At 32.5% G+C, this 71,843-nt stretch overlaps 6 protein-coding genes and 1 long non-coding RNA gene across 17 annotated transcripts in view; 3 read left to right on the forward strand and 4 right to left on the reverse strand.

The window, feature by feature from the left end:
- The first annotated feature begins 7,297 nt into the window (after positions 1 to 7,297).
- LOC130968873 (heterodimeric geranylgeranyl pyrophosphate synthase small subunit, chloroplastic) lies at positions 7,298 to 9,887 on the forward strand. The gene is made up of 3 exons (XM_057894349.1): positions 7,298 to 7,543; positions 8,000 to 8,367; positions 8,867 to 9,887. The coding sequence occupies exons 2-3, from the start codon at positions 8,008 to 8,010 to the stop codon at positions 9,530 to 9,532; spliced, it is 1,026 nt and encodes a 341-aa protein (XP_057750332.1). The 5' UTR covers positions 7,298 to 7,543; positions 8,000 to 8,007; the 3' UTR covers positions 9,533 to 9,887.
- A 5,808-nt stretch (positions 9,888 to 15,695) lies between these two features.
- Positions 15,696 to 19,244, forward strand: LOC130968872 (purple acid phosphatase 7-like). The gene is made up of 7 exons (XM_057894348.1): positions 15,696 to 15,990; positions 17,762 to 17,918; positions 18,029 to 18,136; positions 18,211 to 18,338; positions 18,412 to 18,540; positions 18,615 to 18,682; positions 18,769 to 19,244. Exons 1-7 carry the CDS (start codon positions 15,766 to 15,768, stop codon positions 18,986 to 18,988), a joined length of 1,035 nt encoding a protein of 344 aa, XP_057750331.1. The 5' UTR covers positions 15,696 to 15,765; the 3' UTR covers positions 18,989 to 19,244.
- LOC130968871 (uncharacterized) lies at positions 19,204 to 22,082 on the reverse strand. The gene is made up of 8 exons (XM_057894347.1): positions 21,850 to 22,082; positions 21,653 to 21,779; positions 21,511 to 21,586; positions 21,360 to 21,432; positions 21,189 to 21,284; positions 20,967 to 21,017; positions 20,126 to 20,488; positions 19,204 to 19,764 (listed from the first exon to the last, which is right to left on the reverse strand). The coding sequence occupies exons 1-8, from the start codon at positions 21,976 to 21,978 to the stop codon at positions 19,438 to 19,440; spliced, it is 1,242 nt and encodes a 413-aa protein (XP_057750330.1). The 5' UTR covers positions 21,979 to 22,082; the 3' UTR covers positions 19,204 to 19,437.
- Positions 22,083 to 24,693: 2,611 nt separating this feature from the next.
- LOC130968254 (RNA demethylase ALKBH10B) lies at positions 24,694 to 30,844 on the reverse strand. 4 transcript variants are annotated; one of them, XR_009081570.1, is made up of 9 exons: positions 29,644 to 30,844; positions 28,703 to 28,828; positions 27,859 to 27,956; positions 27,618 to 27,735; positions 26,825 to 26,947; positions 26,577 to 26,689; positions 26,330 to 26,484; positions 25,932 to 26,061; positions 25,453 to 25,690 (listed from the first exon to the last, which is right to left on the reverse strand). XR_009081570.1 is itself a non-coding variant. In XM_057893431.1 (8 exons), exons 1-8 carry the CDS (start codon positions 30,266 to 30,268, stop codon positions 25,006 to 25,008), a joined length of 2,043 nt encoding a protein of 680 aa, XP_057749414.1. In that variant the 5' UTR covers positions 30,269 to 30,837; the 3' UTR covers positions 24,694 to 25,005. The 4 variants fall into 4 exon arrangements, 3 of the variants coding, with proteins under 3 accessions (XP_057749414.1, XP_057749415.1, XP_057749416.1); XM_057893431.1 differs by lacking the exon at positions 25,932 to 26,061 and having other exon boundaries at positions 24,694 to 25,690; positions 29,644 to 30,837; XM_057893432.1 differs by lacking the exon at positions 25,932 to 26,061 and having other exon boundaries at positions 24,694 to 25,690; positions 28,703 to 28,825; positions 29,644 to 30,835.
- A 3,051-nt stretch (positions 30,845 to 33,895) lies between these two features.
- On the reverse strand, positions 33,896 to 47,452 carry LOC130969326 (uncharacterized). 8 transcript variants are annotated; one of them, XR_009081842.1, is made up of 11 exons: positions 47,084 to 47,451; positions 40,133 to 40,312; positions 39,856 to 39,957; positions 38,503 to 38,734; positions 36,880 to 38,405; positions 35,512 to 35,887; positions 35,187 to 35,421; positions 34,897 to 35,111; positions 34,707 to 34,793; positions 34,510 to 34,632; positions 33,896 to 34,406 (listed from the first exon to the last, which is right to left on the reverse strand). It is a non-coding gene; the product is annotated as an uncharacterized LOC130969326 (long non-coding RNA). The 8 variants fall into 8 exon arrangements; XR_009081844.1 differs by having other exon boundaries at positions 34,707 to 34,788; positions 47,084 to 47,450; XR_009081840.1 differs by having other exon boundaries at positions 34,531 to 34,632; positions 47,084 to 47,449.
- Positions 47,453 to 63,708: 16,256 nt separating this feature from the next.
- LOC130966373 (anthranilate synthase beta subunit 2, chloroplastic-like) lies at positions 63,709 to 67,253 on the forward strand. Its single transcript, XM_057891166.1, has 7 exons — positions 63,709 to 64,036; positions 65,173 to 65,243; positions 65,537 to 65,574; positions 65,704 to 65,814; positions 66,054 to 66,153; positions 66,274 to 66,409; positions 66,887 to 67,253. The coding sequence occupies exons 1-7, from the start codon at positions 63,749 to 63,751 to the stop codon at positions 66,986 to 66,988; spliced, it is 846 nt and encodes a 281-aa protein (XP_057747149.1). The 5' UTR covers positions 63,709 to 63,748; the 3' UTR covers positions 66,989 to 67,253.
- A 2,693-nt stretch (positions 67,254 to 69,946) lies between these two features.
- Positions 69,947 to 71,843, reverse strand: part of LOC130969067 (probable xyloglucan endotransglucosylase/hydrolase protein 28) — a 2,639-nt gene continuing 742 nt past the window's right edge. The window contains exons 3-4 of the mRNA XM_057894643.1: positions 71,224 to 71,432; positions 69,947 to 70,740 (exon numbers count right to left, since the gene is read on the reverse strand). Of these exons, the coding sequence (XP_057750626.1) occupies positions 70,236 to 70,740; positions 71,224 to 71,432 (714 nt within the window). The 3' untranslated portion in view covers positions 69,947 to 70,235. The remainder of the gene's footprint in view (positions 70,741 to 71,223; positions 71,433 to 71,843) is intronic.

Raw genomic sequence — 71,843 nt, forward strand, 5'->3', positions numbered from 1 at the left:
AGAGCGATGATTTTAGAAGTGGACGATAAGAATCTAATGTTGTTGAATTAACTGTATTTTATTTTGACTAACTAATAATGTTGAATTACTTTGTGCAAGAGAAATTTATATGGGATAAGAAACATGATATCTTGATTAGGAAGATCTACGACCATCGGATAGCTAGGCAACTTCAGCAGATGATGCGGGACGTTTGTCAAGGGCATGATCACCTCATGATTTGGTTCCGTCCAGATATTAAGAAGGAACTGGACTTCCATTTTAGTACTGATAAGGGGTTCAAGCGTCGTTATTTGACGAACAGAACTAACAGGACTTCGTCGAGATCGTCGAAGTATACCGGTGGGTCGGTAATTTTTATGAATACGAAGAGCAAGTTGGTATATAGTTTGCTAATCTTTGTTAATTATTACTTGAATTAATTGTTACTTTATTTATTTTATTAGTTGGTTTTAATATGTGTAGTCTAAGTCGTGGGGTGTGAGACGACATTGACGGAGACCTTAATATCCATTTCATAGTATTTTACTTCTTTGACTTTTTATTATATTCAAACCCTTGATATTTAACAAAATCATTAGTAATTTTGAATTTGTACCCTAATTTTGTAAACAAAAATTTTAATTTGACTACTAATTGTGTGCTAATTGTGCAAAAAATAAAAAAGAATATAAAAAAAGCATATCGTTGGATTTACCGGCAGAATAATCTGATGATACTTGGACGCTACAAAACATAATGTGGCGCCAAATTTACCGTAAAAAAATTCTGACGGTAACCAATCGCTTATTTTTATCGTAAAATTCTATGGTAATTAGTGTTAAATTCAATCCGACAGTAAATTAATTACCAGCGAATTAATTTAATAAATCAATCGATAAATCTAACGGTACTAAACATTTTTATTGTAGTATTTATTAGATTTAATTATTTATTAAATCTTATATTTTTACTAAATTCTTAATTAATATTTTTATTATTTAAAATTTATAATTAAATTAAAGATAAAAATATTTAAATTATTACTAACTATTTTTTATGTAAGATGTATCGCAAAATATTCTTTTATAAGTAAAAGGCTAATTATTTTTTTATCTGATATAACAAACTTTATTACAAATTTTAAAATTGGATAAACTATCAAAATAGTTTTAAAATATTATCTTTATAGGAGAATCAAGAAAATATTCAAATCAAAAGCTAAATTTATGAAAAAGAAAATAGAAAACCTTAGAGGGAAATAACAGTTTGCTATAAGAGTGAGGATTATCTCTAAATGGCGGCAGATGAAGTATCTCTCTCACCCTTTCTGGACTGAATTCCATGATCACTCTTCGAACCATACTGCGTCAGTTTTTCGGGTTCGGGTTCATGTCTTGTGTATGCTTGTAAGTCACCCAAGCATTAGCGTAGAACTCTCTGACCATCAGCATACCCACATCAGTCACGGAATTGGTCAAAACTTTCCAACTCCTCCTCAAAATCTGTTTCTGGATCTCCGAGTACTTCTCCGACTGAAGATCAAAGAAGACCTCGGGGATCACTTTCTTTGTTCACTATGTCATTAAGTGATCCTCGTGGGTCTTAGAGAAGAACCGTGTGAAATCATAAGGACCGGAGACGGGAGCCTTCTCTTTTCTCTTCCTTGAAGAGGATTCTTTGGTTTCTGGTGCCATATGGATGATGAAAATGAAGAAAATCAGAGCGTCCCAACACCAAATTTAAAGTTTTTGCTCGTCCTCGAGCAAAAAAAAAAATTAATGGTGAAAAGAAATAAAAGAGGTAAAGGATAGTGAAAATAAAATGTTGAAAATGAAGATGTATGGAGTGAGGGGGGTTGGTGGGTTACGACTATGATGGATTAAGGAAGGGGAGATGGAAAGGAAAATGAAGGAGAGAGAATGGAAGTATGTAGGGAAGAGTAATAGTAAGAAGTAAGATAATGAAAGGTGGTGTGGTGAAAGTGAAAATTGAGTGGGGTATTTATAGGTGGGGAAGGGGGAGGGTTCGCTTATAGAGGGAGAGTGGGAGGAAAATTGAATTTGAATTTGGGTAAATGTGATAAGGGTAGGTGAATATGGGAAAGATGAATGTGGAGAGATTGATGGGATTTGATTGAGTGATGAAAATATTGATAGGTGTATAAGAAAGTGGAAAATGTATGTGGATGGAATGATGGGTAGGGAGTGAGAGGGAATGGGGTTTGCATGGTCAAAGGGAAGGGGTTTGGGGAAGGGACCGTTGGTAATGGTGAAGCCCCTTCTCCAGATTCGAAATTGGCGTTGCCGGTGCATTTAGCGCCAGAATTTGCACTTTTTTAAGGATGAGTTATAGCGCTAAATGCCCAGTTGGCGTTTAGCGCCCTTGTGGGGTGTGGTGACTTTGAAAAATATACCCCTTGTGGGCGTTAAACGCCCACCTGATGTTTAACACCAGCTTATGGTTGTCCATCTTGGGCGTTAAACGCCCTCCCTGGCGTCTAACGCCAGCTCCTTGTTGCCAAATTCAGCGCTAAATACCTAGCTGGCGTTTAGTGCCAATGCATTTGAGTTTCATTTTCTCCAGGATATTCTGTTTTTCCTTCAGAGTCCTCTTGTCTCTGTTCTACACACTTTGCATGACCACAAACAAAATTAAACTAAGGAAAACTATAAAAAATAAGAAAAAATGAAAATCAAAGATAAAGAAAAACAAATTAAAAGAAGAAAAAAAACAAAGGATACTAAGTGTTGGGTTGCCTCCCAACAAATGCTTCTTTACCGTCACTAGCTTGACGATTAGCTCTCACTAGGGAGGGGGTGATCATAGGGACTCAGCTCTTCACCTCTTATTGTGAACTTCTTTCCTATGCTATCATGAATTAACTCAATGTGCTCAAGAGACAGGATTCTGTTCACTGTATGAGGCAGGATGGGGCTCTTAGTGAATACCACCTTCATTCCGGGTGAAAAATCCTCAATGGGGATCTTCTTATTCCTCCAACCCCTAGGTACCTTCTTCTTGGGACCTCTCTCCTTGGTGAATGATGCACTTTCAACACCAAACTTAGGTTTGATGTCAGGGAGAATTTTATTGGTTCCCACCAAAGGAGGCTTGAACAGTGAACTATGCTTTGCATCAGTCAAGGGTCCTTGAAGACTTGGGTTAGTGAGTCCACCTTTCATGCAAGTGCCTCCTTCACCAGAGTGATGTAATGGTTTAAAAACTTTGAACACCAAGTAGTCCTCATGCATCCTTGGAACCAATTTTTCTTTTTCTACATCAATCAGAGCTCTCCCAGTGGCTAAGAATGGTCTTCCTAGGATTATAAAATCACTTTTATCCTCCCCCGTGTCTAGAATCACAAAATATGTAGGGAGGAATAACTCTCCAACCTTGACCAGGACATTCTCCACTATTCCATGTGTCTGCTTCAAAGATTTATCTGCCATCTGCAATGCTAATCTTGTTGGCTGAGCCTCTTGAATTTGTAGCTTTTTCATCACAGACAAAGGCATTAAAGTGATGCATGCACTAAGATCACACAAAGCCTTGTCAAAATTGATGTTTCCAATATTGCATGGAATCTGAAAGCTTTCTCGATCTAGCATCTTCCTTAGCAATTTACTTTGAATTAATGCACTGCATTCCTCAGTCAAGACCACTGTTTTATCTCCCTTTAATGTCTTCTTTTTAGAGAGTAAACCCTTTATGGGCTCAACATATTGAGGCATATGCTCCAACACCTCAGCAAAAGGAATGTTAATTTGCAACTTTCTAAAAACTTTCAAGAACTGTGAGAATTGCTCGTTCTTGGTCTTCTCTTGGAGTTTCTGAGGGGATGACATCTTCGGTTTGAGCTCAGGTGCACTAGCTAGGTGGGACGTGCACTATAGTGTCCTCAGCCTTTATTCGAATGGGCTTATTCGAATGGGCTTATTTTTTATAATTCAAATGGGCTTATTCGAATGGGCTATTTTTGGATGACATCTTCGATTTTGTCCTTATATAATTCAAATGGGCTTATTCGAATTACCATGCATACGTAAATTGAACTAGGCAAATTCAATTTATTATGAGGCCAACCTATATAAATAGGATATAAACGTGAATTCCTTATGAGAGTAAAACACAATGGCTAGTGAGGATATTTTTTTAATATTGGTGCACTATAAAGGGTCGATTAAGAAAAAAATACGTTCTGTAATTAAGTTTACTGATAAGGATCCCCTTAGTATTTTTCTGAAACCTTCAACGAGTTTCACTGAGTTCCTAAATTATATAATCCAAAAACTGGGGTTACAAGGCGTGAAACAGGTTGATAAGTTATTTTATAGAATTTTGATTTCAGTTTTGTGGGATGATGTGAAATACGATTCGTTTGTCATAAGGAGTGACAAAGGTTTGGAAGTTCTATTCCATTGTCGTCGGCAGTTTTTCGAGGTCAGGACCGCTGAGCTGTTGGCCAAGCTTGTAGATATGGTCTTCAGCTCAGGAGGTTCGAACTGGAATCCGCAAGTTCCAGCAACGGCAGCCTGTTCTAGTTCGAGGCCTGTTGGTGCGTCTTCATCCGTGCCTGTGATTGCACCTGAGGCAATGTTGGTTGCCTCCCCGTCCTTCGCAGCTGATCTAAACCGCAGTGGTGATGAAGAAGTAGGTATTACTGATACGGTTCCGGTTTCATTACAGGTGGAACACCGGATGGTATAGACGATGTACTGCGGGATGATGACGACGATGATGATGTGAAGCCGGACATCATTGCCGATGATAGTGGTGATGACATAGCATGCAGTAATCCAGCTGGGGGTGGTGGAACGTCTAATTCAGGGACTCAGCAATACCTCCTGCACTTTTCAAATTTGGACTTGGATGCTATGAGATAGTAGGGAATTCTTAGCGAACCAGTTAGATTTGGTGCCAGAGATACACAGGATACTAGAGGACTAACGAAGTTTCAGATTAGTCAACAGTTTCAGGATAAAGAAGAGGTCCTATTAAACATAAAGACCTATAGCATCCGACGCAAGGTTCAGTACAAAGTGGGCCTAATAAAAATAAGTTTAATATTAATAAAATTTTTTACTTAATCCACGTCACATGAATTCTAAGTAAAACATCAAGTCAATACCCATACTTGCTTTAATAACAATCCAAATCACAATATAGATTCCAATCACTACTGTTACTCTAACTAAGTTTCATTACATATTATCTTCACTACTCATATTCTTCTACTTATTTGTAATCACTATTCAAATTAGAACTTGTTCCGTCAAACCTCTAGAAATTATTAAGCCACTAAATTAACCACTCTATCTAGTTTAACAATTGTAAATAATAACTAGCATTAAAAGAGACAAAAAAGGTAAAACATTTAATATTATTTTTGAAAAAAAATATATGCACTAACCTCTTCATTAATGACACCAGTAATATGGGCAACTCCATCCAAACGATAAAGATGGTCTGGGTTATCCTCCATCAGCAGATTTTTCGAATGTTGGAGTGTTTGGGTTTTTGATTTGTGATTCGAATGAGCTCAATTCGAATTCTATTTATATGGATACTCGTAGTAAATTGGATGAGTCTCATTCGAATTACCATGGGCGCACATTGTATGTAATTCAAAATAGCCCAATTCGAATTACTATGTGTAGCAAATTATATGTAAATCGAAACAGGTTATTTCGAATTATTGTGGGCGTACGTGCATGGCTAAATCGAGCTACACTAATTCGATTTACTATGACAAGATGCATGCATGCATAAATCGAATAAGGCTATTTCGATTTGCATGTGTCCTTATTAATTTGAAGTTGGGTCATTCGATTTACTATGAGAACGGTTAAATCGAGTTTGGCTCATTCGATTTATATATAGAGGTGATTAGGAAGATTCATGTAACATTTTTTTATTTGGGTGAATTGTGTAATATTGAGTTGGGTTTGGTTTAATTGTGCATTTTATCTCAAAAATTTAGTTTTGATATACTGATAGTATAAAGTATTTTATATAATTGTATAATTATATTTATCTTTTAAATAATTATTCATATTATCAATAAAAATTATAATGTGACATGAAATTAAATGTACGTATAAGATTATGACAGTGTATCAAAATTAAATTCGATAATTAAGTGCAATAAACAATCTAGAAAAGGTAGGTAGAATTGGTGAATTATAGGACTTTTTTATACAAATAAATATATAAATACACACAAAAAAAATGGTTACCACAGAACCATTTTACTATTGGCACCAGCAAAATAGAATTGCACACCAATTTTCCAATGGCGCTTACAAAAAATTTCATAAAAGCATTTATATTTAAACAATATGTAAAAAAATATAATTGAAATTAGTGTATCTAAAGATATTAAGAACTTTGAATTAAAAAAATGAGAAAAAAATCGATGAAGGGATTAGTTTGGTGTACAATGTTTAATATCACGACTAAAATGAGCCATTTAATGTAAAGTGAAGGACTAATTTAGTGCATCTACAATGATGACATAGCGGATGACACGTGGCACAAACTGACACGTGGTTAAATAACATTGTGATACGTGGTACAATTGTCCACATCAGTATGTCACATATCATTGGTCAATACATCATCATACCACTACACGTGGCCAATTTATCAATTTCGGAACGATAATTGATGCAATTTTAATTTCATAGACAATTTTAGTATACGACATCAATCTCATAGACTATTTTAAAGTTTAACTCTTTAAAATTATATAAATTTTTTGCATTATATTTTATATGAATTTGCATTGTAACAACGACCCTCCTATTTTGTTAATGCTACCTATTCGAGAAAAATCTTAATAGGATAGACGAACATCATATTTTTGCACATTTAATTAAAAAGTCAATATATTTTATAATGATTTTTTATTTTGTAATTTAAATATTATTATAGTTAATTTAGATATTATTATTATTGTTAATTTAAATATTATTATTTATCACTATTATTATTACTATTATAGTTATAATTATTTATTATTAGTGTTATTATAATTATTATTTGTTATTATTATTATTATTATTATTATTATTATTATTATTATTATCCATTTGGCGTCCGTTAGGTGAGAAATGACCAACGGTCCGTAAGCGTCAGTTGTTCGTTATCAATTTTGCCGGCGTCTTCAGAAAATTGGTGTACATTTCATTTCCCGAACGTCAGTAATAAAATAGCTCTGCGCATTTTTAACTATTTTTCTTCATGCGTATTCAAAAAATAATATTTTTATATATTTATTTGTATTAAAAAAAAAAAAAAAAACCGAAATCACAAACAAGAGAAGAGTAATGTAAAATGGGTGGGCACGCCACCATTACCGTAATGCACCCACCACCACGCTTATCACAAATCCTCTTTCATCTTCACTGCCCTACAATTCCACTTTCCCTTCTTTCAGCCTAATCCCTTTCTTTTATCCTATTTCTTACCTCTGCTTTCTTCTTTTACATTCCTATACACTGGGAAATCTTCCCCCTTTGCTCGTTCTCTTCTCTTCTGCTTCGCTCTCATTCGCTTTTTGGTAATGTTCCTTTTCCCCCTTTCATTCAGGCTACCCTGATGCTGAATTTTGTGCAATTTAGTGTTTTGGGGTGGCGGCTATTTAGCCAAGAATCTGGGAAGGATGGTTCTGGTCTTCGAGGTTGAGACTGGAAATTGTTGGTGATATACTGTGCGTTGTGAATTTGATTTGTGGATCCAACCAGTGTGATTGTCACTTTCTGTTTGTGTGTAAAACTAGAATGACCCAATGCTGAAAGTCGGCTATAAGATTTTCATACCCACCAACTGCTTGATGAAATGCCATTATCTTTCTTTGCATGAATTATTTTCAGATGCTCTCATATACTTTGCCTTTCTTTCTTCGTACAGATAACACTAGCTTTTTTTTCTTTCAAAAAAAGGGTTGTCTTATCTGATTCCGAGTGTTTTTGGTGACGGGGTTATCTTTCTTTGTTATTTCTTGTTTCTCATGTAGATCTAAAGATGGCTCCCTTTGCAACTGCAATGGTGCCCTCTTCACACATATTCCACTTTCGGAAGCCAACAAATCTTGTCTTCCCAATTCGCTGCTCCACCACTGCTTCTCCTGCCCTGGTTTCCACCCGTTCAAAAGCTGCTAACTTTGATTTGATGACATATTGGGCTTCCCTAATGGTGCAGATCAATCAAAAACTCAATGAAGCTATTCCAGTTCAGTATCCTCCCCAGATTTATGAAGCTATGAGGTATTCAGTCCTTGCCAAGGGTGCTAAGAGAGCCCCTCCCGTTATGTGCATTGCTTCCTGTGAATTATTTGGGGGAAGCCGCCTTTCTGCCTTCCCCACCGCCTGTGCTCTTGAAATGGTAACCTCTTTTATGTATCATAATCTCCCCCACCCCCAAAAAATAGAAGTTTTTATGCTATGTCATTTGAGAGACATTGGTCTATTATTGTAAGTTTTTTTGGTGTTGACGTGTTGTACAGGTAAGCTATATCAAACAAACACTCGAAAGTCTAAACTGTTTCTAAGTTCAACTTAAAAAGGAGTGGGCTTTCTTCTGGAATTCCTTTCACCTTCCATTATTGATTTATTAGAACAGCTTTATTTGCTTGTTCAGTAGTTAGCAGTCTGCATAAAAAATAAGAAACTGTTAAGAATCTTTGATTGTAACAACAAATCCCTTGTTTGCACTGTTTTTTATACAACAAAACCTTTTCTCTGAGTTTGTCTCTGTCTGGAACTTCTCATCAAACACAATGGATTTTTTGAATTACTGATATGTACTTCTTAAAAAAGATTATGATAAACTCTATTTTAAGATACATGGTTATAAAAATGAATCTTTATCGTATTGCAAACAGGTTCATGCGGCTTCATTGATACACGATGATCTCCCCTGCATGGATGATTCTCCCTCACGTCGTGGCCGACCAACAAACCACAAGGTCCACGGTGTTGACATGGCAATTCTGGCGGGTGATGCACTCTTTCCCCTTGGATTTCGTCACATTGTTTCTCATACTCCCCCCGACCTTGTGCCCGAGCGCTACCTCCTTCGTGTTATTGCAGAGATAGCCCGCTCTGTAGGCTCCACTGGTATGGCGGCAGGGCAGTTCCTGGACCTCGAAGGAGGACCAAATGCAGTTGGATTTATACAAGACAAAAAGTACGGTGAAATGGGGGAGTGCTCTGCAGTGTGTGGAGGATTGTTGGCTGGTGCTGAAGATGATGAAATAGAGAGACTGAGGAGGTATGGGAGAGCTGTTGGGGTACTATATGCAGTTGTGGATGATATTTTGGAAGAGAGGTTGAAAGCTAAGGGTGGTAATGACGGGAAAAAGAAGGGTAAGAGTTATGTGGAAGTTTATGGTGTTGAGAAAGCACAAGAGGTGGCTGAAGAGCTTAGAGTAAAGGCTAAGCAAGAATTGGATGGATTTGAGAAGTATGGGGAGCGTGTGGTCCCTCTTTACAGTTTTGTGGATTATGCTATTGATAGAAGTTTCACCATTGATGAGACCAGAGGATGATGGGTTCTTAGAGTTCGACTATGTATAGTTTTTCGTTGATCTGACCCCGTTGAGGGCTAACTATTGCATACAGAACTTATTTTAGAGCTTGGAAACGCAGGTCTACAGAAACATCATTTAGAGTTAGATTGCCCACTTATTGTTGGGTTTATGTTGACTATTCAAAGGGACGTGGAAGCCCCCAAGCATGGACCCAAAAACAAGAGAGCATTGTCTACGTGACTATGTTGTTAGATATGCATGATGCTTATATTTCCAGTTTCTATTTGTGATACAAAGTTAAAATACAACTCCCTAAATCAGTATTATCCTTAATATATACATTTTACTCATTATATGTTTTAATGCATATGAAATTCACATTATAAGATATTAGATTTATTTATATGTTAAATCTGTCAATTTGATTTATAGTGCCCGGGTGAATTTTCAATTTAGTGTTATGTATATCAGTGTGAAGGTAAGATAAACATAAAAAATCACTAATCTAATAATATTCAGTAACTAAAAATCCAAAGGATTTCAAAGTTAATCATGTACAAAATTAATATTGATTAATTAGTCCAAAGAGAATTTCTGCTTCAACTTCATCGCAATATGCCTTGTCTTTTCTCTCCTGAGACAATATAAATTTAAGTATAAATTAGTTGATCAAACATATTTTTATATATAGAAAAAGGATCATTTAAGGCGGGAAAAAATTCACCTCTGCAAATGTGCGCTTTTTATTCATAAGTTTAGTCTTTGATTTATCAACAATTGACTTTATCTGAAAGATGAATCATGAAAAGAAGTAACATAAATATACATGTAAATGAAAAAATGTGGATATAAAAAAAAAAAGTTTGGCTATACCTGTTCTGACTCTTTCTTTATTTTACTTTTTGTTAATAGTTCAGGATCTTTCTCTCGAGTAGCACGGAGATATACCCTTGCTTCAATCTGTTAGAAATGAAGTAAATTATTAGTAAACTAAGAAATTGAATTTTCCAACAAAAACAAAACTCGTTTTGCTAAACTTTTCTAAGGTAGGTTCATACAGACATGGAGTGTCATCCTCTTCATAATAAGGTACAAATGTAAATAATTGTTGAATGACTTCGCTTTCCTAATATAACAGCGATAGAAAAATTCAAATATTTGATAATAAATAAGAGTTATATTTATTAATTATGTAGTAATTTTTTAAAAGCTAACCATCATATGATTTGAAAATTTTTCTTCTCCCAGAAAATTCTTGAGAAACTTGAGCTATTCATAAAAGAGAAAAAAGTGTTAGAAATAAATCAAAATTAAGAACAAACTAGGACCAAGTAAACAATGAATAAATATTGTATGTTTAGAGCAATGAAAAACAAACAAAAGTATACCTGTATAATTGAAGACCATGATGTTAGAATTAATTTTTGTCCATCAAATCTTTCGTAATATTTTGGACACTTATCTTTCTTAAAGTACATTAAAACGTCCCAGTCGGCTCTAGCAGCATTGTTGAACATTTGTTTAAGAGGAAGTGCAGTTTTAGCTTCCGTTGAAGTACTCTCTAATTGCTTCAAAATGATGTCTTTGATGTATTTCCTTAATCCATCGTAAGACTCTAATAATAATGCTTCACCGGCAGCAACGCAAGTTGCATCTTCTTTGAGTAATGTTAAGAACCGAGAAATTGTCCTGCATCAAGAATCATTAATTAAAGCAAAGTTAAACATTCATCAATTTCTTTTTAATTTCAAAATAAATATCAATTTTATGGATTTCAACACGGGTAATTAGCCGCAAAAAAACAAAATTGTACGATGTATATTTTTTTTCTGTTATTTATAATTTATAACAACGAAGATCATATTAAAGAATTAATTTTTAAGTATGAAAGAAGTTTACAGAGATTTAATCATGTATTATCACGTTATAAAAAAATTAATTTTAAACTTATTGAGTTATATATTATTATATTAAAAAATAATAATTTTTATATTTTTGATACATCAAAATTAAATTTTTATATAAAATAGAAAATTAATGCTGCATTTGTTTACAAGAAAGGGACACTGAGATGGAGATACAAAAATATAAAATCGTGTTTGATAGATAAGATATGAATAGAGACATTGTGTCTAAAAATACTGAATTGTGTATTTTGTATCCATCTTAATAGAAATAGGAATGACACAAAGACACTAATAAGAGACATAACTTTTTTTTAATTATTTTTGTTAATTTTTTATAATTATATTTTTATTATTATATTTTTTTCTCAAATTTTTTGAATGAAAATAATAGAATAAATTAAATTTTTATAATTTATTTTAGTTTATCACCAAACAAAAAATAAGAATACAAAATTTTATATTTCTATTTTTTTTTGGTATCTTGTTCTCAATGTTTTAACTTATTTTGTTCTCAAAAACAAACTTAGCCTAAGTGTCTGAAAAAAAAAAAAAAAAAAAAAAACTTCATAAGTAAGTAATAATAAAAACATATCATACTTCAATTGATAAACATTTAACTAAGGATTTTTTGAGTGAAGTACTTACACCAAGCTTGGATTTAGGACAGATAAATTCCCAAATCATTTGCATAGCTGCTTGAATTTCCATTGAATTGCTTGCGCATAAAGATGTGACTATGGCCAAACACTCTACAATAGCGATAACGCCGCAGGTTCCACACGCTGCATGGAGATTAGGATTTCGTTATGAGAAAATTTAGGGACGGCATTTTTATTAAAATTTGGTCGGTACTTAACCAATAAAAAAATGAATAATTTTATACCATTAGATATAATTTTATATTATTAAAAATATTAATAATGATTAATTAATTGTTACAAATCATAAAATCTGTTAGCTAAGCACGCGGAAGTAGCCAACCACTATCAGAGGCTTCCAAAATAGTCTTGATGTAGTTATGCATGTCAAAGATAACAAGAATACACTCTTGTGGCATCACATGCTGTCGTAGGTTTGACAAAAAAAAAAAAAGGTTACAATTCTACATTTTCTCCTTCTACAAGTGCAAATGCTGCCGGCAAGATATTCGAGTTTCCATCTTGCGCTATAGCTAACAGCAAAGTACCTCCATACTTGTCATACAAGTGGGTACCGTCAATGCTCACAAAGGGCGTGTAATATCGAAAGACCTCAATGCAAGGAGGAAATATCCTGAAAAGATGATGAAAGTACACTATAGATTCATCAACCTGATCTCCAACTCTAATGGAGAAGTCTTCAACACCGCAACAATGCCGACCATGGTGGACTGGACCCCAGGCATCCAACATGGCAACTTGGCATAGGACTCTTTCCAATCTCCATATATCTGTACTAGTACCTTCTGTTTTGCCATCCAAACCTTCCTGTAAGTAGACCTGAATCCATAAGTTTCTTCTGTTACTTCCTGCCACACCTTTATTGTAACCGCATCATCCGTTCTAACCAACAAAAATATCGCACAAATGACGTGATAATCAAGCTGTGGGTGATCGCTCGAAATTGAGGTAGGTAAGCAAGTGTGCAGACCATTATATCTTTTAACCTCTCAAGTACCCTTTCGTGCACAAAATGAGATGTAAATCAATCATCTGCAATTTTTTGTCGAATTTTTTGCATTTTTCATGGTACTTAAGATGATCTAACTCTAATACCTTGTACACAACACCTCGACGGATGCTATAATCCTTCACACTCAACACAACTTCCAGTTTATTCTGAAATGATTGCAAATATGAAATTTTGTAGGAACGGTTCTATCTTGACCTCCTTATCGAAGGTAGCATCTGCGTCCGGCTGTTGCCCCATAGCCTCCAAGTTTAGGGATGAAAAGTGCGGGGGATATTGATGTGTGCTGGAACTTGATGGGTCATGTTGTATACGTGGATTGCTCCTTATATCCTCATCATTGTCCCCAACTATATCGATAGGCTCCTCGTCTGAATCATCCTCTCGGATTGCATTCTCAACTCGATCATGTTCACCCAACCCTACATAATCAGGAATCGTGACAGGAGAACTAGTCATCTCAACTACCAGCTGTCGAAACAAACGGTTTTTCAATGCTACAGAATCATTTTCATTTGTGCGGTTCAAATCAACCCCAAAGGATGGAGATGCAACGAACAGACGAGTTGGTGCAACCACAACCATCGAACTGGAAGCACCCCTAAGGGAGTCGACTGAGGATTCGGAGCTGATACCTCAAAACTATTGACACCGTCCTCCAACTTTGCATACAGTTCGTGTATTCAGATCTCCGAGAAACTTCTATGACAATGAAACAGAACCAGCAGATCTTCATCAGACCCTATCACAAAGTATCATACTTCATACTGGTTGACACAACTGCGATAGAAATCTTATAAAATAACTTTTTCGTCCACTTGGTCCCAAATACCCCAAACTTTTTCAATATACTGATTTTTAGATCTGCCAATATATTCGATGAACGAATAAATACACTCAAGGATTTTTTATTGGTGAATTTTACACCCAGAGCGATAACTCTTTATAAATCGTGGTTGTAGTAGGGCGATTTATGTACAAACTTAACTCTTCATAAACCGTGGTAAGAGTTTCATAGTTTATGTATAAATCCTCTTTTTCATAAACCGTGGTAGAAGTTTAATAATTTATGTATAAATCTTCCTCTTCATATAAATCGTGGTAGAAGTTCTATAATTTATGTGTATATACTTGCTTGTTCATAAATTTTAGTAAAAATTTTACAGTTTATGTGTATTTATAAAAAATGATAAAAATTTTACAATTTATACAGAGTTGTAATAGGATACATATATAATTAATTTTGAATTTTTATATTTACGTAAATATAAATTTTAATTATTTTATTTAAATAAATTGTCTTTTTTTATATTAAAAATAAATAATTAAAAAATATTTTGAATATAAAAGTAGTTACAAACATGATTCAAGAGCGGTGCTAGCAGGTTGTTTAAACCTTGAAAAGTTAATGGGTGGATATCTACAATAATGTCCCACTAAAGAAAAGCTTTGGTAATACCAAATTTTCATTATGGTTCTCGTTCAATAATTGTTTAATCTACACTTATGGAATTCCCAGTTCCCACCCTCCCCACACACACGCGGACGGGTTTCCTTTTCTATTTGTCATTTCTTAAATTAAGTAGAAACTCTCAAACCGAAATTTCACCGAAACTCCATTCCTCTGTTTCTTTGTATCATATTTTCACCAAAATAGCATACCAGACAAAGATCTTTATTTCTTTAACCTCTATATCTACTTCTCATCAGCTCACTACTCTATGAAACATAAAAGGAAAGAAAAAATAAATAAATTCTCACCAATAATGCTACATATACATGAAAAACAACCATCTACCATTGAAATAGAATAGTGATAGGTCCTACAATTTTACTGATATATAAAGCATAATAAAAGATACATAATATATATTACCTCTCTCAGTATAAGTGGTCGATTAACTAGTACAATTAAATTAACAAAAATATTTGATAATAAAAAAATTTAATAAAAAATAATTAAAATTTATCGTATTTAATATTCATTAATTATTATATTTATTAATGGTTGGTTGTTAAAATAATTAATGAATATCAAATAAAAAAATTTTTGATTTTTTTTTTATTTCTCTAATATTATCATTAAATTAAATATGTGGAGAGCATTTTTGTAATAAAGTTAATCCAAAAATATCTTATTTCCTTATCTCTCTTCCAACTCGAAAAAAGAATATATTATATTAAGGTAAAATATATTTTTTATTTTTAAAATTTATTAAAAATTTTAAAAATAATTTTAAATTTTATTTTATTTTAATTTTATTTTTAAAATTTTTAATTTGTATCATATATATAATTTTCGCAACTAAAGTTTCAAAAAGTTAAGGACAAATCTAATAATTTACTTGTATGAAAAAATTATTTTTGTGAAATTATTATTGAATACATATTTGATAAAACTTTTATCATTATATTATTATAGGATATTATGTTACGAGTTGCTATAATGAAAGGCATACCGTGGATCCAAAGATTCGATGGATGATAAACGAATCTTATACGTAATCCTTTTCGTGAGCGATTGTCTCTACTCTCTCTCTGTCTCTCTCGAATAAATTAAATACAGTATGTTATACAAAAACTGTCAACACTATATATAGATGATAACTAACTTGTCTCACAAAACTTCCAATAATTTCTCTCTCTCTTTCTCTCTAAAGCTCTCTCCCTCTCTGAATGTTTGAGTTGCAGGTGCTTATTAAAAACATGGCTTGGAGTTTAAAACAACGCGTGTTGCTCCCTGTTACGGTGGTGTTATTGTTATTGGGAACAAGTCCTTCCATAGCAGAGCTTCAGAAGCTGAAACACACTCCAACAAAAGCAGATCAACCTCTGAACATTCTGGTGGTCGGAGACTGGGGAAGAAAAGGAACCCATAACCAGTCCTTGGTCGCTTATCAGGTTAATTAGCTACTCTCTATATCTTATCATTAATTATATACATATACATGTGCACAAATTAGTATAAATCTTAATCCTCATGTGTACAACCATACCAACATGTAAAAAAAAATAATAATTGAACATTTTCAAGTGTTATTAAAAATATTATGATTTTAATGATCTTGACCGTTAATATTTATTATAATACATACAACTAAGATCAATAGTTAAAATCATTAAAAAACACTATAATATTTTTGGAAACATACATAAGCTCATTGGTCATTGCCATTGATGAATTCTAAGAATAGATGTATTTTAGATTTAGTTTTCACTGCTGCCACATACAGCCTAGAATAGGCTGAGCTAATAGGTCAAGAGGCAGTTCTAATTGAGTTGGTTGGCTGTCATGCTGTCCCAAGGTATGGATTTTATTTTTTGGAATAAAAAAATTGTTGGGACACATTTTCCAAGAAACGTGAGGTTTATTATTTTTTGGTTTTTAATTGTTATAAGTTATAACGAATATGAGAGAGGCTTTTTTAAGTCTCTTTGGGGAACCGATAGATGAAAATGTCGAGAAGACTAATTTAATATTAAAAAAGTATAAGTAAATAATAAAAATATTAAATAGTGTGAACAATGAATATATTAGATATTCAATTTATTAAGTATACGGATAGTTATCTTAATATTAAGATTTAAATAGGTGATTTGAGGATGTAGTATATTTTTATTTTATTTGACCAATTTTAAAACTTATTGTTCACAAAAATTATTGTCTATCTAACAAAGTTCATTAATATTACTAACCATTCAAACATGAAGAGATTATTCTTACCAAATCATTAAGAAAAGATTTTTTTTTTTGTGCCAATGAAGATAATTAGTTACTACAAGTGTACAACTACCATAAACTTTATAAAAGATAATAAATTTTAGATAGTACGTAAGAAATTTTAAATTCAAATTATATTGCTAGTTTATTCTAAGAAAAATAATTTTACAATAAACTGCCATGAAACTGCTTGATTTTTGTTAATTGTATAAGTGTAATAGTTAATTCTTAATTCCGTGCGTACTGAAAGCTCCCAAAAAAAAGAAAAGGCTTAGGCTCCTTTTGGGTATAGCATATTCCAGGCATATTCTTAGCATATCAATCAATCACTATTTATATTTACCATTGAAAACACGTCAATCATTTTAATAATATAGAGTAGACCCACACCAACAAATATGAATCATGCCACAGCCACAGCCAAACAACTGGTTTCTGTAAAACCACATGCACAAAAACCGTATGATTTGGCCAAACATGCACCTTCCCCTGCTTAATCTTTTTGTAGCATTATTCCAATAAATCATAAAAATGTAGCTACTATAAGTACAATGATAAAGAGCATAGGAAAAGCACAATTCCAATATAATTTTCAGATGGATCATCTCAATTGGAGTTCGTCTTCATGAATTACCAAAAAACATGTTTATTTACTTCATCCCCTCCAAGCCATGATAAATCGATGTCAATTCATTCATTCTACATATTAATTATGCATAATAGTTTTTTTTCAAAAGGAAAAAGAAAACATTCCTTTTATATACTTAAGAACATTGCATAATAATTTAATTATGATTAATGCTTTTGTTTTAGTACCCATCAAAACAATATAATGTATTATCCGTGCAAAAACGCTAACAAAATATTGTAGGTGCAAATAAAAAAAAAAGGTTTCTTTATTAATGTTGTAGCAGAGAGCTAGTAACTCATTTTGGACCATGAATTTGATAGATGGGAGAGGTGGGAGAGAAGCAAAACATAGATTTTGTTATATCGACGGGCGACAACTTTTACGATGATGGCCTAACAGGAGTTGATGATCCAGCATTCTACGATTCATTTGTCAACATCTACACTGCCCCAAGCTTGCAAAAGATATGGTACAATGGTAATCAATTAACCTAATCAACCATTCATCAACATCAATTGAAAAGTGAAAACACTAGTAGTCTAGTACTAGCTGTTAACTAAGCTTGTTTTCCCCTTGAAATGTGGCAGTTTTGGGGAACCATGACTACAGAGGTGATGTTGAGGCACAACTGAGCCCCATTCTAACACAAAAAGATAGCAGATGGGTTTGCATGAGATCTTTCATTCTTGATGCAGGTATACTATTCACCAACAACCAAAATCTGAAACTAAAATGAACATATATATGATACATTTTTCATGTTTATCAGGTATTGTGGAATTCTTCTTTGTGGACACAACTCCATTTCGCGATGATTACTTTACGGACCCAGAAGACCATACCTATGACTGGAGTGGCGTGCTTCCTCGCGAAGCTTACCTTTCAGGACTCTTGGAGGTTGATTACTATCATGCATACATGTCCAGACAGGTTATGGTTTGATAACTCTTGTAATCCTTTCTTCTTGCAGGATGTTGATTTTGCATTGGGGCAATCCAAGGCAAAATGGAAGATAGTGGTGGGTCATCATACTATCAAGAGTGCTGGGCATCATGGTAATACTGTAGAGGTTGAGCAGCAATTCCTTCCCATCCTAAAGGTAATAAATGAAATCATATTTTGCCAATGCCTACTTAGTTATTGTTCTAATCAATTTCTTCACTGTTGGTCCAGGCAAGAAATGTTGATGCATACATAAATGGACATGACCATTGCTTGGAGCACATAGTTGATGCAGAGAGGTAAGCATAACATACTTGCAAATAGTTAGTTAGAATGCCACCAGTGTTGTGAAATCAAAGCTTATATGACCTGCAAAAATATGCAGTGGAATTCACTTTCTAACAAGCGGAGGTGGATCAAAGGCATGGAAGGGTGATATCAAGCCATGGGACCAAGAGGAATTGAAGTTATATTATGATGGACAAGGATTCATGACTTTGCAAATCACTGAAAGCAAAGCAGATATAGTGTTCTATGATATTTATGGCAAGGTTTTGCATACGTGGAGCTTATCCAAAAAGCTTAACCATGCAGCCTCAATATAAATAAGCTAAAAGCATGCAAAAACACATTAGGACAGGGATCACTTTGGCTGAAAGTTTGTTGCACTGGTTCACTATCTGTAAAACAAAATAAGAGAAATGAATTTGAAAATAGTCTTAATGAGCTTGCAGTAGCTATAATATTACAGCCAAAACCAGAGCTACCGGGATTCTATCAACAAAGGCATAAAGTATATGTACTAGTAGTTGCCATCGTGTACTTGTAATATTTTAATACTATGATACTTTCTGGGATAAACTTGAGTATAATTCCTCATCTCTCTTTAAGAAACTTCGTTATAAAATTCCGCAAAAGCATATTAACTCGGAATGCTATGAAACAAGGCTTCACAAACTATCTTCCGCTTTTTTCATCATTGTCTTTTTCTAATTCCAAGGCCCAAGCACAACGTTTAGGTGCTGCATTTTCCTGGATTGGTTGATCATGTATACTACTCATCAAGTTGCACCGTATATATAGATTCATGCATTCTCCAATAAGGCAACTCTAAATGAATTTGTTTACTTAACTTCGTCACATAATCTTCCCAAGCAGCAATTGCAGCCACAATTCCTGTCCAGTCAAAGCAAATGCCTCCATTTTCTTCCAAAGGCATACTCCCGAAAACCTTCAATACCAAATCTTCATCATTCAAAAGTACAGACTTCAGACAGTTGATTTTCTCCTTGTCCTTATCTGAAAGTTTTAGCACGTTCGTGTGCACATTCAATGCCTTGGTCTTTAAGGCAGATCCTTGCCAACAATAGAAATGGATGACCTGTTTGGCAGAACTCGAGTCAGTAGTTGCCAAAAAGTTTCCACAATAAATTACATGAAATCAGCGGTGCATAAACAACTGTAGTAAATGAGGTTAGTGAAAAATGAAGGACTATATTTTAGTTCAAAAAACCAAAACATGTTAGTACTATTCTAATAAAAATGCAGAAAGCACTAGTTGATGTAAAGTATTCTCTCTGTAAATCAAATTGCATGAATTTCCTGGATTGATGAACGGCCAGACTTCGAATAAACTGATGGGTTTCTTTCTTCTCTCTTTGTAATCATCATCTCTTTTTCTTAATAAATTCCTTCTTTTATTAATAAATGAATAAATCTACCAAAAGGATCCTTATAAATACCTGAAGTGCATGCAAAATATTGACAAATTCATGGTCTAACAACTCATCTCCTCTTACTAACTGCACTGGCTTCACCAGTAATTCAGAGACATCTGAGTCACAGGCACCGTCTTCGGATATAGAAATGCCATATCCAAGAATATGAAGTCTGGCCCAGCATATATTAAAGCCAAACTGGTCATTGGAAGCTTGATCCTGCGAAAAACAATACATATCACAGGATGCAGGCAGAGGAAGATACGATGCAGCCATGTCCTTATGTAATAGGTGTTGTGAAAGGAGAGAAACAAGCTTCACATCCTCATCATGGGAACCATCACGAGTGAACCATAAAGTAAGCGTTAGTCTTTCTCCATCAGTTATCTGTCAATGAAAAATATCACATAACAAAGATTTAAGACGGCCAATAATTTAGATAACTACAAACTTCTTAGTTCCTACTCTTTTCAATCCTGATTTTACCCACTCATTATTTTCTCTTCATCTTTTATAGAATCTAAGAACAAAACTTTTACTTTATCTAATTACCACATTAGACTTCATTGACTCTAACTTATTGATGAAACTAAAATATATTAAAGATAGGAATCAAAACGCTAAAAATAATTCTGGAATCTTTAGAATGGTACCCTAAAGTAAGTACTCTTTTCGAGAATTAATATGGTTTCTCGTCAGGTAACTATCAAAGATGACAGATATGATTTCCTGTTTTCTCTTCTATCCCTTTTCTTCTGAGGACATGGAGTCCGGGAGAAGGAGATTTAAATCGAAATAAAACAGCTGATTATGTACACGACCAAGTAAGTAAGGGCATGCAAGAAAGGAGCACAATTGAATATACCTCATCAACAGAATGAATGTTACGCTGGTCAGCAGTATACATCAGAACATCCTGTTAAAAGATAAAAAAGGGTAAAATAAATTAAAAAGCAAAACATTTCCTCCTACATTGAATCATTTCAATAACGAAATTTTGAGAAATCACTCTCCTTATTTAGCAGTAGAAACCATTTGACCAGAAAAGAAAAACACAAGTGGTAATAGTGAAAGAGAATAAACTCACTCCAGCCATTGGCATAACTGACATTGGCTGGCCATCCTGGAAACGAAAGAGTCCACCATTGAAATCCTTGCCATAATTATTTAAATAGCACACCACCTTTGATGAACAAAAGTTGTCAGTATTAAATAAAATTCAATAAAAGAGAGGAGTAGTGGAAAGTGGAATCCTGACTGCAAAGTGCCGCTGTTTGAGGTAGGGTCTGTTATCATCACTATGCCACCCAATGCTTGCACCTCTGCTCCAGCTGTTTGATGATTCATAAATACAATAAGGTAAAGATTGTAAAAGAAGTAACAACCAACAAGCAAGATAGAGTAGTAACCTGATTAGAGCGGTGAATTCAACAAAGAGCTCGTATTGACAGTTGAAAAACTCCTCTAGCTTGTCTTTCAACCTTTCTGTGAAGAAATTTGATTGAGGTTGGAAATTTCGATGGAGGGAAAGATGATAAAGAAAGAGAGTACCTCGGATGGGAATGAAGGGAATGAGGAAGTGGGAAGAGTTGGTGGCAATGAGATGGGAGAGAGTGGTTGAGAAGACATTGGGTCTATAGCCAACAGTGCTGCTACTCTTGTGTATGAATTCCAGTTCCTGACAATGGAATAAATCAAGGGAAGGGAAGGGAAGAAGCGAACAAGAGAATCTGAAAAGGGAACCTAACCTTACATTCTTCAGGGGAGAGGAAGTTGGGGACCATCACACGAGGGTGTTGCGAACCACAGCAAACCTCACACATTCGTAATCCTACTTTCTTTTCAGTTTCCCGTTTCTGTTTCTGAATCTCATCCATTTTCTCATGCTTCTTCCACTTTAATCTTGTCGCTCTTGGCTTTCATGGTTTATGAAGTCAGCCTCGCTATCGAAAGTGGGAACCCCAAAAGGAACAAATTTCTCTAAATTAAATCGATAAAATAAAAAAAAAAGAGAATTTAATTATTTTTAAATTAGATTAATAAAATATAATAAAATTATAAATTTAATGATCATTATTTCTGTTTTCATTTATAAATTTTCTTATTTTAATTTTTTGTAAATATATATTAGTAATATAAAAATTGGGTGTCTAACAAAGTCTTATAAAAATATCAGTTAAGAGTAATTTTAATGTATAGAAACCGTGAATTTTTTACTTTTTTATTTTTAATCATTGTCTTTACAATATTCGTGAACCAAATCTTTTATTTAAAATATTAGTGTGAAAAGAGATTATTTTTTAATTATATGTACATTAAGATATATTTTAATATATTTATTTTTAATAAAGATGGAGATATTTCATTTAATATAGACAACTAAATTTTTATAGTAGTCCTTTAGATTCAGCTCGTAAACCAATTTAAACTCCTGAGATTCTAATTGCACTATTCTTATCCTCGAGATTGCACTCCGGATTACATACTAGTCCTTCACTCGAATTTTGGCGTGAGTCAGCAACGAGTTTGCTGATGTGGCACAGCTACTATCACCTAGGATCTACTAAAGGACGTCTTTCCATGAGTGAAACGTTTTGAAACAAAAACGTAGCCGTTTTGCTCCCAGTAAAATGGAATGGTTGCTTGGGTGAAGGGCTGGTCATTCGATACATCTTCTTCCTAATTTCTTCATAATTTCAATGCTTAGTCTCTTTCTCCATAGCTAGAGACAATGACGATAGCTTAGGATACTCCTGCTTGATTGCTGATTTCTACCATTTGTTATGTTAGAGTTGGAGGAAGTTTTGTGGGAAGGCATTGAAGCAAAGCGTGGGAAACCATTTAAGCTATCTTGATGGTCAGTTTTTTTTTTCCAAAAAATTTTTTTGGCTCATTTTTTATTCTTCTGACGAGAGATTGTTTAAGTTTGTCTTATCATTTGCATTAAGATTTTGTTGAAAATGATATATTGTTAGAATTTTGTTGTTGGTATGTTCGAACTGCTACTGGATGTTCTCTTTCTTTTTAATAGAACAGAGGCTATCTCTGATCATGCAGTGTGTTTGTTATTTATTGATTTTGGGTTGCATGTGTTTTAAATTATTTTCTTCTTTTGTTATGTTACAAATGGACGTCGAAGTATTAGATATAATGTTTCAATATGGGAAAAATTTTGCGAAAAGGTAAAGATAGGAAGTGTACGCACTGTTTGGATGATCTTGATGTGGACAAGTTGGATGTATTTTACTTGAAAAAATACTTCAAAGAGTTAGTGTATGAAAGGATGAAGGAAGTTTGGTGGCAAGTGCCAGGAAGGAGCCACAAAATTAAAAAAGTTTCGCTACTAGAAAAGTTGCTCTTTTTCGAAAACTCGATCAAAATCGGTTGTACAATAAATGACAAAAGTCCAGTTTGGATAAACGACTTAAATAAGCTCTTTTGAAAAAAAAAACTTAAAGTACAAGGACTTTTATTAGTAGTAACTTATAAATGAGTTATTTTGTGTTTGGATTTTTAGTTATAGAAGTACTTATTTTAAAGTTGTAGCGTTTGAATAAGTAACTCAAAAAATACAATTTTTTTATACAAGAAAATGAAAATTAAAATAACGATGATAACAAATACTTTTCAATATTGAATATTTACATAACCTAATCACTATATTACAATCGTTTAGGCAATTAATTCTTTATTTGCTCTCTTATTAGTTCCATTTTTTAGACCATTGGTTCTTACCACGTAATATCATTAGAAATTGATTCTTCTACTTCACTTTCACTCATAACGGTGTTCTTGTATGTAGTGAATAGTAATAAAATCTTAATTCACAATAATCTTGATGACAATGCCAAAGAAATTATTGTGTAGTTAGTGTTTGTTATTTTATTGTGCATGATATAGTAGGTGAACATAAAAAATAAATATAAAATATGTGTTAATATATATTTTATTGTTTTTTTTATTTTTTTATTTTTTTACTCATATTAGCCTCCTCCTCTATTGGGATTCTTCTATTGGGTTAAGAACTTGTTATAACTAATTATAAAAATAATAACAAGCTATATAAAAATAAAATCACATGTGAAAAAAATAAAATTAAAACTTCGAACTTTTTTTTAAATGATGTCAAAAACGCATATCGTGAATTTTTATAATTCAAAAGTAAAAAAAAATATAGTTCCTTCTCAATTATGTTGACCTTAATAAACTTTTATCTAAAAGTAAGGAAACCATTAAAAACTATTCAGAATTCAACTTTTAAACAACAAATTAAAACAGAAAAAAAGCTCCAAAATCGAAGCTCTCAACTCTCAAGCATTCTAATTAAGAGTAACTGAACCAAGACTATAAATATCATTGAGTTGGTTCTTTTTTTTTTTAATGCATTCATTGGGTTGGTTCTACACCCATCTTATTCCCACATAAACCCCTGTATCTTCTAATTACTTTGATTCCAAGAGAAAGGTTTCCAAAATCTTACCTGTAATTTGTCCAAGTCATAGAAGGGTTTTCGGATCTCAAACATGCAATTTACATCCATAGAAGGTAACATCAACAAATAAATTAAATAGCAAGATGCATTAAGAAAAATATAGATAGGAAAAGTTAAAAATAAGAATGGTGTTTTCCTTACTGCAATGTAAGAGTTAATTAATAATATAGTAAGTAAACAAAGAAAAAAAAAACAAAAGGAAGGAATAGAGCAAAGAAAGGATGTATCAAAAGAGAACAAAAAATGTTCTTCCTCCTTCCCTTATCTCCATTGCTTGCTTTGCAGTACTTTGTCGCCGCGCTTTACATTTGCTTCAAACTCAAGTTAAGTTCGCAGCCTACCCTTTTACCTTTGATAAGCTTTTCCTCTCTCACTCTCGCTCTCTCTATATAGCCTGCAGATACGCCTGACTTCATTGGCTTTCCACAGTTTTGTCATTGCTATCTTGCTCTGTCTCTACAGCTTTCTCTTCTTCAGTTCCATTCACATGCCCATTGCACTCCTGCCTCTGCACTTTCCCTTTCGGTGAAGTTGTGTTGTTATGATTAGAATTCCCATTTTCCTTTTCATAAGTGATTGGAGTTTCCGAACCTGGGTTCACTTCGGTCAAAGCACCAAGTACTTGTGGAGGAGGATTACCTGACCCGGGTGGAGGGAGGAAGACTCCTGTGCCAGGCGCAGGGATTCGAGGAGTGGGATGCCTTGGAGGGGCTGCTGTCCATCCTGTGGAAGCTGGTGCAATTGGTACCGGTGCAGGAAATGGCATGGCAGGGACAACTGGAGCAGCCACAAACAGCGGCTGCATACCATTTGGTGGCGGAATTTGCGGACGGATGGGTGGAGCTGGCAGAACTCCAGTTGTCTGGCCTGCAGGATAATGTTTAGGACCTACATGATGACGCATGTGGTTAGGGGATCGGCTTGGCGGTGGACCCCAATGAGAAGATACCGCTGGCGAAGCAAGACGCTGGGCGTCCGAAAGGGGGGACCTTCGCGGTTGAGACTTGATGAAAGTAACAAGGATGCGTTGTTTACGGAAAGAAGGAATAGCATGTTTGGCAAAATCAGTGCATTTCCCTTGCATAGCCAGAAATGACCTATAGCAAAGTATTAAATCACGTTTCAATGTATCAAATCTTAATAAAATCTTAATAAAGGAAGACAAAATTTGGAGCAAGTAAACATCGAAACAAGTTGCCTATATGATTTCCTCTCATCTCTGACACTCACATATTGAATCTGCACCCAATTATACTGCAAGAGCCAAATCTCACACTAAATAACAATTAAAATCAGGCCAGCAAGCCCTAATCATCTCTAATAATTTAACAGACAAACCATTAACTTCCACGGAACTGAATCACAAAGGTTCTACAGAAAGCTCATTCAGTAAAGAGGAGGACTCCTTGTAATAAACAGTTGGCAGGCTTCTAATTGTAAATCAAGCAATCACAAAACAAATCTGCCACTGACAAAACAAAACAAAAAAAGAGAATCTGAGAAAGGCAATGAACTAAATCTATCTACAATGGACTGAACAAAGTCTAAAGTATTAACCATAGCTTATACAACCGATAAAGTTTATAGTATAGCCTGTATAGGCAATTCTCATTTGAAATAGCACAGCCTGATTGGCTTCTTAAGGCTAATGATGAAACTCTTCCCAAAAACTATGACATTAAATTGCAAATACCATAGGCATTATCATACAAACAGACAAGGATAAGAAATATTACCCAGGGGAAAGAGAAAGCTTGAGAGTGCCCCTATAATCCCCAGGATGATCCGTGGTGATCACTCTCCCAAAAGTGATTTCACATTCTGTCAGGAAGAGAACGTGAACAGGCCTTCCAAACCAGTGCGGCCAATTGTAGGGCTGTGAATGATCACCCTATAAACAGTAGCAATACCAGGTTATCTTAGCAAACCTGACGCCAATATAAAACCCAGACAAAAAGAAAATGGAACAGTGCATGAATCAACCTCATTAAAGAAATCCACAACACAAGCATCAGGCTTCACAGTCATAACTTGTGAGGCAACCATCCGCTCAATAATTTCTCGAAACAAGGAAGGGATAGGTTCTACATTCTTTTCTGCCAGATTCAATTTGTGGAACTTAATCAATCATTTATTACAAGTGAGGTAAAAGAAAAATATCATGGCTGAAAATAAGAAAGATGAGTAAACTATAAGAATGATTAGTATAAAAAAAAAATTTTATAACATGCCTCTTGAGGCTCCGGTCATATTCTCTCCTTCTAGAGGTGCATCAACAACAGGAACACCCAACTGAATCATCTCCCTTCCATGCCCTTTCATGGGCCTCCTCGAAACCACAAATGTCTGACTCCCTGCTTGTGAAAAATATTTAGCAATATTCAATACCACAAACATTTAAAAAATAATAAAAAAATTTCCTTAATTAATCTGCAAAATATGTATCAAAAGCTCAAAGTTATCAGTTTGAGCACCAAACAATATGCAAATCTCAAGAATAGATAAGACCCACTAATAGTATTGTATTCCTTTTTTTCCCTTTCTCTCTTAATCTGATTTGTCCTTAGTGAATTTTATTTCCAAATTCATATGTTTTATAATGTCTTATCATGCCTCTTTAATATATTTTTACCATTACAAACATAGTGATAATTGTGGAAACTATCAGAAAAGAAAATTAGAATTAAGACCACAACCTAAGTTCTTAGGCATAGAGATGAATATTAGAAAAGTTGGAAATTTTATATTACGATAATTACTCATGTACTACTCTACATTTTTTAGGTACCAAGCAAAAGTGACAGGAGCTATTTTTACTTCATTGCTCATGAATATTCAACTACCAAGATGAAACAGAGACATGAAAATGGTATCCAAGTCAATTGCCCCTTAAGAAGACTCTAACCTGAAGAAAATGGGCTTTGAGCATTCCATGTATTGTATGCAATTGTCATCGATCATGGAAAATAAAAGGTAGTGAAGAATCCTCTATGTGTGAATATAGAGCATACTTAGTTCAATTACCTTGAAAATGTCCTCTTTTTCCCGAAATCCTTAGATCATTGACCAGTGAAACAAGTTTTGAAACTTCAGTGCCATCAAATAACTCTTCATACAACTTTAGTCCATCAGCCACATTCACCTACAATTGAAAAATTTAAATGGCAGACCTTAGAAATAGAATATAAAAGACAAAAAGTTAGGGGAAAATTATGAGAAGGCATGTACATATCCAAATAATTGAAAAAATATTAAAGGACCCTACCATCGTCCCATCAAACATTTCATTGCCAACAAAAGTTTTTGCTAATGTTGAAAGACTTTGACTCTGATTCTGATTTTGGATAGAAAGTGACTCATTCCCTGAAAACATAATGGACAACAACTAATTTAAAAATTAAATGGAATCAAAACATTAAACAAAACTTTGACAGTGTAATATGTTCATAAGCTGACTCTGGTCCTATAAACGTGAGTGACGTGACAATATTCTTGTCTGTTCTTATGCAAGCAGGGAATCAAGTGCACACATTTATTTTATTTAGCACAAAAAATTACAGGTAAAATGGATGCAATTGAAAGAGACAAAACAGCACAAAGTCTGAGCTTTATTTTCTAAGTTCCTCAAATTTATGCACAAATTTAGCATAATTTTAACAGGTTGCTTTACTACACAAGTAAATTCACACTTTATTTTGGGTAAAAGATACATTCTTCACTTAAAAAAGTGATGCTAGACACACATAAATAACAAGGGTATAAAATTTGCAAAGACAATTTTTTCTACTTAACTGATGGTAGAAACTACAAAGAAGCACGTGGGAGAAACCAGAAGTGAAAAGTAATTAAGTGAGATAAAAGTTTGACGTGTAGTAATGAACAAAAAAGAAAATTAGCAACAAAATGTGAAGCTTGGTAACCTTCATATAATGATGTGAAAGTTAGCAGTTCCTCCATATAAGGATTTGGGGTTTAGGCTAAAATCTCCTACATTTATATATGAAGGTGTAGGGTTTGGGGTTGGCAACAACCCCCTATACTCACATGAACACACACACACACACACACACACAGACTCACACTTAAATCACAATCAACAAAAAGGAAACCTTTAAAATTTGATGCAAGTCCGTCATTTACGACCACAGCTTCAGAATCCGAATTTGGCAGGGATCCTTGTGAGCTCCCTGAGCCCTTCAAGTTGCCCTCGGTCTGATTCTTTGCTATAGCATCTGCTAAAGCAATCAAGGGAGCAAAAAGTTATAGACTGCATAAAAATATAATTTATCCGTATAAGCTCTTATAAAAAATTCTATTTAAACATTAAACTATTTGTACCCCAAAAAAGAGTGAGAAAAAAAAGTATTGCTATCATTATCAAACATAAACTTTATTCCATTGTTAACTTATCCTCCATTACATTGTCATTGATTAAGCAATGGGGGCAGAGTATCACAAGGAACAACCAAAAGGAATAGACACCTTCAATGTTAACATTCAATACCTAGTATTGAAATTTTAGACAGAAAAAAATGAGCGTTCCATTAATTTGCATTTCAGTATCCAATATACAAAGCTACATCTCACTAATACCTAGCCTCATAGTAATGTCTATTATAAATATCTCCCTAACTTCCCACGTACCCAAGTTGATTGTTAACACATGCACAATTGATCTGATTATTTCCACCACTGAACTAACTAAAAAATAGCCCAAAACAGAGCTGACACATCTACTACGTATATATAACTGCATGGGACTATCTCAAGGGCCAAACACGTGCACTGAAAGAAGCAAAAGTGAATAAAACTACTTATTTCTAATCACAGTGATGTGATCGAGTATTCAATATTATGCGGCGTCAAGTTAATTAGTTTACCAGGTTTCACCAATGTCTTTATCATTACATGTTTCAAACAAGAGACCTTGGCAATGTTGTTATTGTTGGATTATAATGAATATAAAAAGCTGCAATAGCATTATTCACTCAAATATCAAATTCATCATGGTTTATCATAATAGACAATGACCGATTGATCCACCATTTACCTTTCTTCTCCTCAGTGGATGCTAAACTCTTATCATCTATCTTTCCAACCTTACCAGCAGATTTAAGTTCTTCACCCTTTTCAGTTAATGGAGTCCCTTTCTCGGGGGCTCCGGTAATTGCGCTATTTGCCTCATGACTATAAGACTCTACACTAGCATTAAAACCTTCCTTTGCAGACTCAAACCTCTGCCCATGCCTGTACCCTGGACCAGATTTCCTAACTTCCTTTCCACCCACTTTAACCGGCTCCACATACCTCTGCTGCCTCCTCCACGCCACTTGCTGCAGCGCATAAACCACTTCAGAGACTGAAAAGTATTGCTGCATAAGCAGCACCTGATTCCAATTACACCTCCTTTGCTGAATGGCACCAACGACCATATCATACTCTCCAGGGTCACCAACTATACGTAAATGGTGACAAAGGGAGTCTATGATCGCATTGGCAGCTGCGAATTCGCTTCGCAGCCAGCCAATAAGGCTATCCCTCTCATCAACAAACCATTGCTGGCGGTAGTGGATCTCACCGCCAGCACTGCCACTGCCGGCACCGGCACCACCACCACCACCACTAGGAAACTGCATTTTGTCCTGTGCTACCACATTTCCCGATGGCATTGCCATGAGAACTCAATATCAACAATACACTACTACCAAATATAGAGCATAACCCTAACACAAACTAGATCTAGGTAAAAAAATAAAAAATAAAATAAACAATCAGTTTTTATCGCACAAAAAAAGCGCAATTCAAGAGGACCCCACTAAATAAAATGCAGAATTCAGAACGAAGAAAGCGAAAAGCAGCAAACTTGGTTAGAAACAAGACCGCCCCAACAATGATTATTCAGGTGAAAAAAAGGATTAAAAGAATTGAATTTCGGAAAAATGGGTTTTGTTGTGGAAATCTACAAGATCGGCGTGGCAAAAAAAAATGTTAAATTAGAGAGATCTATCAATGGAGGGAATTGAGAGTGAGGGAGTTTGTTGAGTTAGAGTGACGCAAAGGGAGGAGCTTGAAGATGAAGATCTAGGGTTAAATGTAGAATTTTGGAATTACGGGGAATGGCTTATTCAGCACGCATGTGTATGTGTATTTGTTACTATGTATGTATGGTCCTAAATGGTGGCTCACACATTCACAAGTCACAACTCAAAACAACAAACAACACACACTTTCTCTCTCTCTTATTTCTATTTCTAATTTTTGTTTGTTGGTATTTTGCATCTGAGACTCTGGTGGTGGGTGCTGAATTTTGGATTTTGGGGAGAATATTCTGGAAGAAAACGTGGGGATTTTCGTCATTTGAGGGTAGAGGGGCAACACTGGAAAACAGATTTTGTGTGTTTACTGCTTTCTTTTCTTCTATTTTACAATCTGCTCGCTGTGTTGAATTCAGACACAAATTCGTTATATACTTTTGTTTAGTTTGTATTTTTCTTGCTCAAATATGTCGTTTCAATTTTGTCTCTCTCTTTGGTCATGGATTGACCTTTCATGTGTTTGGTAACTCTGAATAACATATTTTGTTCCTTAAGCAAGGTACACTTTTCTTTCTTTTTATTTGACAGTTTTTTAACCAATAAGTCCTCCATAATTTTAATATTGTTGCAAAATAAATAAATAAATAAGTGGAAATAAATATAAAATAAAATAAATATATAAATGGAATAATCTAATATTATATTTGCTAATATTATTATCTCAATATAATAGAGATTATTTATATATATTTATTAATATATGTAGCAACATATATGTAAAAGAGAGAGAGGTATTTATTATTGTTGCTATCTATGTGATGTCAGAGACCTTAATTTATACACATATGACGTTCATATTTTCAAATTTCTTTAATGTAATTTATTTTTTAGAATTTGAGTCGCCCATAATAAATGGGCATTCTATATCCATTTTTATCACAACAATCCCATTTGGATGTCCATTTAGGATTATACCTCATTAAAATCTTACTAAAGAAAAATTTAATGGGAAAAAAACTTTAATAAAAGAAAAATAGTATAATATCCTTTTATGATGAGGATTGTCTCGTTAAAAACCTTGTCAAGAAAAACTCAATAGAAAAAAAACTTAACCAAGAAAAAAAGAGTACAACATCCCTCTCTTGTCGACATTATTTAATATCTCGAAATCAGCGTATCCCAGTCTGATGAACCAATCTTTCAAAGAAGGATTTTAGAAGTGATTTTGTAAATAAATTTGTCAGATTATCACTTGAGCGGATCTGTTGGATATCAATTGTTCCTTGATTTTGAAGATCATGAGTGAAGAAGAATTTGAGAGAAATATGCTTTGTTCTATTACTTTTGATGTATCCACCTTTAAGTTGAGCAATACATGCTGTATTATCTTCAAACAGAATAGTTTGAGCTATTTTATAATCAATCAGTCCATATGATGACAAAATATATTGGATAAAACTCCTGAGCCAAAAACACTCGCGACTTGCTTCATGTATGCCAGTATTTCAGCATGATTAGAGGAGGTTGCTGCTATCGTCTGTTTCGTGAACCTCCATGATATAGCTGTATCACCATATGTGAATATATATCCTATTTGAGATTTTTCTTTGTGTGGATCGGACAAGTATCCTACATCTGCATAATCGACTAATTATGACTTGGATTCATATGGATAAAACAACCCCATATCAACTATTCCATGAAGATATCGAAAGATTTGTTTGATTCCATTCCAATGTCTTTTGGTTGGAGAGAAATTATACATTGCTAGTAAATTCATAGCAAATAATATGTTAGGTCGTGTATTATTAGCAAGATACATCAGTGTTCCAATGGCACTGAAATATGGTATTTCAGGACCAATGATATCTTTATTTTCTTCTTTAGGACGGAATTGATCATTTTTCACATCTAAATACCTTACGATCATTTGAGTGCTTAATGGATGTGACTTATCCATATAAAATCTCTTCATGATGAATAAAGATCCTATTTTTTGTATGCTCTATCACACAAATTAAAGTTGCTAATTATACAATGAGAATATTTCAATTCAACGATGTTAAAGAGAATTTTTTTAAAATTAGGGTCTAAATTTATTAGGTTTTAAATGAAATAAAATGTTACTATTTATCATATAAATTAAATAGGAAAACGTAAATAAAAAAATATCCATCACCTTTTTCAAAGGATATTTTCACGTGTTTATTTAATGTGTAAAACCTACAATGCAAAGGCACAAACAAATTCTAATGAGGCAGTGGCACAAGAAAGGAAGCTACATGCGATGCATATGATGTTTCTGAACAATCGAGTAGAAGCAAGCTGTTAAGAGGAGGAGAAGGGCGATGACCAGAAGAGTACACGAAGTCGCTACTAAAAATAACAAATGTTGTTCAAGGATGAATGGTTCGAATGCATCATAATATTGAAGAGAATATAAAAATTTTGATGGAGGTTATGGACATAGGATTATTACACAGCTTGGATTTTTATATATAGATATAGGAAGAAAAAGGATTCAGGAACTGCTGTGCTGCAGAACGTGATTTTTGTATAATTTTACCGAGTAACTGCACATGTTGTTTTAGATTATAGTAGTTGGAATAAAATAAAAAGAAAAAATTGGACACCAAACTCCCATTTTCCATTTAATTTATTAGGTATTAAACAAAATAAAATGTTACTATCAATATAAATTAAATAAAAAATGTCCAATACTCATTACAACAGAAATTAAAATTGCAAATCATACGATGGCACTACAAGGAAACCAGGAATTTGCGGTGGTTTTTATGGATTTGCGGTTTTAAACCGTCGCAAAACGACATACCAGCAGCTCCACAACCGCAGCAAAATCAAGAAATAGTGATGGTTGATTTTGCGACAGTTTAAAACCGCCGTTATTTGACCAATCTTGAATTCGACGACACTTTACCGACGGTCATGAACTGCTACTATTTAAGGTGTTACTTTTTTTTCATATATAATCTAATCGCCGTTATCTGATATTCAGTATTTTAAATTTATTTTCATCCATTTTGTAACCACCATTATTTGTCCGATTAAATGGCCACAAAAATAATGTATTTTGCACCTGCAATCAACACTTTTTTTTAATTTGAATGTATTAGGTATTATTTTTTGCTTTTTTGTTATTTTTTAATATTACAAATCTTAATTATTTTGTATCTAAAAAAATAAATTGATCGATGAACGGCATTAGCAAAACTATAAAGCAAATTCATATATTTATCCAAATATCAATAAAGTGTATTTCTTACTAAGAGTTGCATAATTAACAACAAAAAGATGTATATTTAAAAAAAAATCCGATTCTAAGATCTACTTTCCACTCTGTCCCTCCAATGAATTCATCCATGCAGCGACGTCTGGTGGCAGCTCCCCACCTTACCCTTGAATTAGACATCTCAAAGCACTCTCCATCGCCTGCATCTTTATCTTCCCAACTGCTACTTCATCCTCCACTACCTACTTTTTGTCTTCTCGGCTGCTACTTCATCTTCCACTGCCTTCCTTCTCAATTTTTCGGCCGCCAGCTCTACTTGTAGTTCAAGCAGCACCCTTTGGGTCTCCTCTCTTTGAGCTCTATTGCTCGGCTGATGGAATTCGTACCGAAGACTTGACTAGAAGTCAGTCTGAAACCCATGCCAAGCACTCTACCCGAGTGCTACTTTCCGAGAGCTTAAGCAAGCAAATTATTCTGAGACAACAATCTAGAGGATTCATCATGTTGCTCAATCTCTGCAATTCTTTCCTACACACATAGATAAGCGAACATAAGCAATTATTAGCTAGTTGCTAACGGCATAGACTTTCAACACAATTTTAAAAAATAAAACATACGAGAAACAACTTACGATTCTCAACACATTACTTACACCAATAGCCCGAGCTGCATCATGGAGATAGGAGCTATTAGGTCGTTTGTGCGTTAAGGTCCACAACTCTCCTCTACTAACTCTCCTCCCTTGTCGTTCTGACTGTAATAATATAGTTTAAAAAGTGAATATGTAGACGAAGAGATGGTTCAAAAAGTGAGTCAAACGTAAATTACCTCTTCTTCTCCGAGCCTTGCCAAGCTTTTCGATCCGCCAGTGTAAGTGTATAGCCGATTCGATCGATTCACAGCATTTTTCCTACACTTTTACCATGCCATTAAAAGTAAGAGTTACTAGACACCATTTTTTACTAACTCAATATACCATAAATAGACTTTTTTTGGTTATGAATTAAAAATATATTACCTTTGTGTCTTCACTATTGCGATAATCAAGGTACCATCTCCAATGATCTGCAGTAATTTTCGGTGGGCGGTCTTCAATATTTTGTTCAATAATCAGTTGTGAGTCTAATGATCATGGTATAATTTGTTCCTCATTTCCTTCCAAGCGCTCCCTAACATTTTTAATATTGTACGCTGGATGAATCCTCCACTATCTTCATTAAAATGAAACATTTCCTGCAATAGTAAAATTAAATTGTGAGTAGGTGTCAAATTAAGATTCCTGAATTCTACAACAATATAAGTTTTTACCTTTACACATTCCTTATAGATCTTGTCCTTGGAGCGAATCTTTCTCTAGTCTTCCTCGCAAATTGGGAATTTGGTGTAGTCAGATCCTAGCAATCCGAGAACGCCGATCAGTTCACCAGCTTCATCTCCAACTGGTTGCAGGTTCTCGTTGAACCTGAGTACGATCTTTCTACTGTTAGGTGGCTTCATAGCTTTTTCACACTCAAATGAACTTATTTGATTGTGCCATTGGATTCTGTAAATCATAGTTAGTTTGTGTGGGTAACCATTATAGCTAAGATGCAATGAAATCATAAAAAAATTTAACCGTTAAATTCTTGTATACCAATTGTTTTAACATCCTAAAATTCAGTGGTCTTACGTCCCTTGCACTTCTGAGCCTCCGATGCAGCAAACAAGTTATCAACGTATTGCTCAAAAGAATCTACCTCATTTGCCTCTGGGTCTAGGTTTTCAACGCCCGGCTCTGAGTTTTGAACACCATTCGTGCAAGTATGTAGAGTAGGCAGTGGTTCGCTACAAGGCGGACGAAAGGGGCATAAAGACGAGGCTGCGGAGGCACCACTACCATTGGACGGAGGAATTGGGCAATCCACTTGATGGGAGGATGAAGCCGCAGCAGATCCTACTTGAGGTTGCTGATATGTTGTGTCTAACTTGGATATCTTCATGTAATGACCTATCCTGAGCATCTTAATATACTGCATTCGGATCATAATATATAGAAACAAGCATATGAATATATATTTTTTTCTCATATAAAAATGAATCCATACATAAAATAAAAAATCTTGACGGCCAAAAGTTATCAGCACAATAGCAAAACTTAATATATAAGTGCAAACTATATCTACAAAATTTTATATTTATCAGCACAACAATAAATCCAAACCAAAATATAGAGAAACATGAAATCTTTGAATCAGCAACAGGTTCAAGGCAAAAAATAGTAGCAGCCTTCAAGATCATAATGCAAGTAGAGTTGTTCAACCTCAACACACCACCACAAATAACAATTAATAGGTAACAAAGTCAAATTAAGAGAAAATAGCAGCAACAATATTAAGAATACTCAAAATCATCATGCTTTACATAGTTCTCAATATTTGAAAAATAGAAACCCACAATCATACTATACAAGAAAATAAAAGACATAGAAACCAGATTCTGATCCCTTTCCACCCAGTCAAAACATTAAGGCTTTTTCAAATAATCTTTACAAACATGCTAATGTGACAATTTAACCTAAAGAAACTGCACCATTGGAGGGATGGGAAAAAATTGAAGGAGTGACATGAAAAAGAAAACTAAATTAATCAATTATATATATATAAGGAGAAAATAATAGAATGCTGAAGCTAAAAGATTAGACTTGCTGATTCCAACTTTCTCATTAATCTCATTAAGAAGCAACCATAATCATCACATCAGCAACAAAATTCTAAGATAAGAACTTTTTAAAACAATAATCGGCAACAATATTAGCGTACCTAACAAATCTTACTCCAGAATACAACATTAACTCACTTAAAAACGCATTCAAAAATACCATAAACCCCAACTCAGAACTCCCTCAACAAATTCACTCAGCTAACAAGATCAAAAGAACCATGCATGTCAACTATCAACCATTAATGGCCTCACTTTCTCTAAGCAAATCAGAATCCACACAGGATGAATCAGTGGTGCTTACCAACAGCGGAAGGAATGGTTTTGACGGCGAGAGAAGAAGGACGGGGCCTCGGACAGAGAGAGAAGGGGCTCAAGGACAAGGGCTCGCTGCAGGGACAGACACGTCTTCTTGCGGCCGATGACGACGACAACGAATACTGACTTGGGAACGACGATGAGTACTGCGACGCCACAGCTTTGAGCACGACGTGGAGAAGAAAACTAGGGCCGACGGCAATGGATGGAGGGGTTGAACTATGAAGGGTTTAATAGTAGTGAGAGTAATAAGGATTATGGTAGTGGCGGTAGGTTATGTGATTTGAATAGTGAATGAGTAACAGTGAATGAGTGATATAGCAGGAGTCCTCATCAGGTAGTAGTATGTTAGCATCAAACAACAACAACAACAACAACAACAACAACAACAACAATAATAATAACAATAAATCGAAGCAACAGGATAAAAGAATACAAATAATTATAATAAAAAAACACCAGAACAAAATAATAATAATATTATTATATTATTATTATTATAATTATAATAACAAATCACCTTATCAAAATTAAAATATAATATTACATGGTCATTAAATTAATAACATTAGAGTTATTTAAATAAAGGACAAGCACGTTTATATATGCTTTAAAACTTTAACATAATAAGAGTGCTTTTATTTATAATTATTTAATTTAAAACTAATATGAATACATTAACTTTTTTGCTTAAAATTACCTATTTTAAACAGTTAATTTTTTAATAAACTGAGTAACATAATTAATGATAAAGGTATAATAATGCAACTATAATAATTTGGAGCAAAATAAATTAAATCATTAATTTAAATTATGCTTTTAAGGTTAAAAATTCTATACGTAATGATAAATCTGTATTCTATACCGTATCCAAAATCTATGCATGTCTTTTAATTAATTAATGTTATCTCAACGATGTAGTAATCATAATAATAGACATTAGACAACAATTCTTTAAGAAGTTTCACTATTTAGGGATATATATTTATATTCTTTATATCATAATTACATATATAGAAAAAAAATTAAAAATATAAAAACCTTGGATTCATTCGAATCATGTCTCCAAACCATTCCAAGTTACACAATACTAACTAAGGTAACTCAAGTCCATTTGAGTTCAATCTCCAACAAGTTCATTGCTACTTCATCAAATTCAACATCCAAATATAAAGTCACATCAGTCACTAAGTTCATTTTAGTCCCAATTTTTCAGGAAACAAGCTCAAACAAGGTCTGTCAGAACTCAAAGGTATGTAATAAGATCAAATTAAAGCCCAAACAATTGGAATCTAAAACCCAAGTCAAAATATCAAATAAACAACATGAATCAAAAGATCTCATTCTCTTCTGGTGTTTTATTTAGGTCAAAAGTTAGCATGGAAGCATTGTGTTCAATAGAAACAACCTCATCAGAACTATCGGTTGGCACCACGTCTTCTTCTTGCATTGAATCTTGAACTCTCTCTCCTGTTTCTTTTGGAGTCTCTTGAATCTTATGCCGAGCTAAACCTGAAAGATATATTATAGCCAATCAAGTCCAAGGTATTACAAATTATACAAAAAAACATGGTTAAGATTAACACTATAGACATCTTGTTTGGCTTACGTTCCCAAAGTCGTGTAAGACGTCTTTCTATAAGAATGAATTCCTCTCGAGATGCAATTTCAAGTTCAACAATAAAACTTTTATCATAGCGTGCTTGCACAATATAAGAAAGTGCAGTCTGAAGTAGTGTAATAATTGGAAGCTAGAAGTCATCAACACAACTAATCAAGAGGCACTTTCCATTCAGAATCAGCAACATTTCAAGCTTCGGTGCAACTAAAGACTATGCCAACTGGAAACCAATCAAACCATGGTGACTAATTAAATAATAAAGTGCATAAAAAAACCATAACAAAAATTGACCAGCTCGTTATTAGTTAACAATTATATAATATGAAAAAATCATACTCCTCTCTCTCCCCCTCTCCCGCTGCCCTCCCCCTTTTTATTTCTACTTTCTCTTTGCCACATTAGGACAAAATCATTTTTTCTGCCTAAGTGAGATGGAATCCATCCTTCAAGGTCTTGGGATGTAGTTAAATCACAAAACAAGAAATTAGGAGGCTATAGAGGAATTTTTCTCTAAAGTGCTAGTAACTAATAAAGAGAAAGTAGAATTTGATATGGACTAAATTACAGTTTAAAGATAGCAAAATTTGATATGCAGTTCAAAGCTTCAAATGTAAGGACTAATACATTCACTACCAATAAATTACAATAGTGAGCTATGGATTTCAAAGTATGCCATTTGTGTTATCGGGTATGGAAATCTCTATAATCCATTATGTTTCTTTGGTTTTCCCATGCCCACTTCTGTTGTTTATATTACAAAAATGAAAAGTATGAGCTGAAAATCCATACAAATTAAATCAAGAGCATGTGTTATGTGTATCAGATCATCAAAAGTAGTAGATTTTAACATGTAGGAAAAACTATTTGTTGGAACTGGAGACAGAAAGTAAAGTACATTGATGAATCACAAGAGTAGAAGATAGAGAGGATTTTAAGAGACAGATTTCAAATACCCTACTTTATACACAATTACTTCTAGTTAAACTACTCAGTCAAACCATATTTTAAAAAGAGGATCCTAAGACTAATTTGAGATTACGGTATTAGTAATAATTGAATATAAAACGGAAATTTCATAATTTGGCTTTGCTAAACTACTGAGGATCTAAAGCACTTTTCTCTTATAGAAAAAGATCGGCAGGTGAGGGGATCCTCATTGTTCTTGAATTGAATTAGTAGGAATAAGACAATCACTAAAAATATATTTGTTTCAGTTTTTTTGTAAATTTGAGTTGGAAAATATAGACGAAAGCCAGTTGTGGTTTCATGATGAATTTTTAGAAGACTCGATCATCAAAATCTTGATAATTCATACACTTGGTCCGTAAATTTAGATTTTACCTTCACCTCTTCTAGTATTTGGTGTGAAAGAAATATGTCTGTGCTTGTTATGAACCCAAAGCCAAATTTCTTGCGGTACTTTGTTCCGAATTGAATCAATTTCTACAATGTTAAAAGTCTCAAATAATGTAAGACCTTTGGCTGTGTCTTTTGTTTACAAGATAATAAAACCACTAAAATGATTTTGGCAGTTCGAAAAAGTAAAAGACCCCTTTTTCTAGTCAGACTATAAGATCGTACCGTCCTAATTTCTCCAATTACTATACTATAGCATTACCTATGTGCTTGTGTGCTGAGAATGCATCCATCCATGAGTTAATAGGCAACTTGTTGAACCAAAAATCTCTTATGAATGATATTGTGTGCTTCAGCAAAGAGAGCGGAGATGCCTACTCCATCGCCTTGCAAAACGAGATGCTAGAGCCGCAAAGAAAGAGGTCCCTCTCTTCCAATTTCCCTGATAAGTCCGATCATGTCAGTTAATATAAAACTCCAGGTACAGTAGGTTAAACAAATGACAAATTAAATAACTTCAAGATAAAATAGAGTATTAATATCACTTTCCAGGTGGATCAATTGTCACTTATGAGTAATATAATTCAAGTATTTCCATGTTCTAATTTCTATTATATGCTAGTTGCTAATTAATAATATTGCAAGTGTCTAACTCTTATCTAGACTATAAATAGAGTAATAGTGTACATGTCCTATATTGGTAACTAAATACATCTATAAATCAGCAGCCTCTTCGCAAATATCGATGGCATCGGTGGTGGGTTCTTCTAAATCGCCGTCCCTTCTCAACGACAAACTCGGTTGGGGAGAAAAGTTTGTCCTCACAGTGTTCATTGTCTTCACCCATGTCAAACAAATCTCTTGGCTTCACATAGACTACTACAAAACGAGCCTCGGATGCAAGAATGTACTGTTTGTCATCTTCTCAATCACCGGTATGAATCGGAAGAGAGAAATTGACCACTGTGTGTCCCAAAAAGTCTTATTTTATGCCTCTACCAAAGGTGGTGTTTGCCCATATACATCTAAACAAGATGACTATGAATTGACCACTGTAATTCAACTCCTAGTGTTAGAAGTGACATAAATTCCGCTATTCTGGGTTTTCAACCCTTCTTCTCGCAACAGGGTTCTAAACTTAAATCCATTTACATTGTAAGATGTAAAGCCGCTAACTTGAATATTGGGGCTACATGCAAGCCGTAATTCGTTCGAATGTTTGGTGCTTCCCAATGGAACCTAACAGGGAACAATTACGTGTTTCATCAGTTTGGGATACAAATGACAGGACACCAACGAATATGTAAATGGACTAATCATATGAACTTACTCTAGCAAAATCATTTTCCTATTCCATAATTTCATATGCACTTACTGTAGGAATTTTTTGAAAACCGGGCAATTGACCAATACGTGACAATGAGCTTGAAATTTTTCAGTTGGTGTGAGAGTGTAAAAAGAAGTAGCCCCCACAGCCTTTCCAACCTCTAGGAACATGGTTGCACTTTCACTAGGCATAGGTTCACTCGGTCGATCATCAACACGCATTGGTCGATTAATCCTACTCTTGACATTATCTAGGTATCTTGAACAGAATATGAGAATCTCCTCAAATAAGTATCCCTCTACAATTGAGCCCTCTAGTTGTGATCTATTACGCATGTACTGCTTGAGAGGACATAGATACCTTTGAGAATATAACACGTGACTTAGTATGTGTGGGTTACTGGAATAAAAAAACGTAAACACAAATTTGTTTGATAATTACTTTTCAATTAGGTACATCCACCGATAATGTACTGGGCCACGAAGGTGCACCTCCTCGACCAGATGCACAGTCAAGTGAACCATGATTGTGAAGAAAGAAAGAGGAAAAATCATCTTCATGCGGCACAGAATATGGACCACATGATCCTTAAGAAGAGAAAGTTATTGAGGGTCTACGGATTTGCTGCATATTCAGCGAAAAAAGGATGATAAATCCGCCAAGACAGAAGACACTGGGGCAGGCAATGGATTCTTTAACGCAATTGACAGTAAATGTTCCATTAGAATGTGACAGTTGTGACTTTTCAATCCTGACAACTTGCGTTGTTATAAGTCAACACAGCAAGAAATGTTGCTAGAGTACCCATTTGGAAGACCACATTCTTGATAGTCCTTAGAAAGACATCCTTCTGTAGATTGGACATAGTAGAGACGACGAAAGGGTATTTTCCATCTTCCTATGGCCACAAATCATGCTTGATTCTCATCAACTGGAGGTCTTTTCGAGCTTTAAGGTGGTCTTTAGATTTATCTTTCTCGTTCAGTATGGTGAAAGCTATGTTGTCGCACACATTCTTCTCTATGTACATCACATCAAGATTGTGATGCAGTCTATTGTTCTCCCAATATGGGAGCTCAAAGAATATACTCATTTTCTTCCAAGGAGACTCGTCTTGCACGGCAGTTTGCTGTCCACGTGTCCTTGTCCCATCAACCGAGTGCACCTTGCCAAGTTGGACATGCACATCTTTTAATTGTCTCATAATGTCTCCACCAGAGAATTTGACAGGTGGACCTTTATCCTCTATCTTTCCATCAAATCTATCATGGTCTTTTCTATATCTGTGGTAAAGATTCAGAAAGCGATGATGACGCATGAAACACCATTTCTGACTGTGTGAGCCGGTTAGTCTCAGCATCCAAATTGCACGCAGGACAAGCTCTCCTACCGTACGTATTCCACCCAGATAAGTTACCAAGGCTAGAAAATTGCTTATTGTCCACATAAACACAGCATACATCTTGAAGGTTTTTTCTCGTTAGCATCGTACGTTTCAACACCAACCCACAACTGCTTCAACTCATTTATCAAGGGTCGTAGGTAGGCATCTATATCATTTCCAAGCATTTTAAGACCAGGAATAATCTTGGAAAGGATAAAGGAGGTGAGTTTCATGCAAATCCAAGGAGGTAGGTTGTACGGAATAAGAACCACGGGCCAAATAGAGTATTTCGAGCTCATGTTTCCAAAAGGGTTTAAGCCATCACTAGCTAAGGCTAAGTAAACACTGTGCAGATCGCCAGAGAACTCAGAATATCTTCTATCAAATGCTTTTCATGCCTCGCCGTCCCTTGGATGCCTATACATACCATCAGAGTTAAGACCTCTCTTATGCCACAACATGTCAAAGGTTGTCTTACTAGACATGTATAACCGCTGCAATCATGGAACAAGGGGGAAGTAACAAAGAATTTTCACCACTTGCGATTTTCCATTCTTCTTAACAACCATGTTGATCCTCACTCTAGAGTTCTTCTTAGTCTTTTCCTTCCATTTCAATGTCCTATATTGTTTGTATTTAGACAGCGCTTGGTCGCTACCCTTGTATAGCATGCAATCATTTGGACATGCATTTATCTTGTCATACGCAATACCGAGCTTTCTGATGATCCTCTTGGCATCATGCATATTTCTTGGGATACTTGCATGCTCAATGGCATCTGTTAGCAACCCAATATGATAGAGCCTCACCAAAATAGACAGCTTAGAGAATCTTGGACATCCCAGATATAACTCCTGCTCGCCATCATTGAGTAGGTCATGAAAATTGTGAGCCTTGCGACTAGGTTCATTGTATAAGTACGGCAACTCCACCACATCCTCTCTAGCATGTTCATTCTCTGAGTTTTCTCATCGCCATGGAGTCTTGGGAAGTTGAATGCCTCGTGTAGCATGTCAAGCATTGAGGCACCGAAGTTTCTATTGGGTTCTGTTTCTTGACTGTCAATAAAGCTCTCTTCTACGCGTCTCTCACCATGATGTACCCAAAATGTATAACTAGAGGGAAAGGTTTTATCAACAAATAATCGTACGCATCTTCTCTAGTTTGGAAAAGGCGGAATCCACACTTCAGACATGGACAATGTATCATCCCATCTTATGATGCATTGGCAAATGTGAAATCCAAGAATCTGTTCAAATCGTCCCTATATTCTGCACCATCTCGTGACTTAGAAATCCAACTCTTATCAATATCTAATTTAATGAAATAATAGAACAACGAATATTCAAATAATAAAGTCAAACTACCAGAAAAACTTAACAATAAATCTTAATTAAAAATGAAAATGTGTACCATGATATAGTCATACTATTTGAAATAAATTGGGAGAATAACTCTTAAAAGGAAAAACAAAAAACACAGTTACTAACATCCAAGATAATACGCAACCCGCAAAATTATTCGAGAAAGTTGCTTACTCATTAGAAAATTTTGCATTTCTAAAAAAATTATTGGAAGAAAGAAACTCTGGTTCCAAAGCCAAAAAATTAAAATGAAAAGAAAACCTTCCTTACAAAAAGAAAAATAAGAAAAGAGGAGTAGAAGTTAGAGTTAAGAAAGTACTTAAGACAAAAGCATAATATAAGTAAACAATCCAACTTTAAAAAAAATACAGACTTAAAAAATTATTATAGTTGGATAAATAAAAAAATAAGTAAACAACTATAATTAGATATAAAAATATTAGTGACTAAATTAGTTATTCACGTCACATTTATGTTAAATATATATCAATTAACCGCAAGCTTTATTTAAAGAAACTTTTTTTCTAATCTCTATCAGGCAGTCAAAGATGAAACATATTTGTGATATGTCTAACTCTCAGAATTTGCTGTGAATTATGATCTTAATCCTTTTACTTCTCTCTTAAATGAGTCAAGCTTTTTCCAACTTTATAAGAAAAAGTAGTATTCATTAAGTGCAGACATTTCTTCTTTTTTTTAATTTTTTTTCATGTTTTAGAAACCTTTTAAACTCACACAGTAGTGAAACACAGACCAAAATATTACATGAAAAGATTATATTCCCACAGATAATACAAGGCAAAAAGCCTTTGACAAAATAACGAGGAAATTAAAGGAACGCCTGCAAGACTAGCAATGGTATAGTGCACACACAAACACAACAGAGTCACAAATTTATACCCAAAGTCTTACATATTGGTATTAATTAAACCCTCATAATTTATATAAACATTTGTTCAGGAAAAGAAAGATGCTCAGGAACATCATTTAGGGAATTGAAATAAGAGCAAATGAAATTTCACAACAATAGCAAAGATAGTAATCATTGATAAAAGTAATAGACAATGATTACAATAAATAAAAGATAAAAGTTCAATAGTGAGCAACGGAAACAAATGTTCCATAATAAGCTAATCTGCTAATTATGTATTTCATTTTTTCTTTTACCACTGAAACATATATGTATGCAAGATTGTGTCAAAATCATGCTACTTGCATCTAGCAAGTAATAAATATGCACAACATCAACATCAAACTTAGTAAGCTACCGAGCTTGCATGTAGAAAGTAAACAACTCATAAAGGAAAAAGTGAGTAAGTCAACAATGTTAAGATCTTTTATGAAGTGCAAAGAGAAAATAATTTAGAAAGTCAAACATTAGGTAGATTGTATACAAACTAGATTGCCTTAAGTAACAGTTTTGATCGTAAATACATGGCATGCCATAATACTTGGATGAATTACCACTGCTGCTACTATGACAATGACTAATTCAGAATAATTTCCAGCACTAGTTCATCAAAATAATTATGCACATTCGAACACATAAATATAGCCCCCTGGGCATGGGGAAGGAGGGTCATTCGCTATTCAATCAAGATAGCGAGAAGAAAAAATTCTAACAGGGTTCCATATCAGGGAATCTTGTGAGGCAATTGCTCAACCAGATTCTTTATCTTCAACAAATTTTCTCTCTCCCTATTACTGCTTTTTAGAATCATTTAAACAGAGGAATTAGTATTGAAAGAACCGAATCTAATGATAGATCAATCAAAGATAATGCAATAAAGGAAATATTATACTCAACTAAACATAAAGAAGAAAATTTAAAACTTCAACTACATACATATTCTAATTGAATTAGGCATAAATTGCCAGCCCTGAAAAAGATCACTCATTTGATTCTTAGCAAGATAACTTGATTGAAAAAGCATTGTCAATGCAACAATCAAGTTATAAGTAATTCACCATATCTCCAATACAGTGTAACGTTTATAATGATTCCTACTATATACGAGTTTTCAGCAAAAAATGTTTTGGAGAGAAATAAAAAAGCGTAAAAAAAATCCTATAAATTAAAAGCATTGATATACATGACTAAAAAGAGCTACTTATTGTTATCAGTTTCAAGTTAACAATAGTAAATTTAAGGAATAAAAGGTGAAGGAAGTAAATGAGGTCAATCATCATATGGGACAGGTATTTCTGTAAGCATTGATTGCATGCCAAGAACATGTTTCATAAAATGGCACCAAAGAGAAATAGGAACAATTTTTTAACATCCTTTTCAACAATTCCAAGTAGCAATATGAAATAATATGCAATTTCACTTTCAAAACCATGACAGATAAAAAACAACTTTCAAAACCATAATAGATAAAAAACAAGGCAAATACAATGAAAATTATGGACAAATAAAATAAGCTGTAGTCGGGTAGAACAACCAGCTTTGAAAGTTTTAGAGAAATCATAAGGAACTATATTCCCATCTTTAATGATCAAATAACAGCCCAAATAACTGCAGCGTAAACAAGCTCTTTGATTATTAACATAAATATTTTTACATTTTAATCAATGTAAGGATGTTGAAAAGACCAAAGGAACCAGTAACACTTCACCCAATTTAATTTGTGTTCAAAGTGTTTCAACAATCATATATAAAAGGGCTTCAAAGTTACTACTTTTCTGTTCATATATTTGATAGAATACACAATATTCTTGCAATATAGAAATGGATTCTACTATCTTTATTCAACCACATAGTCATGCAAAAAGTAAATTCTTTATCACCAAATACAAAAAGTAAAAACAGATACCAAGATCAGATTGCATAGTAACAAAGAATTTTTCACGAGACTTGAGCTGAAGAAATTATGCAGAAAGAGAGATGGAGAGTAAGGCAGAGAATATTATCAGTCACTACTGATCCAAATATCAAGACTCGGGAGGTTCAAAAATTGGGGCAAAATTTCACCAGACTAGAGTTCGAACCAAAATAGCAAACAAATTGGAAACAAGCAAAATTAAACTAAATTAGTGCAAAGATATTCGATAAACAAGCAAAATGATTAAATTGAAACAAACGTACAAAGACAAAAGATGAAATTGGAACAACAGGAAAAAGGGGGAAAAGCGAACCAGGAAGAGGGGAGAGGGAGCGTTTGAGTGGCGCACAACAGGGCAAGGGGGAAGGTTGAGGACGACAACACTGGATGGTTGGGAAGCCACGCCACGACATCGGGATGTGCATGATGGAGGGACGAACAACGGACGTGCCTCTCCACCTTCATTTCGCGCACGGGAGCTATGCGGCAACTTGAGCAGATCCGTGACGAGGAAGGATGTAGCAGCTGCAGCTAATGAACGGAAGGTATACGGTGACAAGTAGTCTTGAAACTGGTGATTGGTGCCTTTGCCCCCTTTTCGGTTCGGACGAAAACGAGGATTAATGGTCTTGACTTCACCCAATTTCAAATATGAAATCAAATTGAGCAAAGTGTTATTTGTGGCGGTTGATACACAAAACCGCCACTATCTTAACCAGTCTTTGACGGGGAGAAATAACACTACAACAATCGCAGCTACTCAATCAATTTGCGGTGGTTCGAAAAACGCCGGCAATTTTCCATTGCAATTTCGTATTTTTCTTATAGTAAATGAGACTATGTCAATTCAACCATGGTAAAAAAAATAATAAAAGAAATTCAGAGTCTAAATTTATTAGATATTAAATAAAATAAAAGGCTACTATTTACATTATAAATAAATAAAAGATGTTCAACACTTTTAGAATAAAAAGATTAGAATCTTAAAAAATAAATGAATAACTACTACAGAATAAAAACGGCTAGATAATATGATTTTTGTAATCGTTTTGGATATAATAACTACTATACAGAATATGACTTTTGTATTCGTTCAAAGAATAACTTAACACTTTCGAATTATAGTAGTAGGGGTAAAATAGGAAGATAGAATTGTACACCAAACTCTTATATCTCCTTTATATATATTGTTATAGATGTAATATAATATACTAAAGGAGTCTAAGGGCATTTGGGAAATTTTAGAAGTAATTTTTTTTAACTTTTGACTTATGAAAAGTAGTAGTACTAATGTCTAGTGTAATTTTTAAAACCAAATTGTAACTTTTTAAGAAGCTATTTAGGAGTTTATAGAAAAGTTAAAAAAAATGACTTCTCTCATAATACTTCTACTTTCCATCACATTTCTATAAAATAAGCATTTTTAGAATTAAAAATCCAAATACAAAATAACTTATTTATAAGTTACTTTTAACAGAATCATTTATTGTTTAACTTATTTTATCAAAAGTAGCTTAATTAAGTTGGTTACCTAAACTGGGCTAAGTCTGGGATAACTCATGCGAAAATACGACTAATATTTCTGTACGCTCTTGATGTATGCTATGTGATGTGAATATCTTGTTAGTCTTATTTATATCTTAGCCGTGGATTAATTCGTGTATGGCTTGTTAATTAATAAATGTTTTAAAAAAATTTGCTCCAAAATTATGACCACGCTTTCTAACGACAAATCATGCTCATATATAATTTAATAAATAGTTAGAGTTATAAGAACAAAGGTAGTAACACCTTACTTTTAATATGCTCATAAGGTGCTAGAAGTTGAGTCGTTACAATTTGATATCAGAGCAGTTCATTCGTAGTAGAGCCTGGAGAATGGACTGAACAATGGTTCATTGCATGCTCTGCTTGTGTGTCTCTTACTGTTAGGATATCTTTGAGATACATTTGGCATGAATGTCTATAAATGCTCATTTTAGAAATGTTCATACTTAACTTTAGATATTAAGACTGACCACCTTAATATTGATTATTTCGTATGGATAAGACCCCAATGGCTACGAATAGACATAGTGTAATCGAGTAAGGAATTTTAAATAATGAATTGGTATCTGGCACAACTATCTTCATAGTTGTTATGATCTCTGTGGCTATGGCTATGTGAGATATGGTTGTTGTATGAAACATAATGTTCTCTTCGTTAATATGGCTTGAAGGAAATAGATCGCTTGAAGATGAATCTTTCGCAAGTTCTTGCACCTAACTCAAATTTTGAGGACAAAATTTTCTTTAAGGAGGGTAGAATGTAACGACCTAGTTTTTGACAAAACAGAACTTTTTTCTAAGAAAACAAAATTTTTCCAAAAGCTCAGTGAAGCAGGCACCTCTACTGCATAGATACTGCATCATCAAACTCCTCGCCACATCATTAGTTACTAAACTAGCAGAAAACTACATAGAAAACTACATTTATGAGCCACTTCGACTAGGAATTTTGAAAATCCGAATATACGGTTAGACTCCGTTTAACGAACTTATTTTGAATATGCAAAAAAAGAAAATAATAATATTTTATTATAATGATATTTTATAATAATATTATTTTAACCGAATCCAAAATCTACTGGCACGGATTAATGGTGGCACTCTCCCATAAACTTAGTTATGCTAATGCTTTATCATAGATCTTTTATCTCCAACATAATCATGTTACTAATATCATTTATATTAGTATCTCATATATTTATTCTAGTAAGTCAAACACCTGTGATCTAATACATCTAGTTTTAATAATTATTTCTCGAATGATATTTTATTATTAAATTTTGGATAAATCACCTTATAACTCCCATGGTCCACAAGTATTCAGCCACTCCCAACCACATATTTCTTCTTGTTTATCTTTAGGAATATAATTACTTGTGTTCTAATACATATAATTTTAGTAATTATCCTTTTACTGATATTTTAGCAAGTGAAGTAGGTGACTAAGAACTTTGGACACACGACCTCATCTAGGAAGGCTTCCACCAGCTTCTTTCTTCTTCCTCCAGCCGTGATTCTTGAGAGAAAAGTTAGAAAAAACTTCCATGAACACATAAGCTTCAAGCTTGGTTCTTTTGAGTTCTAAAACCTCCCTAAAAATCTAAACCAATTAAAGTGTTCTTCTCTTCCTTCTCTTCACAACCATATCAGTTTTCCTAAGGTATGTTGAGGTTTAATGGTTGTTCTTCCCTCAAGTATGGTTCGGCCATGACAAACCATGCTTAAACTTGTCATTTTTTATGTTTTCTTTTAAGATATCTTTTTCAGGTACTTTGTGGATCAAGAAACCTCCATTTTCAGCTCAAGAAAAGTGAGAAAATCCTTCCTAAATCGATGATGAAGGTTCAACCTTCATGTGTTCCTTGGGTTAAAAGTTGTTTTTGATTGAAAATAAGGTGAAAAAGTGAGCTAGAAACCACCTAGAAAAAACCGATTTTTGGAGCTGATTCAAGAGCTAAGAGTTTGGTGAATTAATTCTAAAATAATTGTTGAATGATTGTTTGGTACTTGATATTGATTGATTATATGATAATTTAATCATGTTTTCATGTTAAAAACAAGCTTAGAAATCAAAAATTTCATGGAGCATCATGGTAGCTGAAAACCGTGGCTTCATGGAGGTTGAATCTAAGCTTGTTTAATGTATTTTTTATGTATGTTTGATGGCTGTAGTTTGTGTCAAGAAGATGATAAAAATCAGTTACCAAAAAATTTGAAAAACATGTGAAAAATAAGTTAAAAATCATTAACAAAGCATGATGATGGTTCGGTTTCTTGGTGAGCAAGAAACAGCAAACATGAATTGATTTAAAGATACAATGGTAATTAATTAAAAGTTTGAGGATAAAACGGTAATTTCACAATGTCTAGGAGTATTTTAAGTATTAAATAAAAAATTCAAGGACAAAATGAAAATTTTATAAAAAGTGTAGAGGTATTTTGGTCATTATGAAAAATAATAGGGGTATTTTGCTAATTATGTAAAAATGTTAGAAAAAAATATAAATATTAAAAGTTTGGGGGTTAAACTATAAATAGATAAAAATTCGGGAGTCAAACTGCAATTTCTAAAATTTTAAAGATAAAATATTATTAAATGAATGTTAATATTAAAATATTATTTTATTATTATTTTATTGATAATATAATAATAAAAGGGCGAAATGATAATTTTACATAAAGGCCAGAGACAAAATAGTAATTTTTTCTAAAAAATCTTAGAAAGATAATTTTAAAACCTAGAATCTCATAATTCTCTTCATAAAACACCTGAGGAGAGGTATGAGAAGTGTACTATGATTGATTAAGTTATCAAAGAAGATCAAAGAAAGAATAATTATCTTGTGAAAACAAAAAACAGAAAATAGAAAATAGAGAATGAGAAAATAAAAGATTGCATGAGAAAAAGAATAGAGAATTGAAAACAAAAAAATCGATGGTTAGATACAGAGAAAGGTGTGAGAAATAGTAAAAGAAAATAAGAAGATTAAATGTTAGCCTGACAATGACTAGAATTCTGTCCCACTTACTCAGTACATGGATTATTAAATGTAAAAAGGATGGAAAAAAATCCGTGAACTGTTTAATAATTAAATACGGGAAAACTCCACGAACTGTTGTGTGCCAATCTCAGGGACGCCTACAAGGCCACAAACATGAAGATCACCGTTTATCCCTTGTGCGTATATTATGGCGTAAAGCTCTGCGACGATTACTAGTACTCACGAACTGGTGATATTCTTAATCACATCGACACGTATGCACGAAAAGACAAAATAGAAAACCATATCTGAAACTGGTTCTTAGGTAATGTTAGATTGCAGAATATAAACTAACACATGAGCTCATGGCTTGTATAGGACAGACATGCATCATACTTGTTTGCAGCGTAATCTCTATGATCTTGTGTTGTGCTTGAATTTTCTGCTGTGTGCTATGTGACTTGTCTGTCTTATGATTTGCGACTTGTTTGTGTTTGTCTGTTGTTATTGGTTGATTGAATTAACTAAAAGAGACTCAAATGGTCGCGGAGTGAAAGTGAGCTATGATTATGCCTACGCTAGAGCTTTGTCTTAGGATCGATGAATAACTCGTTTTCTCTCGTTAATACCCTGCTGAGAATCGTAGGTTCTCATCCCCTTCCCTTTACTATCTCTACAAGCGGAGTGAAAGGCAATGATTGTTGAAGAAGTGATGGCTCTGGTCCTTGTTGCTATGTCCCAGACTTGTAGCATATATTTGAGATGCCTAATATGACGCACAGTTATGAAGATTAGAGTGTTGTCAGTTTTTTCCTTCTCTATTAATACTTTTTTGGGAACTAAGTCTTTGTTAGCCTGGGTTCCAGACTAGCGACTTTTTGGATGGATCATGATTTAGGTGGTCGCTTGTTTACAAGAGTCTATATTATAGATATATAATGTAATATACTAAAGGAGTCTAAATATGGGATAATATATATACTCATGCGAGAATACGACTAATGTTTTCATACTCTCTTGACGTATGCTATGTGATGTAAATATCCTACTAGTCTTATTTATATCTTAGCTATGGATTAATTCAGGTATGGCTTGTTAATTAATAAATATTTTCAAAAAAGTTACTCCGAAATTACGTTCACACTTTCTAATGATGAATCAGATTCATATATTATTTAATAAAGAGTTAGAGTTATAAGGACATAAATAGTAATACCTTGCTTTAAAATAAAAATATTTTCAAAAAAAAAAATTCTGAAATTACGTCCACACTTTCTAACGATGAATCAGACTCATATATTATTTAATAAAGAGTTAGAGTTATAAGGATATAGGTAATAATACCTTGCTTTTAGTACGCTCCTGAGGTGTTAAAAGTGGAGTCGTTACACCATTAATTAATAAAATACTGTTTATTTAAATTTTTTTACTTAGAAGTGATTTTTTTTGTCAAAATATTTAAAAAAAATAAAATAAAATATTAAACAGACCTAAGAATGATCCAAAATAAAAAAATGATGACCCGTGAATAAAATGGACTAATTTAATTAACTTACGAATTTGGACAGATCAAACCTAAATAAATCAAATTGGCCTATTTGATAACTCTACTTATTTTATTAAATAAACATTGAATTCAAATTTTGTATTTTATATGCAAAACAAATGAAATAAGTAGAAGAAACATAGTTGAGGTGAGATAAAAATACTCTTAAAGGAATTAAGTAGAAAGATTCTTATTCAATATTATATATTAAACATAAGAATGACATTTTTTTTAAATATAATATAGATAAAATGAAAGATATTATGAATTGAACAAAATAATTAACCAAAATAAAATCAAATTGAAAAGAGATTTTTGTAAATTACACATTTTTTTCTAATATTAAGACTTTTTCAACCTTAATTCATACATTTACAGTTAAACAACTATTTTCAAATTAATATTAAACTTCCACTTTTTCCGTCATTAAATAAAAAAAATATCTATGGAGTCTTACAGTTAGGTCCAAATAAAATAAACACCAATATTTTTTTATATCATAAGAAACTAAAGGTTCGAAAAAAAATTACAAATTAATTAGACGAGATAGAAAAATTATTTATTTATTATTTATAAATAACTGTACTACTTCTCTGGGAGAATTATTTCAAAAGTGTAATCCTAATTCTGAATCAAAATTTTTGCGCGCCAGATAATTCACAAATTTATTGCATTGCCTATAAATTAAAAAAAAATCCAATTTCTAGACTTCCATCTAAAAAATAACCAACAATTTATTAAGAGGAATACTAAGGAGTAAGTAATTTTGGTGTTTTGTAATCATCAATTAGTCATCAATAGTATTTTTAATGGTATGAGATTACATCTAATGGTGGGAGATCACTCGCTTTTGTTTTGATGGTTAAGTGCTGGCTAAAAAACATAAAAGTGATTAGCCCCCTAGACTTTTTTATTTATTAATTTAGTTTATAATAATATTTTTATTTAATTATTTTATAATAAAATTTATTAAAATTTTTGTATCTAATGTACTTATTAAAAATGATGAACGAATCAATGTGTTTGATAAGAGTAATTTTTGAGAACTTCTAATAAATAAAAATTAATATTCAATCTAAAAATTTTTTTGGGATCAATTTAAGTATTTATTCAAAAAAAGCTTCAAGTTTACTAAAAAGTGTTGAGTTTAATTTTGACACATTGACAATGTAAAATATTTTATACAGTCGTATAATTATATTCGTTTTTTTGAATAACTATTCACTTAGTCAACAAAAATAATAATTATTTTTAATGATATAACGTTATACGATTAAATATATGTATAAAATTATTTTACACTAATAATGTATTAAAATTAAATTCAAAAGCATTTTCCTAAAAACGACAAGAAACTTGAAAAGAATTTTTTATGTTATAATAAGTCAACAAAACAATAACATTCAAACAAACTCTAAATTTATGTACTTAATTTTTGAGGCATGATAATGTCACTTTTATTTTTAATAAACTATTTCACACATAATTTACTTACATTATACATTTATATAAATTTATAAAAATATAAAAATTACATTATCAAAATTAAAATAATAATATTCATTTTCTTACTTAAACAATTAACAGTGGCAAGTAGATACAATTGTGCGACTTATATACGTTTTGCAAATGTTAATCCATATTCGTGCAATGTTCCAACTACCAACCATGAATATGGAATGTTGCCTTATTTGATGCCACATTGACTTTTTTTTTTTCCGCTCCGTGTATAAATACATATTTTTTAAAAGATCGCTTTCGAACATATTAGGTAATAAATCGATTTGCTTTAATGGTTTCATACTTTCATTTCATTTATATTAGGCAACATGATTCAATTCACAAAGGAACAATTTAAAGGACCTAAATTTCTTGACATATTTAAATTAGCCTGCTAAGGTGTGTTCACTATGGGCGAAACGGTGCCGAACAATTTGACTGAGATTCGTGATTCGGTTTGTATTAAATTCGGTTTAATTTATTTTATTAAATAAGTCAAGTTTAAAAGTCTATTAATTAAAAAGATCAGATTATAGATTTTAAAAAGGATTGAGTATAATTTTAGTCTTTAAGATATAAGTAAAAAATTTTTTTATTTCAAATTTTTTTTATAATTTTTTTATTATAGATAATTTGATCCAAAATTTTAATATTTAAATAAAAAAATAATTTTAAAACTTGGTTTTAAACTTTAGGAAAGATTTTGTATATAAAAAAAGGTTGAGAACGAAAAAAATTTTTCGACCTATACTTTAAGGATCAAAATCATAGTTAACCCTTTTAAAAAGTTGTCTATAAAATTTATTGGGCCAATTCGTTATTTTTTTTATAAAATTATTCACTTATACTAAATATAAAACAAAACTAAAAAGAATCAATAGTTAATACTAGTTAAGGTTATAATTTTTTTGTTCAAAGAAAAATTTTATAGATTATAATTATGGTTAAGATACGTGACTAACGATTAACATAAAAATGAATTATACTTTATAAATTATGAATTATAAATTTTAGAATACATTTAATGTCAATTTATATTTTTTTTAAAATTTATTATTTTAAATTTTAATTCAAATAGGCTTTTCAAATAAGCTCGTGGGCTTGTCGAACTTTAAACAGGCCGAACTTAAACTTAAAAAAAGCTTATAAAAATTATAGACCTAGACTTAAGTCATTTATTTACAACACAAATTAAATTCGTCAAAATCAAAATTTAACTCGCTCGATTCGATTTATTTTGTTTTCGAATATAATTTATTAGATAAACGAAGGAAAGAAAAAGCATTACTAAGATGGATCCTACACATTGACCAAGATCAAATGGGGGAATTTAACCAAAAATCATGAATCTAGATTTTTAATTTGTGTTATGTTTCTCTTTTTGTGTTTGGAAGAGAGATTTAGATTGAGAGAGAGATTGGAAGACAAAAACTTAAATTATTGTATTTGGTGTAATATGTACAAAATTGAGTTATGTCTCACTATTTTATTTGATTCAAAATAAAAAAAGACTAAAATAAATAAAATGACTAAGAGTCTGTTTGGAAAATACCAAAAAGTTATTTTTTTTAATTTTTGACTTATAGAAAGTTATATTAATGTGTTTGGTATAATTTTTTAGATAAACTTTTAACTTTTCAAAAAGTTATTTAAGAGCTTTTGAAGAAGTTAAAAAATGTGACTTCTCTTATTTTCAAAAGCTATTTTATCATTCTTATTTGGTACAGGATTCGGTGGTCCAGGAATCTTTGGACCACTTAGTGGTCCAAGTAGAAAACATGTTTTTAGAGTTTTTTTATCAATTGCTACGTAATCCTTAAACTAATTTTAATTACAAATCAACCCCATATATTTTATTTAATTATAAAAATAATTTTTTATTTTATAAAATTATTATTTTATCAATTATCTATTATATTTATTAACAATCAAATACAAAAATAACAACCAATTATATCCTCCATTCATCCTAATAATTCCAATTGATTAAAAAATTAATTTTGATCTCGTTACATTCGTCCATGGCTTCCAAATCGTGTTTCCTTAAAATTCAATCGATTGGTTTTTCAAAACAATCGATTGAATGATAACTCAATCGATTGATTTACACTATATCACAAAACAATCGATTGAAAGTTGTAAGGTAGAATGGTAAAAAACTTATAGCAATCGATTGTTTATACTTTCCAATCGAATGAATGCCTCAAAACAATCGATTGTTGTTGTTATTCAATCGATTGAATTCACGAAAACAACATGGATTTGCCAAATACAATCGATTGGAAAGTGATGACATTGAAGTTTTAGCCAAATTCAATCGATTGGTAATGTAATCCAATCGATTGGAAGGTGATGAAGTTGAATGTTTTGCCAATTTTAATAGATTGGTAATGGTACATAAAATTTATAAAACGTCAATGATATTTTCTTTTAAATTAATTTATAAAATTTTTTAGATTTGTGTCTTCTGAAAAATAAAAATAAAATTATAGTAGAGTAAAACTTACCTGAAACCAAATAACATAGTGTAACACACATCTTTGATCAATATTAAAAAAAAAATTAGCCTAATTATGTACATAAAATCTTAAAAAATACAATTCTATCTTTTTTAATTAAGTTAGCTTTGAAATACCAATAATACTTTTTCATGTGCTGCTTTTAATCTAAAATCCTAGAAAAAAATTGATTTAAAATATTATAATGTTATTATATTGGCACAAGACTTTATTTTTGTATGATAAATACAAGTACATTTTTATATAAAGTATTTAAAGTATATAAAAATGTACTCCTATTATAAAAAAAATATTTAAAAAGTCATTAAATTTTTATATGTTATTAAAATTTAATAAATACAAGTACATTTTTATATGTTATTTTTAATTCAATGTACTAATAGGAGTTAAAATTAATTTATATTTAATAATTTTATACTAAAATTAATTTACTATAATCTTGTTTTATACTTCTTTTAGTATATTTTTTTATATTATATAGTATTTTTTCTAGTATCTTATTGTACAATGTGTAATTCGAATTACCGTTTGATTCGAAATGTGAGTAATTCGAATCAATTTGATTCGAACTTCCTCCTACTCACGTGTTCCTACTAATTCGAATTGATACGATTCGAATTATGCTTTTATAATTCGTTCTAAGTTGATTCAAATTACTTGTATGCAATGGTTGGGAATAATTGGAGCTGTATTGATTCGAATTATTAAGGAATGTAATTCGAATAAAGTTGTTTCGAATTACATTAAAGTGTGCTTTGGTGAATTCTTGTATCAGATTTTTGTTTGGCTTATATGCGTAATAAACTTCTCTCCTTGGCTTAAATGCGTTTTTTACCCTCAATTTTATATTAACTCTAAATATATTAAAAAAATTTACTCAATATATTCTAACATTTAACTAATTGCAAACACTTATCCCAAAATTAGAGCACTGGTTACTAATATTTTAACGAAACTAAATTTGTGCATAACACAAATAAATAAATTAAGCATACTTACTACTTGATACGCTGCTACCTTATCAATATCATATACTTTTTGTATTTTTTACTCTACCTTACTTGAATAAAAGCAAAAGGTACTATTGATCGGCAAAATTAATTTTATAAATTACCAATCTAATCTATAAATTAATTTTATGTACCATTACTAATCGATTGAAATTGGCAAAACATTCAACTTCATCACCTTCCAATCGATTGGATTATATTACCAATCGATTGAATTTGGCTAAAACTTCAATGTCATCACTTTCCAATCGATTGTATTTGGCAAATTCATGTTGTTTTCGTGAATTCAATCGATTAAGTAACAACAACAATCGATTGTTTTGAGGCATTTATTCGATTGGAAAGTATAAACAATCGATTGGTATAAGCTTTTTACTATTCTACCTTACAACTTTCAATCGATTGTTTTGTGATATAGTGTAAACCAATCGATTGAGTTATCATTCAATCGATTGTTTTGAAAAACCAATCGATTGAATTTCAAGAAAACACGATTTGGAAGCCATGGACGAACGTAACGAGATCAAAGTTAATTTTTTAATCAATTGGAATTATTAGGATGAATGGAGGATATAATTGGCTGTTATTTTTGTATTTGATTGTTAATAAATATAATAGATAATTGATAAAATAATAATTTATAAAATAAAAAACTATTTTTATAATTAAATAAAATATATGGGGTTGATTTGTAATTAAAATTAGTTCAAGGACTACGTAACAATTAATAAAAAAACTCTAAAAACATGTTTTCTACTTGGACCACTAAGTGGTCCAAAAATTCCTGAACCATCGAATCCTGTGCCTTCTTATTTAATGCACAACTTTAAAACAAGGACTTTTATAATAACTATCCAAACTCAAAATAACTTATTTAAAAATTATTATTAATAAAAGTCCTTATATTTTAAGCTCATTTTTCAAAAGAACTTATTTAAAAAGTTTAGTCAAACTGACCCTAAATTACTCTTATACTATTTATAATAAAAGACACAACAAAACCCTAACCCAAAACTAATGTCATCCTTTTCCCCTTTCTCATTTGTCAATTCTAGAGCTTTCCTATCGGATAACCCCATTTTGCCGACGCTACTCTCCTTCTCGGCACCTCAACGAGGAAGCATTGTCACCATTTTTCCACTTTTGCGAATACAACTATTTCCTTGTCTCTCTCGTTCTCTGTCGATCCCTCTTGCTCTTTGTCATTGTCGCTCTCTATCCGTCTCTCTCTATCTCTTTCTCGCTCTCTATGACTACTGTTATCATCTTTGATGTCTTTTCTATCTCTTCTCTTTTTTCGTTCTTTTTTCCCCTATTTTCTTATGGTGCTTTTTTCAATTTATTTCTTTTGTTGGTTGCAGGTGGTACAAAAAAATATGTTAATACTTTTGTTAAATATTGAGATTGAGTAGAGGTAGAATCATGCGAATAGATATCTCCTCTTTATTTTTCACAACTAGTTCTTTTGTTTCAAAGATCAGAGTTATGTATTGTGACATACTGAGAATTCGTCTTACTTTTTTGAAGAACAAGTGATTTTGTGTGTGTTATTTCATTTTCTCATGTTTTAGATTTTTAATAGATCAAAAGATATAAAATTCCTGGATAAAATTAATCAAAATGTGTATTTTCTATTTTCACTTATTCTTTATAGAGAGCATAAATACAAAGGCAGTAGAAATTGATAACTCATGAAATGTTTTTCAACTTCATATGTTTGGTTTCGATGAAGATTTAAATGGAATTAAAGTATTCAGAACATATTTATGTTGAATGATAGTATATATAATATTATTTGAATAATCAAGTGTGTGTTAGAACTAGACAACTAGTCGAATAGAATGCTAATATACAGAAGATATTTGGATTAGAAAGAATTTAAGAATGGAATGGTTGTATTTAGAATGGATTTGAATTAGAGTTTGTTGTGCACTACCACATATTGGTTGTTACTTTTAGTAAAACGTGTTCGTTGGGTTAAACACATCTTAAATCATGACTTCAAATCTCTTTATTTTTTTCTTTTTTGAATGATGTTCTGTGTTTTGTCAACTCTAACAGATACAACAGTTTATTTGACAATGACATCTAAAGGTGGAAGATTTACAAATGTTTTCTATGGTAGTAACAATTCTAATGTCTACAATTAACTTTCAGACCATCAACAACAAATTTCTCTATAAAACCACAAATGCTTCAGTTTCTTCATCACTTCACATGTGGTTGTCCATTCTAACTTAAGAAGAAGTGTAACAAAAATAAGTTGTACACTCCAATTACATTAGAACCGAAAATAATAAGTCTTATAAATAGCATAACAAGTTTCAATAACCATGTTACAAGAACCATTATTGAATTACAAATCTTACAATACCATCACTAAGTTTTAATGACAATGAGTTTTACAACATAATAGAAAGTCTTACAAACACAAATTAAGCTATTACATCATAAATGTCATGCCAAATTGAACAATAAAATTCAAACTAGGCCTAGAAGCTATTTCTATTCCATACGATTAGCTCGTCACTCTTTACACATCTCAATTACCATGTTGTTATGCCATTGTATCCACTCATTCATATTTTCATCTACATCAATCAACTCGTCTAGTGCTTCATCTCCAATAAGCAAAAATTCATCTAAGAGGCTAGTTTGCTCTTCATGAAATATATCCCATATTGATACGGCTAGTTTGCTCTTCATGAAATATATCCCATATTGATACGAATAAAATTTACAACAAACAAAAAATTATAATCTGACTTTGTATATTTAGAAAGTAGAAGCTAGGATTTTTTAAGATTGACTATCTCTTCTTAAGTAAACCAAATATCACTCAATTAATTCCCACCAAAAGAATGCTTCTTATTAAAATATTCTTGGTAGTTATGAGATGCACGTGCTTCTTGGACCCACTCTCTTATATGATAGAAAGTACCTCTATACGGTGCTAGTAATCCATGACCATTTGTGTAACCAGCATCGACCGAATAATAATTACCTATAAATATTAAATATAAATATCGTAAGCTCAACTACCGCAAACTCAAGCTCAATGTCAAAATTTAATTTGTTGCTTATAAATTCAGTATTACCATGTGGTGACTATTACGATGAGTGATTGCATGTCGAAATATTGTTGAATCAGATGCTGATCCTTCCCATCCACTAAGTACATAAACAAAGCTCATATCTCGATTACAAATTTCTAGGATATTGGTACAAATTTTATCATTTCTTGTTCGATATCTTAACTTATCAGACTCGAAAATTGTCACATCTATATAAGTGTCATCTAATGTTCTTAAACAACCCTATAATCCATAGAAAATTATGACTTTTAGATAGATAATCCTTCCAGCCAAAAAACAAATTACACACATAAACCATTAGTTATACCTTAAACTTTCTTTATGTTGGATCTACGTAATCCTTTTCAACTAATGAGGCCTTGGCAAATAGCGTGTTTTGGATATATATAACAGCCTTTAAAATCTTATTGAAATACTTACTAGCTGTTTTTTTAAACCTACAAAATTTAACTTGTAGACTACGATTTTTCTTGTGATGCACTAAAATCATTGAAATAGTTGCAACTTTTTCTAGTAAACTTACTTGACCATCCTCTCAAAGTCTTTTTTGGACTTGAAGCAACTCACGTAAATTAGCAAAAGTATTTGTGTTCGTTCTCAACACCCAAATACAATTTATATTACATTCACCAATAATACACTCTAATACATCACATCTAATTGATCTACTATTATTTTTCCACCTAGTGATAATTGACCACTACTTCTATTCCTAAAGTACATAAATAATGCAAGAATAAGTGAATAATAAACATCAAATAATCATGTCTCAATCTCATCATTTTGATAAAAACTAACAAATCGTTTAATAATTTTTGAACACTCCATTCCTTTTCATCAGAATAATCATTTTAGATATAATAAGTATAAATATTCAATTTAATCTGTTAAAAACAGAATTAATATATGACCATAGCCCATAAGTTTCTTATCAAAACTATTTTCGTGAAATTAAAATGTTAACCTAAGTTGTTTTCATTCTCAGACTTTTGATTAATTAGCATGTGAAAAAGTGTGTTTGCAAGTTGAAAATAATTAGGCAGACACTCATATTTTTAAAAATATAATATAATAAAATATCAATTATGAAAGAGAAAAAAATATAGTATGTGTAGCTGAAACTGTTTTTTTGATGAATTGGTACGTGTAGCAGTCAACCACGTAAAAAATATTGTCTTGTATTAAAAAAAAAAAATAAAGTTTTCTCAACAAAATAACTAGTTCTTCACGAGCACTCTCATTTTAATAACAAATTCAGTATCTCACTTTTTAATAACACATTGAAGTTATAACAAATTTAGAATAAATAACATATTGATATATAGAATTAATCATAAAAAATTAAATACAGAAAAGATAAACTTCATACAAATAATTAATCACATTGAAAGTAAAAATTAACAAAAAAATGTAAGCAGAAAAAATAAATTCTACAAATATAATTTCATGTAAAACAAATTCTGCAACCAAAACAAAAAATTTAGAAAAGACAAATTTTATATAAATATATAGTATTAGAAGAAAGAGCACCTATAAACTTGAAGAGATAAGAACCCATTAATCCATTAATGACAATAAAAAATTAAAAACGCAAACAAAAAAAAGAAGAAAAGACAAACAAAAAGAAAATAGAAAAGGAGAATCGAACTGAAAAACAACGCATCAAAAACTGCAAATACAGTGGTTACGAAGATGAAGATGCTACAACGACTAACCTAGGTCATAGTGGCTACGAAGACAAGGAGGAGGCAATGGTTCTAGGTGGTGATAGATTCAGTTGAGAAGAATCTCTAATAATTAGATTTACACAAAAAAATAAACTTGAAATTATAAATTTAGAATGAGGGTATTTTTAAAAGAAATTATTAGTAAAATTTCAGTCTCAGTCTTTTAAAATTATAGTCTTTATGTCCATTTTTTTTTGGAGGTATGAAAAGACCGAAATTTTATATTTAAAGTCTAAAATTTTAATTTTAGTATTGGGTTAACAAACATAACATTGAGTCTAGTTTTTTAAATTAAGTCTTAATCCTTCAGAACAAATACTATCTATTAAAGACTAATTTTTTAATGATTAATTTAAATTCTTTTGAGTATAATTTTTTTTTCTAAAAAAATTGATCCAAATAGGCCCTTACATTATGTTTAATTGGAGAAAAAATGAGTGGAAAGAAAATAAATAAAAAATAATACTTTTCCTTATTTGGATACCAAAGAAAATAGAAAGAAAATAAAATTTTTGTATGAGTCACATTAAAAAAATTTTCTTTTTATCACAAATAAAAAAAAATATATTTTTTATATTTTTAATACTATCTTTAGTTATATTATTATTAACAATTATTAATATAAATTTAATTTTAATATATTTTTATAACAGAAATTTATATTTAAACATTATATATATTAGATAAATAATTTATATTAAATATATATAATTATAATATTTTATAATATTTATAAAATATAATAGAACATAAATAAATAAAAATATTTATACTTTATTTATGATAAAAATATTAATATAATTTTATATTATTATGATTTTTTTTATTTTTTAAATAAATTTTTTTTTTTATTCATCCAAACAACACATAAATAATTCCACTATTTCTTCTATTTTTTTTTCCTTTTTTTTTTCTCTAAATTTTTTTCCTTTCATTTTATTTCCTACATCCAAACAAAGTATTAATTTTTATATTTAAGTTTTTGATAATCCGTATCACTGTGCATAACAAAACAGGGCGAGCTTAAAGGAGACAGTGATCGTCCTTGGATCATGGCTACTCCTATGTCACTGTCGCTCTCTCACACTTCATTTCTTCACCAAAACCCTTCTCTCTGTTCCAAACGATCCCAATCCCCCCACTTAACCCTCATTCTCCGGAATCAACCCACTTCATCACTCAGTTTAAGTGTTTCGGCGAAAAGGGATAATGGGGTGGTTTCAAAAGCCACAGGGGGCGTATTGGAATCGAGTTCGAACTCACCCATTTCTGCTAAGAACTCCACCGATCCGATTGTTGTGATTGACAACTATGACAGCTTTACCTATAACCTTTGCCAGGTTCATTATTTTCGCCACTTTTGTAGTGTCTTCTTGATGTTTACAATGATTTGTTTTCGATTACTTTCACTGGTTAGCTTGAGGTGATGATATTTAGGTCATTGGCTCACAGGAATTGACTGATTAGAAGACCTTTAGTTTTTAGATGCTCAATTAATGGAATTTATTTAGAATTCAATGTATTTGGATACAATCGAGTCTAAAACTTCAAATACAATGAGTTTTGCAGGTGCAAAATTTCAAAGTGACATATATTTTGGAACTAGAGGGACTAAGACCACTTCAGTAACAATTGTTCACACTATTTTGTAACATTATTTCCACGGTTTAATTTGAAATTTGGGGATCTTACACTAACATTCCATGGTGTATCACAGCTGTGTCTTGTCATTAATCTTAAAATTTTCTTGTATTCTTGTGGTCATGTTATATCATATCTGCCCTCTGTGTTATATCCATGTTCTTGATCCTCTTGAATTGAGGTGGAAACCAACAATGGCAAATAGTTTGGTGTAGGATTCATATGGATCATTTCTGAACTAAGGTAGCCTAAATTTAATGAAGTAGGGGTGGATTGGTAGTTACAAATTGAATTTCAATTCTGTGTTTCCAATTTTTATTGCCCACTACGGGGATTAGGATGTTGAGGGTTAAAATTGTGAATGGATTGACTGTAAAGACAAAGGAATGAAATGTCCTACTGTTCTATTTCAAACACCACAAATTAATGAGTACGAAAGTATGATTCTAAGGGATTGGTTTGGGTTGCCTACTAGAATCATTATTAGTATGAGAACCCTCTAAGCAATGGGGTGTTCCTTTTACCTTTACTCTATCCACTTAACTCCGCTTGGCTGCATGTATTATGAAAATATGCTTCAGGTTGAATTCCTTTTGCCCTGTTATCTTTTGCTTCATATTAAGATGAACCCTTTTCCAGAAGAGTCATAAAATTTTTGAATTTTGAAATCCCTCTTTGAAGCAAAAGGAATTCAACCTGCAGCTAGGGTTTAGGGTTTGAAATTGGAATGAGGATGAAAGCCTTGTGGAGAATTTACTGTTACACTTGTTCATCTTTTAACTTTTACTGGTTGTGGAAAAACCGTATTCTAACATTGTGTTTATGATATTTGCAGTATATGGGGGAGTTGGGTTTCCAATTTGACGTGTACAGGAATGATGAGTTGACTGTGGAAGAGTTAAAAAAGTAATATTCTTTCTTCTTCTTCTTCTTTCTTTTTTTTTTTTAATGCTTATGCATGTATACCATATTGATATTCATGCTGCAAGTTGTGGGAGCGTAGATATTCATATTCTTAAGGTTCTCAATTTAAGCTATGGTCATTTAAAATTCTATTATTTTTTATTAGGAAAAATCCTAGAGGAGTGCTAATATCACCTGTGATATTCATGCTGCAAGTTGTGGGAGCGTAGATATTCATATTCTTAAGGTTCTCAATTTAAGCTATGGTCATTTAAAATTCTATTATTTTTTATTAGGAAAAATCCTAGAGGAGTGCTAATATCACCTGGCCCAGGTAAGGCTTTTCTTGAATTTTCATTTATCGTCATAGTTTGATGTTTATATATTTGATGAAGAAAATGAATTAATAGAATACAGTCAATACACATATAAGACATATGATACACAATGTTCATCCTTACAGGCACGCCTCAAGATTCTGGAATATCTTTGCAAACTGTACTGGAACTTGGGCCAACTGTTCCTTTGTTTGGTGTATGCATGGGTTTGCAATGCATTGGAGAAGCTTTTGGAGGTGTGTCTTCTAAGATTTCTTCAACCTTTAGCCACCACTGATATATTTGGTGCATATAACTGACAGCAAGATCTCTTTGATAAATTTGTATATTGTTCACATTACATTTTTTTGGTGCAAACATGGCTTTTGGTTTCAGCGCAAGCATCCCCTGTAGTTTAACTTCCATCATTTTCATTTCTTCCCTTTTTCTGGACAGTTGAAATAGGATTAAGACATTATGCCTTTAACCTGTGCAGGGAAAATTGTTCGCTCTCCTCATGGTGTCATGCATGGGAAAAGTTCTTTGGTGTATTATGATGAGAAAGGAGAAGATGGATTATTTGCTGGATTATCAAAGTAGGGATTCATTGATATTATTTATGAAATTCGATTTTTGTATTTTGATTTGTTTGATTTTTTCTATTTTCTATTTTTGAGTTGTGTCATTAGTTGGCCTTACCGCGCTGTTATTTTCAGTCCTTTCTTAGCTGGTAGATATCACAGCCTTGTGATTGAAAAGGAGAGTTTTCCTCATGAAGAACTTGAGGTGACAGCCTGGACTGAGGATGGTCTTATAATGGCAGCTCGTCACAAGAAGTATAAGCATCTACAGGTAACACACTATTCTTTATATGGGGATTTCTTTTGATCAGATCAAGAAAAGATTCATCGCCCTTCTCTTAAATTCAGGAAAATAGTGTAATCTGGTTTTCAATTTTGATATGGAGTTTAGCTGACAGCTTTTGAAATATTTTGAAATTTCATGGACCTGAATTTAGAGTTTGTAGAGATCTTTGTCATCATCACTTTTGTTTAATATGTGTTTCGTTACTATTTTGATGTCTGAGAAGTCAATTTGGGTATAATACACTACAAAGGTACATAGCATGAGTTAATAAATCAGTACGTCTGTGTAGACACTAAGCTGTGCTGCATATTAAAATATAAACTCAATTGAGAATTTGATGTTTGAAAAGGTGAATGTACAAATCAAGAATTTACTCTCTGGCATTGACGGGGTTATTTTGGTTGTTCATGCTTTTATTAACCGGCAATTCTGTGCTAAAGTTTAAGTTCTTCAAAATTGCAGGGTGTGCAGTTTCATCCAGAGAGCATTATAACAGCCGAAGGAAAGGAAATTGTTCGAAATTTTATCAAACTCATTGAGAGAAAGGAGGCTGGTGGTTCATGAAAATGTTTAGTGCTGAATCTTAATGCATTGCAACATTTGTGGTGTGATGACCACATACATGAAAGGGAAAACAGTTTAAGAAATTCATTGGCAAAACTATAAGTTATGATTTTATTAATTAAATGGCAATTAGCAAACATCAGGCTGGAGTGAAATTGATTCATTATACTATAAGCCATCATAAATGTGATTGTTGTAGACCTACAAATTTGGCGTTACTAATAAATATAAAAGTTGTAGAACCTTGTTGTGATTTATGTGAGAATCTCTTTCCAAGTTGGCTATAGTTTATGAGGATCTTTATTTTCATTCTCTACCATATGGTTGAGTAGTGATTCTGTGGCATGTTATCTTCTGAATTATTAGTTTTATCATGTGGCTCTAGTGAGGGATGAAGATAACACACTCTTTTTCATGGTTGACTTACTTGACTTTTGCCTCACCCTCCCTCCACTTCAGACCTGGTTGGCACCCAACACAAATGCTCTATGATTCTATTCCATGCTTTTTAGTTTTTATTATTAGTTAACTGCTTTTTATTGTTATCTAAACAATGCAAAATTAAATAAAAGTGTCAGCTGTTTCTCTCTCGAGTCTTGAATTAACAATTTAATATTCTGAAAATTTTAACCTACTTGTTCATATCAGAAGCTCAATTCTCTTTTTAAGTTCTCAATTATTTACAATTTTATTTTTGGTTATGTTATTGGTTCTAATCACAGGCTGAACCGAATAACAATATTTTAAATCCTTTTATTATGGCAACATAAGTGAAAAAAAAAATAATTAATAAAAAATAGAATATAAGCAAAGACATGTTTAGAGTTGTGTCAGGGTTTATGTTTGTTGTTAAAGGTGAAGCCAAGAACAAGAATATTAAACATTAGATTCGCCCGTTACAAAAACATGCACCCAAATTGGTCGGTCTCGATTCAGAATTTCACTATGTCGTTTTCTGCTTATGTTTAGATTCCCCCTATTATTTATTATATAGTACAAAGTTATTTATCTTTTCTTAAATAATGTGTCTAAACAAGAAAAACTGAACTCACATGGTAGGTTTAGTCCTAATTTTTTCTTCTCACAAGGGGTGTTAATGTCTATGCACCCCATAAATGTTTAATCAAAAGAGAATAACATGAACAAAATATCATGTTATGTTATGGCCTCAATTTCAGGAAAGTAATTTGTTGAATGCAAACTGTTTTTGTCTCCAATCACATCATCTTTTTGGTCGTGGTTTTAGCTTTTAGGCCCTGTGAAGTGTGAAGGGGCAACTTTAACATGGAAATTTCGTTTTCGAACGATAATAACGGGATTTGATTATTTCTCAGGTTAATTCCTAATGGCAATAAAGTCAAATTGAGGTTGATTATTGAGGTAATGTCTTTTTCCTCTTCGGCATGCAACCTGTCTAGTATATATTCAAGGTTCTAGTGTCCCATATTACTTTTTGAATTTTGACCTATTCCAGACCTATCGTCTAGTATTTATCTATTTTCAATGCTATTTCCCCTAAATTCGGTGCTGGTCATGACTAATAATATAGACGGTAATATTACACAGACAATAAAAAATAAGTTTAAAATAGTTTTAAATTTATTTTATTAAATATTTATTAATTCTAACAAGGTGAAGTCGAATTCAGGTGAAGTTGATATCTAAGAGCTGTTAGATAAAAATTTAGTCAAATTAATCAAATAATCTAACGACTCTCAGGTATTAACTTCATGTGAAGTCGACTCCACTTAAGTTTCTACCTTCTAACAATAATTAATAAATACTAATATTTTTGTTATCAAATATTTCCGTTATTGGTGTTCATGTAACACTTTTTAAGGCTTTTTTTTTCTCAAAAGAAAAAGAAAAGAAAAAAGCTATACGTATTTTTTTAGTTGCCACTATGAAATTTTAATTGATTATGGTATACCTTTTCCTTTCTTAATAATGAAGAGTGTAAAGAAATTAGGTGTGTTCCCTATTTTATTTTTTACGAAAGTAATGTGAACGTATTGATGTTCAATTGAAAAGCTTGAGTTATGATTATTTGACCTTTTTGATACGTGACTATTCTTTAAACTAAGCTAGAAATCAATTCAAACACATTCAATTGAAGTCGTGGAGTGGAGTAATAATTAGTTTTCTTATTTTCTAGGAAAGCTTATTCCCAAATATAATCGAAACTTACGGATATAATTATACAAACTACAAAGTAGAAACCAATCAGGTTTGTAAAAGTAGTGTGTATTAGTTGGTTACTTGTGCCATAATTATAATCTAACTCAAATACGAGATGACATGTTTTAACACACAGTTTGTTGATGGAAAGATATTTTCAATATATGTTAGGTAGGGAAATTAACTGAGATTCATTGCTTTTAGCAGAGGCTTAGTTGGCAACTTGGGCAAAGGCATGCAAAAAAAGTGTTCACATAATTTACCTGTGTCCATGGAGTGCAAGTTGCAACATATTTTAAAATTTAAGATACAGTTGTATATGCTCTTGAAATTTCTACACAAGCAAGCTCAATTTCAACATATTAATTAATGTCCAATTTTTGTATGTACAATGAACAACTCAACCACTATGTTGAAATTTGCAACCCAATCCACTTACTAGAAGAACAAAACATGAGAAAGAACAAGCCAAGACAGAAAATTTTGGTCACATCTAAGTAGAAGTCCCATTAAACTGACCAGTCTCAACACCTCTGCTGTATTCATTTGTCACGTTCACCTTCCTTGACTTTGGATTCCAATTACAAAGATGTACCATATTTAATCTCCATAAGGTGACAAATATGACCCCATATACTATAACACACTATCATCATGGGACAAAAATTAATACTACAATTTGAGGGTCAATACAGCACTAGTTCTTTATATATATTTGATTTGATTAGCAGTGTTGAAAGAAAAGATTCATACCTAATACTGAATAAATAAATAAATAACTGATGCTAAATAAATAATTTATTGAAACCCTCAAGTATGGTCTAAATACAGAGAAATCAACAGATATATCAATTTGTAAAGCATAAGAGACATGAATGACAGTACCTGGGAACCTAAAGGTATGAAACTATACACATACCCCACCAACAAGAACCATATCAAAACTATCATATTTGGAACTCTATGCCTCTCTTTCTCTCTCTATACACCAAAAAGAAAAAGAAAAAAAAATCAACCCAGGTAATCAAACTGAATCAATGAAAATGTTATCACCATGTGGAATCCTCTCTCAAAATGCAGCAGCTTCTTCTGCCTGGCTCCCTCTGCTGCGATAATGTCGCTTTCCGTGGCGGCGCCGGCCACCACCGAATGTCACAGGGTCGAATTTTCTCAGCCTCTCAGCTTCTTGGGGATTAATAACACACTCTGATGGAGGGACTTTGTATCTGACTTTGTCATAACAGTAAGAGTATGTCATGTGCTTCTTCCTGAAGTTCTCCATCTTGATTCTTTGTGCTGGTGTGACACCAGTAGGAACTGCTTTGGAAGTTTGAGCATTGTCACACTTGGCTTCATGTTCAATGGGATCGACCGCACAACCGTGCAAGACAAGATCAGAGAACTCGGCGACATAGGGTGCATACTTGTAATTCACTCTGTATTTGCCTCCATTGGTTGCCCAATCAGATGCGTCCCATATTGTCGCGTACAAAGTCATAGGTTTAGAAGGGAAGTCACCTCCCATAGATTCCGTCCGCTTAATTTCCCTAATAGGAACATTATCTACATAAAATCTGCACAAGGAATAGGAACGTAGAATCAGAGAACAAGTAAACATTAGCCAAAACTAGAAACATGCTTGAAAAAGCACAAAATCCATTATGATTCTGTTATATCTCACAAAGAAACCGCCATCTAGTAACTAAGGAAAAAAAACATTAGTAGCCAACCAAGGATACATGCAATTTAAGCAATATTTGAATAAAATTATTAGTGATATTTGCTTAAACCATGTTTTGATTAAACAAAACAGGGGATTTCGTAAACAAGACCAAAAAAATAAAGACATGTTTGAACAAAACCCGGTCAATCCAACAACAGAAACCATGAAGACACTACTTGAAAAACAAGAAGACAATAGAGTAAGAAAATCCAGTAAGAACGATGAAAACAAAACAAACTACTATAACAAAAAAAGTTGTGTTTGTGTAGTATATAAAATACCAAAAAGAACCAAATATGGTATGGTAGGGAATCAGATATATAGATATGCTTACATGATCTGAGAATCAGTCCAGAGAATACTGTACTGATGGAAATCCTCAGCAGGATCGAACCAGAGGCCATATCTTTCCTCCCTGCCAATGCTTGTACTTCCATTGCCATAAACATTGGTCTGAATCCTCCAGTCTTTGCCTCTTATATTCCCCAAGAACTCAAAGTCTATTTCATCATGGTTGTTCTGGAACATGTCACCATTTGACATCTACACACAGATAATATTATGAAATAAATTAACCTTTTTATTCCTTTCTTTCAGATAAGTTAAAACACTGACATCATCGGTTCAACATTCAAACAAGCAATTCAACTCCATTCAAGTAAAAATAAATAAAAATTGAACTTGGTTTGAAAAATTCTAAATCTTTATCAATATCTAGTGATGACGTTGAGGTTGAAGAAAATGAAAATGAAGTTGAAACTTGAAAGTTATCTTGATGTACTACTATACATTACATCATTGGAAAAAAAATCTGCAAACATGCTTCAAGGATCCTATGAGTGAACTCCTGAGAGGTGTTTGGATCATGTTCATAGCGTTACATATCATGTAATGAACCAGAGAAGAAATGGAAAAAAGAAGACAAAATCCTCCCTTTACCGATGATGGATGATT

This window comes from Arachis stenosperma, chromosome 3 (assembly GCF_014773155.1).
Source record: "Arachis stenosperma cultivar V10309 chromosome 3, arast.V10309.gnm1.PFL2, whole genome shotgun sequence".
Classification (NCBI taxonomy): Eukaryota; Viridiplantae; Streptophyta; class Magnoliopsida; order Fabales; family Fabaceae; genus Arachis; species Arachis stenosperma.

Bases quoted from the DNA above. Each gene is read 5' to 3' on its own strand.
- LOC130968873 (XM_057894349.1), top strand. From the start codon at position 8,008: ATGGCTCCCTTTGCAACTGCAATGGTGCCCTCTTCACACATATTCCAC. The intron at 8,368-8,866 runs GTAACCTCTTTT...TATTGCAAACAG, and splicing joins CCGCCTGTGCTCTTGAAATG to GTTCATGCGGCTTCATTGAT.
- LOC130968872 (XM_057894348.1), top strand. From the start codon at position 15,766: ATGTTTGAGTTGCAGGTGCTTATTAAAAACATGGCTTGGAGTTTAAAA. The intron at 17,919-18,028 runs GTAATCAATTAA...GAAATGTGGCAG, and splicing joins GCAAAAGATATGGTACAATG to TTTTGGGGAACCATGACTAC. The intron at 18,137-18,210 runs GTATACTATTCA...CATGTTTATCAG, and splicing joins ATCTTTCATTCTTGATGCAG to GTATTGTGGAATTCTTCTTT.
- LOC130968871 (XM_057894347.1), bottom strand. From the start codon at position 21,978: ATGGATGAGATTCAGAAACAGAAACGGGAAACTGAAAAGAAAGTAGGA. The intron at 21,587-21,652 runs GTACTCTCTTTC...ATTTCTTCACAG, and splicing joins TCCCTTCATTCCCATCCGAG to AAAGGTTGAAAGACAAGCTA. The intron at 19,765-20,125 runs GTATTTATAAGG...TCTGCCAAACAG, and splicing joins ATATTTTGCATGCACTTCAG to GTCATCCATTTCTATTGTTG.
- LOC130968254 (XM_057893431.1), bottom strand. From the start codon at position 30,268: ATGGCAATGCCATCGGGAAATGTGGTAGCACAGGACAAAATGCAGTTT. The intron at 26,690-26,824 runs GCATGTTATAAA...TGAATCTGGCAG, and splicing joins TATGACCGGAGCCTCAAGAG to AAAAGAATGTAGAACCTATC. The intron at 25,691-26,329 runs GTAATATTTCTT...ACTTTGCTATAG, and splicing joins AAGCTTTCTCTTTCCCCTGG to GTCATTTCTGGCTATGCAAG.
- LOC130966373 (XM_057891166.1), top strand. From the start codon at position 63,749: ATGGCTACTCCTATGTCACTGTCGCTCTCTCACACTTCATTTCTTCAC. The intron at 64,037-65,172 runs GTTCATTATTTT...TGATATTTGCAG, and splicing joins TTACCTATAACCTTTGCCAG to TATATGGGGGAGTTGGGTTT. The intron at 66,154-66,273 runs GTAGGGATTCAT...TGTTATTTTCAG, and splicing joins TTATTTGCTGGATTATCAAA to TCCTTTCTTAGCTGGTAGAT.